Source organism: Adiantum capillus-veneris, chromosome 17 (assembly GCF_014529385.1).
Source record: "Adiantum capillus-veneris isolate H3 chromosome 17, ASM1452938v2, whole genome shotgun sequence".
NCBI classification, from domain to species: domain Eukaryota; kingdom Viridiplantae; phylum Streptophyta; class Polypodiopsida; order Polypodiales; family Pteridaceae; genus Adiantum; species Adiantum capillus-veneris.
The window spans coordinates 76,924,499-76,996,587 of NC_140947.1; the positions used below are offsets into that span (position 1 = coordinate 76,924,499).

Genomic DNA, 72,089 nt, shown 5'->3' on the forward strand with positions numbered 1-72,089 from the left:
ATGGTTGCTTTTACCTCACTAATTTTTTTTTGGGCAGTAAAAAATGTACAAAAAAGTTGCATTTTTGTCATTCTTCCGACCTATCATCAAAGTTTCTATAGTCACGCTCAATACAGATACTATATACATGTTTTCTTAGTTCCCTTTGGGCCTCTGGATTCAAAAGGATCCATGGAGAATGTCAAAAGGATAATGGATCTCTTACAATTGGAACCTTGGGGGCAATGATAAAGTGCTAAATACAGCAAACATGAAAAAACTGGGTTTAGCATTATGACCTCTAGAAACCCATAGAAACTACTCAATATCTAGCCAAGTTTGTAGTCTATGATTAGATATGGTCACTACCTACAAAATACACACAATTGGCCTAAGAAACTAGCAATATTGAGAAAGTTATACTTTCTACTCTAAAATGTATCGTATTCTTCAGCAATCAAAAAACTCAACCATCATCATATACTATGCTATATAGCATATTAGGTCCCCCAAAACTCAAGGAAGATTAGCTTTATGTTATACATTACACTTACACAATCAAAATTGAATTTGGATATCAAGAAAGCCACCAAAAAAATCATAAAAGTGCTAATTTTGGCCAAAAAATGGGATTATGCAATTCTTGTAAATTGGTTATAACTTTCAATTTTAACACTTAGCTCTCCCTACAAGCATCAAAACATGTTGAGAACTATGAAGGCCTAACCTCTAGCCATGAAGTTTAGAGTGGTATAGTTGCCAAAAATTGAAAAAAAGCCAAAAACAGGACCCGTTTTTTCACACAGTTTAGGTTCAAAAATGTTGTGCAAGAGTAAGGTTAATGGTGAGATTGATACTCAAAAAAAAAAAGCTAAGTTTTTTTCAGCTCATAAGGCAACTTTGTGGATATATAGCACCTAGAAATTCATTTTCATACTCTTCAAATAATTCAAACAAAATGGTCACTTAACAGGACACAAAAGTGTCCAAGGACATAAAAGTGTCATGTTACCATTCTAGTGTTAAACAAAGTAATTCTTGGTTTTATTATCAGATTTTAAGAAAAATTCAAAAAGTTTGAACACTTTTAAAAAGTATATAATTTTCTTTTAATGCTTTATCAAACCAGTATGAGATGAGCAACGTAAAGGTTTAACAGATAATATATGAAAAAACACTTGCTTTTAAAATTCAAAATCGGCCATTATTCAACTCATCTCTAAGATTTAGAACCAGTAAAGTGAGGCTTAGGAATTAGCCTTATAACATGCTTAGGAGTATCACCCTTAGTTACCATTCATAAGATACCTTTTTCCTTTTCACTTTGTTTCAAAAAATTTAAAAACTAAGAGGATTTAAATTACTTTGCACATTTAATCATCAAGGAGGAGAGAGCAACAATTACCCAACAATCACCCATGAAATCCAATAATGTTTATAAAAGTAATACATAAGCAAATGAGTGGGTGACAAATGCAATCCAAAGATTGCATTAAGATTTTGTTCACAAGTTAAATGCAAAAAACACATAAACATTTTTATAACATGCCAGTCAAGAAACCCTCATTTTTTTCATAAGGGGGAACCTGTATAAGGCACTCTTCAAGGCCCAAGTATCTAGAATTTGTGATCACAACCATTTAAAGATATATAAATCACAGTAAAATCATACAAGGAGCCAAGTAGAGGGAGATAAAAGAATTTACAATAAACTAATCCTAAAGCCGACATAACTTCTCTAGTAAGCTAGACATACAGCACATAGCCCATAGGTCAAGAATCATAAGTATAGCCAATGAGTTGGGTATGGTTAGAAGGGAAAGATGCATAATGTTAGGCTTCGTACCAAAATTTCAAATTATGGCATGGTTAAGGGTGCAAATCCAAAAAAGGATTTTGAATGAAGTTCTTAATTATCCCCATGACCAAAAACTAACATTATCAACCTTTTTAGATAGCAATAGGTATCCTAAACTAAAGACAAACCCAAAACTTGACTCAAGAATAAAAAAAGGGGGAAACTAGACAAGGTTACACTCTTTTTACAGAAAAAGTTCAAAAAAATAATAGCCTTATTTTCTCATTATAAAACCTCGTTTTGTTGAGACCCATCATGTTTTTTTGAGTGCAAGCATAACAAAGTAAATAAGGAAACTCCACATTTGTACTTTCACACGCAAAACAAAATCTTAAGACCAGGTGTTGATCAATCTACAGAGTATATGGCAAAAGTCTTTAGGGACATGCTAAGACCTATCATGGGGAAGAAGAGCGGAGAGTGAACGAAGCGCAGCCTAGAGGGTGAGAGAACCAAACATATTAGCGGGAGGGACGGAGAGCCAGACGTACTAGCGAAAGGGGAAAGGGCGGGTGCCACTCCCTTACTCCTACACTTTACAACTACTAAGCTTAGAAAGGGATAATTCATACCGCATCTGTTAGGGGGAAGTCAAGAGAATAGTCAAGCTTGCATTCCCACTATAGGAGGTAATTTTACCAAAGTACAATTTCTACAAGGTCAAGAAAAAGTCATTCCATTAAGAACAAAGGGGCAAAAGTATTCCCGATTCTAGCAAAGTACAACTCCCACAAGGTCAAGCAAAACTCATTCCATTAAGAACTAAGGAGTCCATAAGGGAAAGCATTCCCTTGGACAAATACAAAGTTATGGGAAAATGTCAGAGCAGATTTTACTCAAATTGGGTTTCCATTAGGCTCAAATCAACGCAAGGTTTGAGGAAAAAATATCCAAAGGAGCTCCCATAAAATCCATGCAATCTTTTTAGCAAAGCAATGTTGGGGGTAAGGTTCTATAAGCTTAATTTGGGTAAGGTCCTATAAGAGGAAGTAAATATTAGCTTTCAATATACTAACAATGTATGTGTGTGCGTGCACACGCACGCGCGTGCATGTGTGTGTGTCCATCCTTACCCAAGCACCATGCTCAATGTTTGGCCAGTAGATCCATTGAATATGGACCTAATGCCTCATCAAGTTAATGAGAGACTCACAATTGAACTTGAGACCAAGCCAATTGATATATTAAATAGCAAAAATGATAAGGCAATACTTGTTGATCAAACGGTTTTGCATATGTTGAAAAAATGTCGGAAGAGGAGTATACTATTAAATAAATCGTACCAAAGTAGGTATTAGAGCAGCTTTAGCAAGTGAATTTCTTTTTTTTCTTGAAAATTTCTACAAGGATAATGTTCAATTTAGCCCTTTTTTAGATAAATATGGGGTCAAAATCCCCGAATAAAGAACTAAGTAAAGTGATGGAAAATTTAAGAAAGTGACTACAAGTGGTAAACACTTTTGATTCTAACTGAAGACCCAAAATATGAGTGGGTTCAATTTTCAAAATATCACGGTAGATAGAAGGAAGCTCATCCTGAAAGGATCTATTATTAGTGCTCAATATATCATCCATGTATCTGTAAGTATGTGAAAATAGGAAAAGTTTTTAGTAGGAGTTTTTGCATGCTATATTATTTGAAAACCATTTATACTCAAAATAAAAAGATTTAAGTTGCACATGATAGGTGAGCATGAAAAAACCAGAAGGAATCCTTTACACTGTTTAAAACAAAGTCCACCAACCCAGCCATTACAAGCGAGCCCAAGGGCAAGACTAGGTTGCATCGACATTGCCACCAAGACCTGGTTTGTGGCAGAAACTACTTTTTTGGTGGCAGCCGAGGTGGATCGCCCGGGTGTTTCTTTGTCCCTTCAATGTATTATGCTCAATGCTTATGATCCTCTATGTTTGGTCATGATGAGGTGGCTCCCCTGTTCACATGTTCTTGTTTTTGGTACTATTGTTCTATGGATGCCCTAGCTCGATTGTTGAGCAGGGTTTGTCATGTAATTTTTTTGGTTTGCTTAATATAATTTCACTTACAATTGTGAGTTTGGAAAAAAAAACAAAGTCCACCAAATTGAACAAAGCAATTTTCTAAAGCCCAAGAGATAATGTCTCACATTATGTTTCATTGAAATGCTTTGGTGGTTTTTTATTTGATTTTTTAACCCATCTAAGTTTTCTAACTAGTGAGACCTTAGACTATCCTTGAAGATTTCTTCAATCAAAAGCCATTTTGCTAATTTCAAGTAGAATATTAATGAGCCTAAACTCCCCCAATAAGAGGTATGTTTTCATAAAGGAGAAAAATATGTTCTAAGAGATTAAGAGTAACCTTGGCAAAACTTTTTGACAAGACAAAAGAGTTTGGAGTCAATCTGCATAAAATCTTTACAAATTTTTTGCACAAACGAGCTCGAATTTAGAGAGAAAATATTAAAACAAGTTGTGATATGCTTTGTTATATCTATATAGATGCCATTAGAAGCATAAAAAATCCATATAAACTTGTGTTGAATTTGTAAGTGAAGAGACAATTTTGTGGTATCAAGAGAGTGCCCAATATCATTACAATAGTTTTCAATGGTAGAGGAAATAAGTGTAGGGGAAAGTTTACGAGGAATAAATTATGTTACCATGACCTTATTATAAGCTGCTAATCAAACAAGCCTTCACACATGATAGTAGAATTACTGGAAGCTTTGTCAAGCCTAACAATAAAACTTTTTTATGAAAAATTTTGAAAATAGCTTCCAATCTCTGGATTAAACCAAGAGTTGTTAGGTGAGAGCCATTGAGGTGGTAGGTGTGCAATTTTCTTTAAGAAAGCATCTTTTCACACATATGAACAAGTCCAATCGAAGTATACTAACCAAGTCGATCAAATAGCCAAGCAAGTCTAGAAGGACAAGATGAGGATTTTTGGGATGAACTGGAATATGGCTCAAACTTTTAACAATCAGTAAGACCAAGGGAGTCCAGGCATGCTAATAACCTCCCAACCGTGCTCTCTTATAGAGGCCCACCTAGCATACATGCTTGCAAACTTTGCCCTCAGAACCACCGTAGTACCCTTGCTCTTACATTGTTCCTCCCTTAGAGAATAGTTTTCTTCCTCGAAAACAAAAGTGGAAAATCATTTCTTAATTACCTAATGTTTTCGCAAGTCAAACCTTATTAGGTTCCACTTAATAAAAATAAATGTAAACATCATAAGAGTGTTCTCCAAAAATAGCCATAATGATTGAGGAGATGAAACGTGTGAAATGTTCATAGTATAAATACTTCATAAGCAAGACGTTTTGATGCAAAAGCAACAATTGCCAAGTATGGTGTTCTTGCAAAAGTGCCGAATTCTCTTTGAGAGCACCCATTGCACGATATTGGTTGTTCCCATAGGATACGAAGGAAGTGCTCCTCTTCAAATGTTATCTCCCATGCTTGCATTTGTAAGCTTTAATGAGCTTTCTCATGGAAAATGTTGTCTCGACCATGACATGAGAAGATTGCTAGGTAGGGATTTGAAAGTGCTTCACAACAATGCTTAGGCCAATATATATGCTCAATATGTGGTGTCCTTGAGAAGGGTAAATTTTTGTTTCTAACATTTTCATGAGAAATGTCGACTCTTTGAATGCAATGATAGTAGAATATGGCCAACGATGGCAAGCTCAAAAGTTTTTGCATTTTTTCCACAGACGGTGGAGTCTAGGATGCTATGTTCTCCACCATCTAGGATGCTATGTTTTGTGTTTAGAGAATTCTCAGGCTCTTCAAATAATGGTATTGCTTTGGGCATGCCCAACGTCCTCTCTAGCTTTTATCTAACCTAAAGAAAGATGGTGATAGATATTGGCTAAGTACTACGACATCCCCACTAACTTCGCCAATGCCCAATACTTGACCCCCCCCCAAATTGAAAGCAAAGAATTACAAGAAGTGAAGCAAGCACAAGCTCAAGTGTTCCAATGTTATAATCTAGATTTCCCCATGGATGATGATGACGACAACATACCTTCAAGCTTCGTAGTAGACGAGGAAGAGATAAACAAAAGGGTGAGGCACAAAAAGGAGATTCTTGCATGCTTAGAAGTTATATATGTATTGTTGATTCATATGATATATTTGGTATGCTTAAAAGTTGGACTTGGTTCCAATCTTTGCGAGTAGTAAGTATATTAAGGTCACGTATGGTTGAACCCAAGCGAGCCAACCGTACTTTTTCCATACTTCCATGCCCCAAATGCGTATGGAATGTAGGTAGGACAATGTATGGAGAAACTAAAAATTCCATCCCAAACTTACCAATTTTTCAATGTTCCTTAAAGTTTGCAAGCCATGTACAGATTTTGATATAAAGCTTGATGACCTGGAAAGTTAGAAGGATTCTAGAGATAACAAATCATGGAGCAGGAAGCCCAAACCACAGTTAAGCACCTTAGGGATTAGTCTCAATTCTTTTTGTTGCCGATCGGGTCATAGCCTAATGGTGAAGTGATTGTGCAAGTGCCTGTAGACCTGGGCTCAATCACTGATAGCATAAAAGGCGTATACATCATAGGATAGATAGACCTTGTCTCAAAAAGTCCCTCCTGATCATTACAAAATGAATTCTCACCCTCACGCAAGAATTCTAAAGCAATAAAAAAAATGTGGAGGTCCATGTGGCCCTTAAATGAAGGGACCCATTCACTAATTAAACAAATGCACAAAAACATTTGTACATTCAAAAACAAATGCAAAAAGAAATTATAAACCTTTCTTCCTTCTCCTCTACAGCATCTTTTATCATGCCAAAAAGTAGTAGAAAGAAAATTAAAAGCAAATAATTTGCAGGGCACTGCATCCAGTTTTATTTTCTATTAAAAAGATACATATAATCCAGGATGAGCCCAAATTCAGCTATGAAGGAAAGTGCAGCTATAGACTCGTGGTAGTAACCCATAAGACAATATAGCCATCAACTTCATCATGCATAATATTACAACACAAATGGCACAACATCTTCCCAGAGTTCTGGACGAGAGTTGTTTTTCAATATCAACGAGACCTGTACATAAGCATTGCCTGTCCAAGGCACCAGTACCGAATGCAAAAAAAAGCAAAAACACTGCTCTGACAATGAGAAAGTATGCCTATGTCCACTTGTCTCTGGAGAATTTTGTTGAAGGCTTCTCACTGTTACATGAATGATTATCTGTCTTTGTCTACAAAGATGCACGTTTTTACATCGCTCCCATACACACTTCGAAAATACACTGTTGGCTTCTCCTGCCTTCTCTAAATTTGATTTCACCTGTTGGGTCATCTGATTAACCCTGTCTGCTGATATAGTTTATGCTGTGGGCATGTCTACCAGTCTGAAATTGGTATTAAATAGGCAAGATGCAGGGACTGTGTGAAGCCCATGTTTGGAACATAGCGAAACCACATGCATGATATAAGGTACATGTGTCTGTGAGGTGTTTTTTCCCTCTCACTGATGGCGAGGGTCTTACCATACCAGCTACCTATGCAATTCCACCGCGTTATTACACATCATAATAGGAAATGTAAGACCATCCATTGACAGGTCTGAAGACGCACCAATGACCACATTTGAAATTTTGCTTAGCTAAGTTGCTCCAGCTTTCTTCTTTTGTATTCTCATAAGATGCTGGACAATCTCTTGTGTAACAATTTCAGGAGAAAATCTCTCCACCATAGTCCGCCTGCCGAGCCAGCCCTTTGCCTTTGCTTCTGAACGGTAGATGAATATGTGGCGCATAAGTGATTGCAAATGTTCTACAGATGGTTCTGCCCAAAGGTGTCCCTTAAAAGGGCCCTCTTCAACTTCGACAAACTCTCGTACACGCAGAGGGTAGCTATTAGTTTCTGTCATATACTCAGTCATGCCAGACCAATTTGTAGCTACCACGGGCAGTCCCATAGACATTGCCTCCACTAGCGGCCGTCCCCAACCTTCACCTCTCGATGGCAACACAAAAGCATTTGCTGCTCTGTATACACTTGGTAGCTTTGACTGTGGAACATGGTCATCATTAACATGCACGATTGGCCAGCCATGATCTGGCTCCGTCAAACCAAGCCTCTTGACATGAGCCATAATATCATTCTCATAAACTCTGCCAGTATGATAGGCATTGGTAAGAATATGAAGAGCAACCTTATCAATGGCTGAGAACTCGGTCATGTAGGCTTTAATTAGAAGATCCCACCCTTTGCGGTACTCCCACTTGAATATACTCAGAAAAACATAGTAGTCATTTGCCACGGCATCAGCATTCTTTTCACCCTTGGGCCCAAAAAGGCGCTCACCAGTTAGCAAAGGTAAGGGCTGTACCATACCAGGGTTAAAGAAACTCACATCAACGGACTGAAAAACCTTGACAAGCTTTGAACGGTTAACACCACTATCAGCAAAAGTCTTCATATTGAATTCAGTAGGTACCCATATCTCATCCATCTGGTTGCATCTTTTCACATGTTCAGCACTTACTCTGTCTGTCTCAAACATGGTCCGCCCAATAACATACAATGGCTCTGCATAGCCAGTGGGTGGGCATGTGTGTGTTTCAAACAGAGAAGGATACCAAGCCCCAGGTTCACTATGACATATTATAACGGTATCATTTAAAGACTGCCCTGGCCTATAAGACTTAATAAGAGTATTTTTAGTCTCCGCAGGAAGGCCCCTCCAAAAGATCTCATTTGCTAGGTCCCCATGTTGCTCTATGCTCAAGTAAGGAACAAGCCCACTCCTTGCAAGGCCCAGAATGTATGATAAGGCTTCAGAGCAGTATCCTCCACCTGACAAGAATGGTGCCATCCATAGTACAGGTTGAGAAAAGATATCAACTGTCTTCTCAGGGGAAGCATGTCCTCTTTCAAAATATAAACTGAGCCTCCATGCCAGCTTGTAGAAGCCAACAAAATGGTATATTCTGCAGAACAGAGATCCAGAGCTTGTGCAAAGAGGACTAATGACTCCAAAACCAACGGCCACAGCAAATATGCCTACGAATACAGCAGCCCACCAAATCACATGCTTCTTAAAGATCATCTCCAGTTGAAGACCCTGAAATACTAATAGAAGAGCCACATGATTCGTCTACACCAAGGCAAAACTTAAAAGACATACAAATCTGCATATGCCTCAAAAGTCAGGGAGAAATAAGTGGTTAAACTAGCCGGTAATAGCACTAATGCATTTTGAAAAGGAAAAGGGGACTGTTAGACAGTTGACCCAAAAAAGAAGCGTATCATTTAGGCATTATGCCAATGAAATAATGAATAAATTTAGCGTTGAGGCAAATAGAAAATGAAATGCATACTGGGCTCAAATCTAAGAATCTGCAATTGTCAGAGTAAAGTCGAGGAGTCAGAAACGTCGCTTCAGAGAAAAGAACTGAACTCTGAAGAGCTATTTATCTTTAAGTCCACTCGTAATCTACATACAAGATGTCACTGAAAAACTTCACTAAATGGCGCATCTATCTCATGGTAAGGCATACCTTGGTTCAACTGAGATGCCTTGGCATCTTCAAATGTGGTGCTTGATAATGGCTCTGATCCATCTATGGTGTGCATGTCTCAGTCTCTTCCCGGGTGGGTGCGGGCATCTCTCCCGGCTGTGCACCACTACCCTATCCGATGTGACACCTCTAAAAGATGGAGCTTCTCGTTGATGTATCCTTGCTGATGTTAGTGAAGTTAGTGTAATGTCAGAAGCATTACACGTACTTAGGCGTGTGACAATAAAGAAGTCAGTAATCATGCTATAACTGGATATCTCCTTGTTAGAGTTACACCACTCTCCCACTTTATCTAGGGTTAGTGCATACTTGTGTGGCTAGTGTGCTCCACCCGCATGCACGGCGTCCTAGGCTGCATCTGGTCTGGGTCGGACCACTTTGGCCGGTGAGAGACTCTCTCCCCTTTTTTCCACCTTTTAGGGGTTTTCTACTGGTGCCCTATTTTGATGTCGTGGGGTTTATGATGGCTGGCCGACTGAGACAGAGTGCCCTATATAAGCAGCCCCTGCCTATCATTTGGAAGATGATTGTATCTGGGAGGTTCACCCAATGGGGGGGTCTCCCTCCTCCTAGGGTCACTTGCAGATGGGCTTGCTGCCCTTTCTTAGTCCTTCTCCCACAGAGCACTAGAGGGGATCACAGAGCGAGATGCCAAATGACGGATGAGATCCCTCACTCGCTGAAAACGGCGAGCGTTATGAGCAGGCCCAAGAGCTCGAGTTGTATCATCTACTTATGAGCATAAACTGTGCGACAGCATGGCGTACGCTCAGAGAGCCTCGCCCTACCACCCCCATTGAGGACCCTCAAACATGGAATGATTATGCAGCGCGACTCTACAAGATCCCCGGGCAGCCACCCATTCTAGAGTCACGGCCCACAACATCCACACTTTTCACAACATACATGATAGGGCGGGCCATCCACAAACTACATCACCAAAGATCTACAGACCATACAGGTTTACATGGTGAGCACCTGTCACGTGCATATCTAACCCTATGTGCATGTGGACAAGCTATTCCTACTTCTAGGGTTTAGGAAGCCTAGGAAGTGTTCTGGTACCCTTGTGAGCCTGTACGCAGGCCGTGCATGTCCAGGCACTTAGAGAAGTTGCATACCCTCCGATTGCAAAACCCATAGCATGAGCATTTTCCACCATAGGAACCTAGTTTTCACTTGCATGTGAACACCTCTTATAAAGTCATTTTATTAAGTGACTTTATTACTAATTCCAGAAATGTGTCATCGTTATGGCTGCTCGACCCGGGTCATGCCGAAAGTCGGACATACCTGGCCTCAGTACATGCCATTGATCCCACCTTAGTGGAATCCAAAAGGGTATCCTTCCATGCAAGGCATTATGCCATACATCCCTTCTATGAAGCCACGCATTCATACTCCATATGGTCCATAGCCACCTGCTCCTTAGGGTCCGAATCCCCCTGCAAGCATCCACAATTGGTTGATGGCCGCCATATTTAAGAAAGCCAGACTCCTGTCCAAAAAGCCCGAGTAAGGTGGCACAAACTACTACATCTGTTGTTGTTGTTGTTGTTGTTGTTGTTGTTGCTGCTACTGCTAATTAGCAACGAGGTTGAAACCCTTGCTTTTGCTTGAAGTCTCGGTCACCTTCACCTTCGCTTAGGGCTGTAATTGAGGATTCATCATCCCCTTCCATTGTCGAATCATTGTGTTCGTAGATTTAACCTACATGTACTTCACATAACAAGGATCTTTGGAATAGATAATGAGATGATTTATAAGCATGTTAGCTTCAACCTATCGAGCCTGCTCCATATCGGGTGGAGGCTCGGTCCTCTGTTGCTTCCTCATCAGCTGACAGCATCAACCCATTCTGCTTCGTCCACCTCTATTGCTACTTCATCGACTTTCTCTTCTACTTCCACTTCAACTTCCTCATGCTCCACCTCTTCCTCTTCATTAGGTGGTATTGCTTCCTCCACGGTCGATTGTTGCAATTGTGGATCAGACTCTCCACAAGAGAAGAGTCGGCTAGATCTCTGATACCATTGCAATGATCCCGTGTGGAATTGAGGCCTTCACCCTAATGGTTTCTCAATGTGCTCCCATCCATAATAATACTCCCTCTCTAGCCCATCATGCTCGTCTATTTCCGCGCATGGTAGAGGCACTGTCCCAAAGTATCATGCCAAACATCAATTGCAGCAGAAGCATCTGCATTGAAAGGTGAATGAAATCTACTTTCCAAAAACCCCACCAATGTCCTCATTGTGGTGCAATAAGAGATCTTTAAATATAGAATTCGTCAACGTAGGAACACAGTGAATTAGACTGATAGTCTCAAACGATACCAAATGATATCGCTAGCATCCTGCAAGTAATCTCATGAGTTGAGCCAGTGATTGGATTGAAAGCCTCAGTTGAAGCATTGTAAACCAAATGCTATAGCTAGCATTCCTGCAAGTAATCTCATGAGTTGAGCCACCACCTATGATGAGTCTGCCCTTTTCCCTTTCCTTTCACTAGCCAAAGCATCCATTCTCTTCTCTTTTCAACAATTTTAACGCACCTTTCCACTACATTCAGAGCAATTTTCTGCTCAAAAAGCATTGCTAGAATCCCTCTCTCCCATATGAAATGCAGGACGGTCACCTTTAGGTTGTGCATGGTCCTTGCTTGAAGGAGTCAATTTCCAAATCCCACACACAGACTCATCAAAACTTCAAGGAAAGCTAACGCATGCAAACTCTTTGAAGCATGTCCAAGAGCTTCTGAAGGAACCGAATCACCCACCTGCGATCTACATCTAGCTAATAGCTACCACGGGTATTTCCAAACCTCTCTCTCTCTCTCTCTCTCTCTCTCTCTCTCTCTCTCTCTCTCTCTCTCTCTCTCTCCACAAACCTGGCAATATTAGGACGCTGTCTTAGCTTGAGAACATACAAGCCCACAAATTCCTGCGCTACTACGTGTACTAAATGGCATCGACGCAGGAAGGCTGGTCGGGTGGGAGTTCCACAAGGAGCTACCGAGTGCACGGCAGCTGCTCACCGATGGCCAGTCAGAGATGCAGCTGGAAAGCACAACTGCTACAGAGGAAAACCGCAGTTTGAATGGGTAGATCTTGTGTAATGAAATACATATTACACACCGCATCGCTGCCTGCCCATCACACGTTTGGGACGGGCGGGCACCCATTAGAGCCAAAAGCATTTTTAGCTAGACTAGTAGCAGCACCTCTCTCTCTCTCTCTCTCTCTCTCTCTCTTCCCCCCCTCCCACGCCCTGAGCCATGGCTGAGTGAACATTGGCCGGATGCAAGAGACGCTGCCACATTTGGGGGGGGCGTTGTTTTGGGGCGGGGGGTGCGGGGGGGGGGGGGGGGGGGGGGGGGGGGGGGGGGGGGGGCGGCGGCAAGATCCATCCCCCCTTAATAGATAGTATAGAAATGTGTCGATTGTGTGAACTGTGTACTGCAACATATTGGTTCGACGCCTTTACTTGCATGAGCTGGTATCAACTTGATCCCCGCCCAAGCTTGGGCAGGAGGTATTGGTTGCCCACAACCATGTCCACAACCTCTTTTGTGCTACCAATAGTTTTGCACCGATTGGCTACCACGTGTGCACGCCCAAGATTGGGCAGGCGGTGTGTAAGCAGCCTAAGCCTTAGCATGCAACTCTTTGGAGATCAATTGTGGACTATTGGAGTATGTGTCGTAGGATACCAAAAAATCTAGATTAGAGAGAATATGTTGGGCTGCTCTCTCTTGTTTCAATTGCAACCTACCCCTGTCTCCCTCTTTCTTTCGATTTTCTCTCTAACGTGCCAATTGTGCTGGTCTTTTTCTCAAAGAGAGTAAGATGTGGTGAGTAATTCTATTCACAGAGCGTCAAGTTTGCTTAGTCGAGGAAGGGATGTTGGTGTCTAATAGGCGTCGAGAGGAGTAGGGGATGCAACGCAAGTCATGTTGCAAGCACCGCCATGCAAAGGCACGAGAGGAGAGGCCAAAGCAGAGGAGGCACAAGTATAAGGGCGAGGGAGAAGGAGACCCGTGGAGAGGACGGGAATGGGGGAGAGGAGGAGGGGACGCAACGCAAGTCATGTTGCAAGCACAGTTGTGCAAAGGCACGAGAGGAGAGGCCAAAGCAGAGGAGGCACAAGGAGAAGGGTGGGGGGAAAAGAAGGAGACCCGCGGAGAGGGGGGGATGGGGGAGAGGAGGAGGGGACGCAATGCTAGTCATGTTGCAAGCACAACTATGCAAAGGCATGAGAGGAGAGGCCAAAGCAGAGGAGACACAAGGAGAAGGGAGAGCGGAAAAGAAGGAGACCCGCGAAGGGGGGGGGGGGTATATTCGCTTCTAATGATTTTATTAAAGTACTTCCCATTAAGCTTGTCGATTCGTGCGATATGGCCAGTTAATGATGACAAACTTTTTTGGTGTACCTAAGGCCTTAGTAAAGCATGAAATGGTTGGTAACAATTGTGGACCTATGGGTAGAGCTTGCCAATTAATGCCACATGGCAAGTTAATGGTGACAAACTTCTTTTCTTTCTTTCTTATATAAGAGGCCATTTATATGTAACCTTCATTTTGGAAAGGACATTGAGTAGCGGATCACACACACATTTTCTCATCCTCTTACCTAGGTCATTCTCACTTTTCACCTTGTAATACAGAGTGGGGTTACCTTCATGGGAAGCATTTTCTTTGGACTACATAAGGGCTTGGGTAAAGCATTGAACTCTTAGGAGCAATTATGGGATGTTCCATAAAGCTTGCTGATTAGTGACACATGGAAAGGTAATGATGACACTTTTTTGGTCCATGAAGGCCTTAGTAAAGCATGAAATTCTTGGGAGCAATTGTGGACCGTTAGATCAAGCTTGTCGATTAGTCCCATATAGCTATTGATGGCAAACCAATTTTCTTCTTTTTTATAGGTACGGATGCAATAGCAATGAGTATAGTGGTAGAATTTGTTACTTTAAACACATACATCGTGAAGGATAGAACCAAAACCATAAGAAAAAGGCACGCGAAGAGAACTTGGGACAATTTTGTGAAGAAGTAAACTTTTGTGCGCGCACACACATTGTCAGTATATTAGAAACTAATATTTACTTCCTCTTACAGGACCTTGACCCTAACTTGGCTTATAGAACCTTATCCCCAACATTTCTTTGCTAAAAGATTCCATGACTTACATGGGAGATTCTTTGGAGTTTTTTCCCTCAAATCTTGCATTGATTTGAGCATGATGGGAACCCAATTTGAGTAAAATTTTCCCTGACATTTTTTGACAACTTTGTATCTGTCTTAGGAAATACTTTCCCTTTTGGACCTCTTTGTTCTTAGTGGAGTGAGTGTTGCTTGACCTTGCGGTGTATGTTTTTGGGATTATCTCCTCTAGTGGGAACGATACCTTGACTATTGACTTGACTTTCCCCTAATGGATGCAGGAACTTTGGTGTGAATTATCTCTTTCTAAGCTTGGAAGCTGTAAAGTATAGGAGTAAGGGAGGGGCATTAATTGTCCACCCCCCCTTCCCCTCCCGTGAATACCTTCAGCTCTCTAGCCCTCTAGGTTGCGCTTTATTCACTCTAATTGAGACCCTCTTACCCATTCGCATGATCTTGCATCAACACTTGGTGCTTCCCTAGCACTATTACCTCCCTTTGGCTAGCTATGGAGTTAAGCTTCGTGTATGATGAGTAAAAGAATCCCTTGCCTCACATCCCTTAAGATATCATGTTATACTCTCTTTGTGTTTTTGCTTTTTCACTTGGATGGCTTCTTATGGCTAGTGCATCATGCTCATGTGGTTGGACTTCACACTTAGGTCCTCACTAGATTGCATTAGGGAAATGAAGTTCCTATTGTAGCAAGAAGATAGGTTGGGCTATGGAGAGGTGGTGGATGTCCAATCTGCATTCTTCAATTTCCCCTTCCGCGTCTCTCTATTTAAAGGTGAGGGAAACACTCACTTAGCCTTGGGTTCGTGCTTTTGGTTCATTGTTTTCAAACTTGTGCACTTTGAGAGAGAATGTATATTTAGTGGTTTTACTTGAACTTGAGGGATTTTGGTGCCTTGTTGATCTTACTCCAATATAGATACTACTAAGGAGGCTGCTACCTCCTAGGTTAATCTTTTTCTTTTTTAGCATCACCCTATGTGGCATTTTGTCATTTTTAAAATGGTTATGGTGATGAGAGAGAGAGAGAGAGAGAGAGAGAGTGTGTGTGTGTGTGTGTGTGTGTGTGTGTGTGAGAGAGAGAGAGAGAGAGAGAGGATATCATAAGATATTGATAGCTACATGATGTTAGTGCACAATGACATACACACACACAAAGAGAGAGAGAGAGAGAGAGAGAGAGAGAGATAAGAGAGAGGGAGAGGAAAAGAAGAGAAGTTTTTAATGTCATAGGAACAATCTCTAGGTGCTTTGATCGATAGGTTCTGAACTCAAGACCTGTTAAGAGGGAACTTAAATAGCGAGTCTAACACATTTGGGTAATAGAAGGGAGAGATTCTATTTGTTGCTACATCATGTTAGTGCGTAATGACTTAGAGAGAGAGAGAGAGAGAGAGAGAAGAAGAAGAAGAAGAAGAAGAAGAAGAAGAAGATAATTTTGAACCTCAACCTTGAGAAGTTGCAAAGCCCCTACAAACATAGCTCTCTCTCTCTCTCTCTCTCTCTCTCTCTCTCTCCTTTCAAAGATTGCACACAACCTTTCAATATGTTGGTAATTGATTGCAAGACATGTCTAGCAGGGGGCACAACTAGGAAGCACTGGGTTGTTTTCAATGAATGTAAGGGTTTTTCTAGATGGGCTTTTGGTTCAAAATGTCAACTATTTGCATGTGGTCCCTTTTTGAAACATTGATTCAACGTTTCGCTAAGTAGGAGCCCCCATAGGAGCAAGCCTAGAAGGTCAAGAAGCATTGGGTTGTTTTTTTGGAAAATGCACAGTTAGGGCTTTTCTCTTAATGAAGTTTTGGTTCAAGATGTCATTGGGCTGGGCAAAGAATATCTAGGTGATTTTCATATGGTGCAAACTGAGGGCCCCTCTCAAACACAATCACCTAATTTGCTTAAATTTTAAAGGGATGTGGCATTGTGCAAAAAGTTCCTATAGGTAAGTATTATACATATTACATTCCTTTTCTAGGGATGTGGTTTCTTGGAAGTCATTATTAATAGCAGGATATGTGCAGTAGTAGAGACAGGGCTCTCAGCCAAGGACCATTGAGCTATTTTCAAATGCATAGTGGTGGTGTCTCTCTAGAGGATCCACCTAGCCCACACATAGTCCTCTCTTGAACTCCATTTCTTGTGAAGTATGTCTAGCATGGGGATGACATAAAAGCTCTTAAGTTGTTTTTGTGAGATTCAAGGTGAGTGCGATTCTGTAAACGTGGTTGCATCCTTAAGCTTGCATCTTGAAGACATGGGGCAACATGCAAGAAGTTCACATTTTTTAACAAATTCACAAATCCTTTAAGGATGAGTTTTTTTTTGCCGCAATATGGTCTCTTAGAAAGCATTGATTGCTTTGTCGCATCTCTCTCTTTTCTTTTTTGTTACCATAGGTAGCACCACCATTGGAGGCGACAGAATTCTCCCTCCTCCTCTCTTTCTCTCATATATATATATATATATATATATATATATATAGAGAGAGAGAGAGAGAGAGAGAGAGAGATAGATAGATTCCATTATCGTCCTCGGAGGTCAAATATGACCTATGGGACCAAGAAAATGTGTACAATAGAGGCTCCTCTATCTAAGAGGGTACAATGTCCGCAATAATACATATAGATGTGGTGGGGGGAGGGGCTAGGGGGGTGATACAACAAAATTGCAACAAATGTTGCTTATGGGGGTCGGGGTGGCTAAGGGGGAGGAGAGGGATTTCAGGTGGGTTTTTGTGTTTGAAACTCCTTGATGATGGCTCTACCACCACGATAGACGTCGTACTTACCTGCGGCTCGTGCATCTAGTACCTTCTGCAGCTCTTGCTTCTTTATCTTGAGTTGGGCGGGGGTTAGAGCCTCGCTAATCCATATGGTTGTTCCCTTGAGAAGATGCGTTTGCTTTAAGAGTGCCATGCGTTCCTCTTTGGTCTTGAAAACAAGGCTCTCTTCGTTGGTGCGGGAATCTCGATCGACGGATTTGATGGTGGGAATGTCAAACTTGACTGGTTCGATAGCCTTCTTGAGCTTGGTTAGGGTAGTAGGAAAATCGTCATTCTCCTCCCACCAGGAGGAGGGAAATCTACCGATGCGTACGGTCAACGCAAGGCCTTCCCGACGACGACATTCTTGTAGGCACTCTTCCACTTTGAAGGGGATGGTGGCAGCATTTGCTTGGATTTGGGTGGCTAATGAAGCCACATTCTGGGTAAATGTGTGTTCTACTTCTTTGGCCTTTGCTAGGATGCGGTCGGTGTCCGCTAACCTTTGGGATTTGAGCAATTGGAGGCGCGCTTCGAGGGCAACAAGACGCATTCTCGTTCTCATCATTCTCATTCTCATTCATCCGTGCCACAAATGAGTGGATCTTTCTCGGTGTTGAGGGTGTGCCACCATTGTTCTTACAATCGCTAGTTTTGACCATCGTTTCTTGGGTGGGAACTGCTGTCAACTGGGGCCTAATACTATCAACAATAGGTCAGACCAACAAAAGGCCATCATAGAGAACTCTGTAGTTGATGAAGATGATGAGGGCGATGATGCATCCCTTGTAGAAATGACCAATCAGGTCCATCTACCTACTGTCAAATCTGTTGTTGATGCATTGCGAGTCGTCATACCAGGTCGCAGGGTCGTCGCCTTGTCACGGGGTTGGCAGCATGGGTCGCGACAGGCTTTAGCTCAGTTTGGGGGTGGGGCTACGGCTTAACGCCTCCCATAGGGCAACCCCTAACCCACGGGAGACAGAGAGGAAGGAGACGATGGTGGCTTAGCCGTGCTGTGCTAGGGTAGAGAGAGAGAGAGAGAGAGAGAGAGAGAGAGAGAGAGAGAGAGAGAGAGAGAGAGAGAGAGAGAGAGAGAGAGAGAGAGAGCGATGTGATGCAACCAAAGTTGGCCGACCGTAGAAGATGGCACAAGCAGGTGTGTACATGCTAGCATGTGCATGGAAAAGGGCTAAAGCATATGTGAAGGTACTGAGCAAACAGGTGGCAGCGATTATGTATGGCTGATATGGTTTTTAGACCAAAAGGGCTTCAAAGTGATCCAAATGGGATGGCACGTAAAGAGGCTTGAAGTGTCGTTTTTTTTCTCGAGGATGTAGAGCTTGAAGTGCTAAAGGAGCTGGTCTTAATGGGTCATAAAATGGAGCCATAGGGTGCGAGCTATTGAAGTTTGAAGCTATGTTTGCATATCAGAGACGGACAAGGCAAATGATGACAGGTGGTTAAAGCATGTTTCAAGGATAGGATGTGTAGAGCTTGTATTATCGAGCATGTTGGTGTTTTCAGATTGTCAATCGCAGTCCCGGATGGCGAGATACCGAACTTTTTTTCCAAGGTCGGTTCTTGGCCGATTTGATTGCTTTGGGAAATGTGCCATCTGATGTTTTTTGAAGATTGATAGGGTTTGCAGAGATAAAGGGTAGCGTATGAAGTTAAGATGATGTAACGGCTCTCCATTTTGAGTCTTGAATGCCAAGTTATGGCTGATCGAAGTTTGAGGTAGTGGGGACGGTGAGAAGTTGTTATATGATTTCTTTAGTTTTTTGGACGCTTGATTGGCAGGCTCAGAGAAGCCCAAAGACAATGGAATTTTGGCTAGGAATCAGCATGGAGAGCTTTCCATAGAATTTCACAGCTTGGCAATAGGAGCTCTGTGCATCTAGGAGGAAGCAATGGAAAGAAAAATTATGATCTTGGGGCGCGTTTCTTTTGAGCCGCCACGTGGCGCGGAGATGCTCCCATATGCAAAATGTTGAGGCCGATTGCTGGGGTACATGAGGCGGAGAGTGAGCTCACAGTCGACGTCGATGGTGAAGTGAGAGCTCTTCGGAGCTATGGCGATGGCAACCCGTTCTTGTGCTCCTGCAGGTGCTACTCGGGATCGCTAATGGTGGTGCCTATGAAGCCGTCGGTGTCATTCATTGCGGTCAGCGGCTCTTGCTGAGTGATGAGGCGGCACACATAGCTGGGGGGTCATTCCCACACCCATGAGGGCCCATATTTTTGAAGAAGAGGGGCCACTAGCACTAGCACCTTCCCGCGGTAGTGTACAAAGGCAGGGAATGAGAGAGGATAATCGGCCAAGCCCGTCCAAAGAGGTGGATCATGTGCAGCGACAGGGACATGGGATTGGAAGGTCGCCGAGTTGTCATGCCATGCGGTGGGTGCTATAAGTGATAGTGCCAAGCTTGGGCAATGCAAGGAAATACTAAAAGAAGCTCTAATGAGCTGCACGGGTAGGAAGAGACCCTTTTTTTGTGCTTAGCCACCCCTATAAGAGGGAGATTTTGCGATTATGTAGGAGCTTCTTGGCCATTTGCTGCTTTTTTTTTGCCATTGGAGGCTTTTTGGCCATTTTGTGTTATGCAGAGCCAAAGAGGACTATCGACTCTTGGTTTGGAGCTCGTCGAAGCTATGCCGGTAGAGCATATGGTTGTTTTGTTTATGGTGAAGCCATCATTGCCATTTCTTGGTGTCAATTCCCCCTTCCCCCTTCTCTGCTTGTGTGCGTGCGATTTTTGACGTGTGTCGACAAATGTGCCCCCCCAAGGTCTGTTGTGCACAGAGAGATAGAGAGAGGTTGTGTGTGTGTGGAAGGCTGTGAATTGGGCAGTGCAGAATCCTTGGCTTGTTTTGGTGTGTAGCAACGAGTGTGTGAGTATGGTTGTGTGCAAATGGGGATTTTCTTGTGGATTGTGTCGAGTTTTGAAGGTGAACTCTAGTGGATTGGGGTGTTGTGTATATCATGGGCAATAAAGAGGCATTTGCTTGTGTTCCAAGTATGTTCCCCTTTCCGCCTCTCCATCTTCTGGTGCCCCCACGGAGGAGTGCAATGATGCTACTGTTTGAAGTGGAAGCGACGGTTTTGCCGATGTCAAAGGTACGAGATTTAAAGAGAAGGTTTTTTTAGAGATGGTGTGGTCGAGCTTTCTTATTTTCACTGGGGTCAGAGATGCAAAAACCTCGCTTCAAGATTATGGTATGTTTGTGCTGGAGAACGAGCTAGCAAGAGAAGAAGGTGCGGTACAAATTTTTCCAATGTTGGTACGTGAAAATAAGAAACGGTGGTTCGATGGACTACCGAAAGAAGAAAAGATGGATTGCAAGAGAAAGGGCTTGATGCTATGATGCTGTAATTGAGTGCTTCGATGGTGAAGAGGAGAGCATGGAGTCAAAGATGGTGGAGATTCCCATGCAACACAAACATTCATATGGTGGATAAAGAAGAATCCCAGGTAGTGGTTTTGCTTCCCTTAAAGGTATGTGAGTTATGGTGAAGAGTTGTATGGTAGAGACAACTATGCAGTGGTTGATCAAGTAGGTACAGCCTGTTTGAGGTCTCCACTTAACATGGTTGGGAGGGAGGGTCATGTTCGTTCATTTTGAGCGACGGTGTGCTTGGTATGAAGTGCGTTATTTGCAAATGGATGCTTGGATTGAAGGAGGTAGGTCATGGGCAGCCTATATACATGGGTGGTTATGTTTATGGGGTATATCACTCTGGGAAAGTGTTAGTGGTGGATGGAAGGAATCAATGTCATGTTTTTGATCCAGGTGGAATACATGTTGTGATGTAGGGATGGGGAAACCCACTTGAGGTTTGATGGTAGTAGGTTGAAGTAAAACAATGTACATATGGTTTTGGTATTTTGACAGTGTTTGCCAGGTGTGCGTAGTTGATAAAAGAATAAAGGCGTTTTCTAGTTGAACATGAATGTTCGACAAGGGGGTTGGGCAATGATGGTGCAACCAAAGTTCGTTCACCATACAAGATGGCACAAGCACGTGTGTACGGGTCAGCAGGTGCATGGCAAAGGGCTAAAGCAGATGGAAGGTCTTGGGCAGGCAGGTGGCAACAATTGTGCATGGCTCGTGAGGTTTTTAAAGACCAAAAGGGCTTCAAAGTGGTCCAAATGGGATGGTAGGTAAAGAGGCTTGAAGTGCCAATTTTTTGCTTGAGGATGTAGATCTTGAAGTGCTAAAGGAGCTAGTCCAAATGGCTGATCAAGCGGAGCCACAGGGTGCGAGATATTGAAGTTTGAAGCTAGAGGTGTTTGCAGATCCGAGACAGACAGGGCAAATGACAGGTGGTTGAAGCATGTTTGAGTGGTAGGATGTGTAGAGCTTGTACTATGGAGCATGTCGGTCTTTTAGATTGTTGATTGGAGTCCCAAATGCCAAGATACTGAGCTTTGAAGTTTTGCCAGGGGTCAGTCTAAGCCGGATTGACTGCTTTGGGAAATGTGCCATTTGATGTTTTTTGAAGATTGCCAGGGTTTGCAAAGGTAAAGGGCAGAGTATGAAGCTAACAAGAAGTGACAACTCTCCATTCTGAGTCTCAAGTGCTAAGTTATGGCTGGTCAAAGTTTGGGCAATGGGCGATGAGAAGTTGTCAAATGATTTTTTTTTTCAGTTTTTTGGACTCTCGATTGGCAGGCTCGAAGAAGTCCAAGGACAATGGAATTTGCACGGCTCAATGTCAACACGGAGATCTTTTCACTGAATTTCACAGCTCGGCAATAAGAGCTCTGTGCATTCAATGGCAGATAGAGGAAGCAATGGAAAAAAAAAGGTTTTATGAATATTTTTAATGATCTTAGGAGCCGCTGAGGGCGTGTTGCTTTGAAGCCGACACGTGGCGCAAGAATGCTCCCATATGCAAAATGTTAGAGACCAGTTGTGGGGGTGCATGAGGTGGAGCGTGAGTTCACAGTGGACATCAATGGTGAAGTGAGATCTCTTAGGAGCTCTGGCGATGGCAGCCCTTTCTGGCCCTGCTGCAGGCGCTACTCATGGCCGGTAATGGTGGTGCCTTTGGAGCCGTAGGTGTCATTCATTGCCATCAGTGGGTCTTGTTGAGTGATGATGTGGCACACATAGCTGGGGGTCATTCCCACACCCACGAGGGCCCATATAAATTTGAAGAAGAGGGGAGCCCCCACTAGCGCTAGAGCTAGTGCTTCGGGGCCTTCCCGCAGCAGTGTACAAAGGCATAGAATGAGAGAGGATAATCAGGCAAGCCCGTCCAAGAGGTGGATCATGTGCAGTGAGGGGGAGATGGGATTGGAAGGTCGTCAAGTTGTCATGCCATGTGATGGCTGCTATAAGTGACAGTGCCAAGTGTGGGCAATATATGGAAATACTAAAAGAAGCTCCTAGTGAGCTGCACAAGCAGGAAGACTCTTTTTTTTGTGCTTAGCCACCCCTATAAGAGGGATTTCTTGCGATTATGTAAGAGATTTTTTTGGCCATTTGCGGTTTTTTTTGTCATTGAAGGCTTTTTGGTTATTTTGTGTTGCACGGAGTCAGAGAGGGTTGTCGGCTCTTGGTTTGGAGCTCGTCGAACCTATGCCTAAAGAGCATAAGGTTGTATTGTTTATGGTGAAGCCATCATTGCCATTTCTTGGTGTTGATTCTCCCTCCCCCCTTCTCTTCTCTGCTCGTGTGCGTGCGTTTGTAGGTGTGTGTCAGCAACAGAGGAAAGATTGTACGAGTTGGCATGTGCAGATCTTCCCTCTGACAAAAAAACATTCATCTGGCATGTGATGGCCTCTGGTGATGTAGGAGATGTTAAGCGTTTGGAAATTACTCAGGCTGGTGGGTACATTTGATATCCGCGTTGTTAAACTCTCTAGTCAGGCAAACAAATTGTTTGACATATTTAATGTTTTCGTTGTCGCATGAGCGTTTGGTGTTTTTTGAGAGTGGTTAAGGATTGATGTCTTTTGGTCTTCCATTATTAAAGAGGCAAAGAATGTATACAGTTGTACTCACAATTTGCATTTGCAATTGATGCCTGGCCTAGACCTGGATTCATCTATTGAGGACGCTAAATTGATACATAAGGGCAAGACCTTTTCTTATGAGTTGGGTGTTATGAAAAAAGGAACACAGTGTGAGGTATACAAGGCATTAGTGGATGTAGGAAAAAGATGTCTTTGCAGGTATGCATAGTAGACAATTATAGTGAATAAAATTAAATGATTACAATGCTCTTAATTGTGCTAGATGGTTGCAGATGTGCAATTTAACATAAAAGGGTCAGTAGCTTGCAGAAAATGCTCAGAATTAAAAAAGTGAAGCATATTTTTAACCCAATGCAAATAGCATGCAACTTTAGGAGCAGAGTCTACCAGGATTTTCCCTGGTTCTTGGAATATAGTGAGGGATACTACCCTCCGAACAAGGAGAAGGCACACAACGACGCTGTGAAGGATAGAGTGAAAAGAGCACGTGGAGGCACACAAACATCCATAGTGGCAGAGTCCAGTGTCCAAAGGCCTCAATTAGAGGGGCTTGAGATATCTTAGGTATCAAATTTGATGCCTTCTATGGGACATAATACATATCCCCATCATTCTAGTTAATTTTAATTAACCTATACAATATTGCTTTGTAGATGGAGCAATCCAGGGAGGCATCATGTTTGCAAGGGGCGGCTCGTACAAGTGAGCAACGTGAGTATTGTTGACAAACTTCCAAATGGTAAACATTCTTCATTTGCTTTATAATTTGTGCTTTTTTTGGTGATTGGGAAAGAGAAGTATGTCAGCAAAGGAGGTGATAGAATTTCCAACGAGTTTAGAAATATAAATATTGCATTTCTCGAACCTGTCATTGGTAAAATACCCATCAATTGATAAGTAGCAAACTTGAATGGGAGTTGCGGTGTATTGCAAAATTTAACTTAATCTATTTGAGGGTTTTTGCAGAGAGCAATAGGACCATATTGAGATTGTGCACTTCGGTTTGAACAAGAAAGAGGATGACTTGAAGAATGCCTTCCTAAGCTCTGTGAGGCCACACGTCGTGGAGAGATGTCTTTGCCCATTGCGTGATGGGTCGGCCGTGGATTTTGTAGTGAACGCTTCCATTTTGTTTTTGCCAAACAATGCACCTGTGTATGGGTTGCCTGATTTTGATGCGCTAGATTGGAATAGAATGGAGGTATGCACGTTTGGATAGTTTGCCCATCCAAGGGCTATCAACAGTCGATGACAAAGGTGTGTTCATAGTCATCTACCAATCAAATAACTATGGAATGGTGTGTGATATCACTGCTACTGCTGGATGGCGTGAAGACCGTGTAAACATGGTTTTTTGTAGGACATCTATATGTAAGAAGGATTGTAGAACTGTGTGCATCTGCAATGAGGAAAGAGCACATCTGGACATCAGAGGCAATTGACATACCGTTGGATGATGCCAAGCTTGATTCGCTAGAGGAGAGTGATTGGACAAAAGAGGTGGATGGGACACCTATCCGAGGTACACTTCGTCGCCACTTTCTTTGAATAAAGTTTTTCTACTATCTTGGACTGTCGTTTGGTGTGCAAGTGGTATGGAACATGGACATTGGTTTCTTTGGCAACTGCTTAACTAATATACAAATGAAATGACTTTGTTGTGCAATACGGAGGTGATTGTCGAGCGATGGCTTTGTTGGGGAGCCAGATGGACCAAATGATGACAATATTTGAGAGAAACGACGAATTCTCTAACAAACTGCACTTTGTTCTTAAAATGCAAGCCCATCGGTTGAGAGAGATTCAAGGGCGACATAGAAAACTTGCAGAGGAGGTGGATCGTGCACTACAGGCAACATCATTAATGGAGCCGCATCCAAAAATTGTGGAGTTAGATCCTCTTGCCACTAACCTGGAATAGATATTTCAAAGATCACCTCGCATAGTCTGTCGATTACGAATTTTTGTAAATCTCCATGAACGATTTTTTTTTACCTTATTTTGAATTGAGAGGAATGGTTTCTTTTTGGAGGTTGCCCTTTGCTGATATTTGTGCTTTCCACTAGTGGGATTCCATTTGGCACATCTAATATCGTCCTCTCTTCTCTAAACTTTCTCTCCAACTCTCTCAATAGAAAAGCATTGTCTTTGGTTGGCCTCTGTAACAATGAACTAAATACTAAAGTTATGACCGATGCCATTTAATTTGATAAATATAATTGTTAGGAAATAGACGTAGCTAAATAGATATTTGAGTAGCTTACTTACTGGAGAGAGACATATTTTCACACACGAGAGATTATAGAGTAGAGAGAGAAACAGAGAGAGAGAGAGAGAGAGAGAGAGAGAGAGAGAGAGAGCACAATATAGATGGTTCACCCAATGTGGGCTCCATCCATGGGAAAGCAGCGACTCAATGGCTTTAGTACTGCAAACAAGAAGTAGGTGACAAAGGGATTATACCCTTAATAGAGCTCTCGCCTTGCTTCACTCTCACTACCTCACACCCACCTTGTTGCATCAACTTCACACATAAAATGTGTGTAGAAATGGCCTCCTTTTATAGGCCAAAAGGGCTACGCTCTCTCATGAGAGGCAGCCATTTGTATTCCTTTGGCACTCATATGCCCAAGCCAATAGTGCCACACCGATGAGAGAGGGCAGCCGTTTGTATGCCTTTGGCACTCATATGCCCAAGCCGATAGTGCCACACCGCACTGTCGACTTCTATAGTTATTGCACAAGTTGAAGATTGCGTGCTGACAGTACACAAGTAAAGTGTACCAAACTTTTCTCCTTTGGTAACCACCAAAGATCCCTTTGAGATCTTCCACTGTTTGTTTCCGAATGCAATGTTGTGACCTTCATTGTCCAATTGTCCTGTAGAGATCAATTTTTTGCAAAGAGAAGGAACGTGCCTAACATCTTTAAGCTTCCATTCATTTTTGTTAGCAGTTTTAACACAAACTGTACCTTTGCTGATAATTTCACAAGCTTCATCATCTCCCAAGTATACATACCCACATTTACCTTTAGTGTAATCTTGGAAATGTTGCTTGTGTGGTGTCGCATGGAATGAAGCCCTGTAATCTACTTGTTGTCTTGAGACTCCGACTCCTTCTTCTTCTTGGACCAACAATCCTTTTTGACGTGGCCCTTCTTACCATAGTTTCAACATTCAAGAACTGATTTTGTGCGTGACTTGCTCTGCCTTGAGCGATCACGACCCTTTTGGTTTTTGAACCTCTCCTTAAGCCTTCCTCTTGTTTCCACTGACATTGCTACACTTGATAATTCACCTGTGATTCTCCTTTGCATTTTCTTGCTTAGGAGAACACCCACAACATCATCAAACTTAAAAGCATTCGTGCCAGAGATAGAGTCACTTACAGCCATCACAAGGCTATCCCAACTATCCGGTAGAGATGATAGTATAAGGAGAGCTTGCACTTCATCATCGAAATTGATTTTAACCGATTGAAGTTGGCTTATATTGGTGTTAAAGTCATTTAGGTGTCCTGAAACTAAACCATTCTCTACCATCTTTAGATTGAATAAGCGCTTTATGAGAAATACCTTATGGGATATCGATGGTTTCTCGTAGAGGCCGTCAAGTGACTGCATCAAGTCCTTCGTGGTCTTCATCTTCGAAACATTGAAGACCACCGTTGATGCCAAGATTAGCCAGATTGTTCCTAATGCCTTTCGATCAAAGACAATGTAATGGAAATGGCCTATGAACTTTGAGAATAACGGAATTAAGAGAATTAGAGTGAGCATTTTTGTGAGATTACTTTGAGAACATAGAGGGTGATCTTAATTGATGGTAACAACATGAACATAGTACTTGATTAACTTGGCATGAACAATACTTTTGCAAGAGAGAGAGTATTAGAGAACATGACAGTAGTTGAGGACCGGATTTACTTGGCTCCCCCCTCCAGAAGGCGTTTGTATTATAGATTCTCCCATTAAGAGAGACTTGGTACAATACAATCTTTGTGTTCCTTGTGACCTTGGTGATGCTATGAATATGGAAGCTTCATGCATCACGAGCATAACATAAACTTTTCAAAAAGCATTAACTATCTCGAGCCTCAGTCCCAAGGCCTCAAACACCTTCGAAGGTGGAGAGAGCTAGCGGGGAATGAGGGTAGGGAAGAGGAAGAAGAATCATTCATAGGAGAAAGAAATAGTTCATCACTCTTCTTGCTTAGAATAGCATAATAGCATAGTAATGAAGATGAAGAAGATGGAAAGCTTAAGCATTGAAGCATGGCTCTTGGTTGGATTTTCATTCCATAGCCAATTTGTGTTGGTGTAGGCTCTCCACTTCTGAACAACCTTGGAGAAGGAGATGGAGCTCTCGCACTTTGCACTTCACACAATGAGAGAATGTGTGTGTGTCTGGGAGAGTATATCCCCCTCTCCACACCTCTCTCTCTCTCTCGCGTATTATTTAATTATTTTATTTGGACATGTGTCCTCTTTTTCCTCTTTGAGAGAAAGAACTTAATTATTTATTTTTATGCATCTAAATTCTCAATAGAACCCTTTAAAACCTACCCAATAGGATTCAAGCACATCATGAAGGCCATATGTGGAGGATCATTTGAACATGTTCTTTTATGCTTCTTAAGTCACTGGGTTTGAATTGAGCACTTAGTCAATCAAGCATGGAAACCGTTCATGCCTCTTTTTATTTTTGAATTGAACACTTCAAGAACCTTAGTCATTTTAAGCATAAAAATTACCTCAACCTTTGGGCAAGGTTCCCACAAACATTTTATGAACTTTAGTTAGCAAGTTTGAGCAATGTTCCCACAAACACTGTAAGCATGAGAATCATCTCAAACTTGGGAAAGGTTTCCACAAACACTTTAAGCAATTTAGTTAGCAAGCCGAAAAACACCTCATGCTTGGGTAGGATTCACACCTCAAGGTCAGTCCTAGCTTGCCTAAGGTCAAAGAACCTTTTTAACACTAACTTTTGGAGGTCTTTAATGAAGCTAACCCTAAGGTCTTTTAAGCTCAATTAGATGCACGTTCCTCTTTGATGGACTACCTCCTTTTGGACCCATATTGAGATGTAGCCATCTCTCCTCTTGGTCCCTTGTTGAGGTAAATCTAGAAGCACTTATTGCACATTGCTCTTTGGGTAGACCATCTCCTTTTGGACCCCTATTGAGATGCAACCATTTCTCCTTTTGGTCCCCTGTTGAGATAGGTCTAGAAGCATATATCTATATCCTAACTCTTGTTCCCCTTTTATCTTCCTATATTAAATGATCAATTTAATATGAGAAAATCATTTGGTAAATCTAGATACGATATTTTATGGCAATACCTCTCTCTTGAAATCATAGTCGTCCTCGACTACGAGGTAGAGAAGAAAAAGCCTAGTCATTAGTCCATGTTTCTTAGCAGGTAGAGGATCCCTTTTCACTCTACAACATCATTCCAAAATGGATGACTAATCCATTTGGTGCTCGAGAGACTTAGCTGCCGCAAGCATGTCTGCTCTTTAGTCCATATCATACTTCCAAAGTAGAGTGACAAGTTCCAGTTGGTGTTTGGGAGACGTCGTCACCACAAACATGATCCTAAGCATGCATACTTCTTAAATTTTGTACACAATAAAAGAAAGAGAATGAGTCTTATAAGACAAACACATTGTTCATTTAAAATGCATTTTCATTTGCTTACTCTAGTGTAGCATTGTAAGCATTGACAAGGTTCATATTATTCTTAAGCTAGGTTCCTTGCATCCATGTAGCATCTTTAAAAGAATAGTTCTTAAACTTAACACGATATCATTGGATAATATTACCGTTTCTTAGTACCTTGTCTTCGTGTCAAAGAATAGATTCGAGCTGCAACACCTCTTCTTGATCTTCAATCTCTGGCGGGTCCTCAATTACTGGTTCTTTTTGTGGCTCTCCTTTGTAAGGCTTGAGTAGGCTCACATGGTTAGCTGTGTGAATGAGCCAATGATTGGACAACTTTAATCGATAATCCATCTCATTGATTGGCTTAAGAATTTAAAAAGAAAGGACCATAGTATCTTTTTGCTAGTTTAGCATAATACTCTTGGTGGCTCGTAGATTCTTGCCCGTAGTATGCCTTAGATGAGCCTTGAGAAACTTTAGCAACACCCAATCATTTTCCTTAAAGGGTAAGGCTCTTTTGTGCTTATTAGCTGCAACCCTTGTTGCCTTGTATATTTATCAGCAACGAAGATCTTCCCATGTACTTTAGTAGTAAGGGACTTTTGGATTTTCCCATTTTAACCTTGAAAGGTGCTTTCCCCATAGAAGTATGTACAATGTCATTGTACGCATACTTTATAAGAGGTAGGTACTTCTCTCATTGAGAACGTTGATCTACTTCCATGACATAGGCTTTTAGTAGATTCAAGAATCATTAGATTAGTTTTTTCACCTTGGTCATCCATTTGTGGATGATAGGCCAAAAGAGAAATTTAATCTACTTCTTAGATTCTCAAAGAGACCTTTCTAGAAATTACTGGTCATTCTAGGATCTTTGTCCGACACTATGGATGCTGGCAAGCCATGATACTTGAAAATTTGAGATCTAAAGAGGGTTGTCGTTTGAGGTGCCTTAATAGTCTTTTTGACAGGTATAGAGTGTGTTTTCTTGTTAAGCCTGTCAACTGAAACAATCCAAGTTGCTTCCCTCAATCAAATTTTAATTTTTGGTATACCACGCATTCTGAAACATACTCTTGTATGTTTACTTTTCAGGGTAGACCAACAGAAATACATTTCTACTTCTCAAAGAGTAGATTATGGAATCCCTCTTTGCCGCGCATAAGGAGAAGCATGGGATTCATACATGACTTTCTTATTGTATTGGTGAGTAACACATAGCCTATTGCCGTTTGAAAGATAATCATTCTTCAAGGTGAATGGTTCTTTTTTTCTTCCCTAATGCAAAGGCTGTAATTTACCTACTTAAAGTCTTGGACAATAGCGTACTCATCTATCATAAAAGATAGATCATTGTGAGTTGCTATAGACACCACATTTACCCTTGGCCGTTGTGAAAGTGCATCGACCACTTGATTGTGCTTGCCAGCAATGTGAGCAATATGAAATTTAAATTGCGAAAGAAAATTTTCCCACCTCATTTGTTTGTCGGAGAGCTTGGTTTGCGTCATGAAGTTCTTGAGGCTTTGTGATCCATTTGTAGGATGAATGGAGCCCCCAAGAGATAGTGCTTCCATGTGTCTAGGACATGTAGAACAGCTAAAAGCTCTTTTTCATATATGCCCAAGACCCGTTCATCGGCATTGAGCCTTTGGATCTCATATGCTATGGCATGCTCTTCTTGAAGCAAAACTACTCCAAGGCAATCATCACAAGCATCACATTGGACCTCAAATGGCTTTGAGAGATCCGGAAGCACAAGGACTAGTTGAGAGGTAAGCTTCTCTTTGAGCTTGTCAAAAGCGTTTTGTTCTTTAGCAGTCCATGAGTACTTAACGTTCTTCTTTGTTAAGTCATGCAATGGTCTTGCTATTTGAGAGAATTTTGCTATGAAGTGTATAGTATGTAGACATACCAATAAAGCTTCTTAGCTCATGTAGATTCCGTGGATTAGGCCATGCTTTTATTACCTCTTTGATGGATCCATACGGTACCATCTTGAGAGATAATGTGACCTAAATATTGAACCTCTTGTGGGAAAAAGTCACCTTTCTTTTGATTAATGAAAAGCTTATTCTCTTTCACAACAACATGAAAACTATAGTACCCAGAATTGTACGCTTGACAACTTACATGTGTGTGTGCGTATGCGCGTGTCTATTGTGTGTGTGTGTGTGACCATCACCATGTGTGTCAGAGAGACAAACAAAGAGAGAGAGAGAGAGAGAGAGAGAGAGAGAGAGAGAGAGAGAGAGAGAGAGAGAGAGAGAGCACTCTGCCACTAGCAACTAGACAAAGACCTTGACTAGGGTAGCTACTGGTGATCACGTATAGGTACGATAGACCAAGCAATGGTGCTATGACATTTAGCAATAGTAACTTGGTTGTGAAGCAGAGTTGAACAGGGAACAGGTCCTGCTTGCCATTGGGGAGTGCTTGGTAGTAGCGGATGGGTGCTCAAGGCAAAGGGTGTACATGGGTTTTCTCAAGCCACTAAGTGTTGGGGTTGATAGCGAGAGGGAAAAAATCTGATGGATTAGGTGGGAGCACCTCCAACCATGACTTGATAGACTGTTTGTGTGTGTGTGTGTGTGTGTGTGTGTGTGTGTGTGTGTGTGTGTGTGTGTGTGTGTGAGAGAGAGAGAGAGAGAGAGAGAGAGAGAGAGAGACTTCCCTTGATAACATGATAGCCCTTCAAAAGTGACCCCGAAGCGTGGCACCAACCAAAACCTGTTTTGCTTCAACCAATAGAGGGTCATGAAAAGCATGCATATTGGCAAGTCATGGTTTTGCTAGCATGGCGCAACAAAAGCAAGATGGTAGAAATCTGGTACATTGTCGTTGGTTGATAAGCAGGGAGATATGGGCAGTTTGAATTTATTAGAAATCATTTGAAGGATGAGTCACTCGCAAGTGTTTGGCTAAAAACACTCCATGTGCTCATTACGCGAGAGAGAGAGAGAGAGAGAGAGAGAGAGAGAGAGAGAGAGCTATCCAACAAGTTCTCAACTCAAAAGACTCAAGAAAGGGGGAAAATGTAGCAAAAGAGATAGCAGAGATCTACTTGATGAATCTTGATCTCAAGATCTAATATGAGAGAGAGAGAGAGAGAGAGAGAGAGAGAGAGAGAGAGAGACAGAAGGCATAGCTACGTATTGCTATCTTGCTAGAGTGATTCGAAGACTATAGTTCCATTCTCCTCACACGCGAGTGAGCACACACACACACACACACCTACCTATATATGACTTCACATCTGTGTGTGTGTGTGTGTGTGAGAGAGGGAGAGAGAGAGAGAGAGAGAGAGCTCCAGTTGTCATGATTTTCTTGGCCGCAACAACGTGCGGGTCACATACTAGTTTAGATATTGTTCAAAGTGGATTTTACATCATATAGAGTGATCTTTGTGAATTGAACATTAACTCATTTTATATCAAAGAGTGAAGAAGCAAGTAGGAATATAGAAAATTGAAGGTCTTGTCAACTGGGATGCACACACACTTCACAAAAATTCATTTTAGTAAGCCTTTTTTTTAATTGTCACAGCACCCCTCATCTAACAATAAGTAAATGTATTTTGTTTGGGGGTGGATAGGTGGTTTAAGGCTCTGCAAATAGCGATTTACCTTTCTTAAGCACCACCCTCCATAGTCTCCATCTCTTAATCATGCGATTCTATGATAGTTTGGGTTTGTTACAATGTGAGGTGGTTTGAGTGAAAAGTTGTAAGAAGTGCACAAACCTATTTTGGTAAAAAATTACCAAAATCAAATTAATTTGAAAACCAAACTGCCTCTTAAGTAGAAGGGATCATATTTTTGCGTTGCATCATAAATGTGCTTCCTATGAACTTTTAGGTGAATTGATGTACGTTGCTATTGCCACCTTCGCATGTTGTGATGTTGCTCCTGTGCTCACGATTATAAAGTTATACAAGAGTTGCAATATTGTTTACTTCACATCAATTTTGGAAGATTTTTTTGGATTTCTAGCCAACTGAGCCAGCACTACCATAGGATGTGTGGTTCTCACTAGGATGCGATTCCCGACATTGTGGACTATTGACCAAATGTGAAATCATCTACATCATGCCTTTCATTGCGATTGTAGTTCATTTTTGTTCTATCCTTACTTTCATACATTACTACTATAAGTATGTTCATGATTGAACGGGATGACATCTCTACAAAATCGGGAGCGTTGTGTTATGTCACAGCTAATTGACTTTATCCCCTTATAAAAGTCAGATAGCAATCAAAGAAAAATTGTATGTCTTGTTGAAACCTTCACTTTAGAGTAGGTGTCCATTGATTCTTCATCACGATAGTTTCTTTATTTTGATTCAAAGTATTGCATTGTCTTGCTTGCCATACAGTTATGAATTCCTTAGACGCATAACTCATTCGTTGTACATATTAAGCAAAGATCCTAGACTTTCTTATCAAGTAAACTTGTGGTCAAGCTATTTTATATCTTTTTTTTTTCAAGGCTCACAATTTGTCAGTGTATTGTATTGCGCACATCATAAAAATTACAAAATAGCTTCAAGCTCGCGTCGAACCTTGAGGTGCTGAAGATTACAACATGTATGTCTACTACCTCTCTCAAGGCTAACCATAAACGGTGACTTATAGTGCTAGGCTCTTACTTCTCCTAGGCGTGTCTGAGCCTAGAATAAAACAGCATTGCAATAGCAACCTCTACAATGCACCAACATGGTAATGCAATAAGCTTTAAAAGTTGCAATGCAATATCATCCTTGTGCATACAGAAGATGGAAGAGAACACACATCAAACAGTACCAGCACAACTTCCTCGCAAATCACCCTCTGCATGCACTCTACAGACCAGGCTCAATGAAATGACAAGCACAGAGTATTCGGACTTGCACACTTACCTGGCGTGTTTGGTTTTCTTTGATTATCCCTGCCACCTGCCTTGAGTCGTAATCTGTGTGATGGTGATAGATGCCGCTCCTCCTCCCCACGTGCCGTGTTCCTCGGTTTAATTTTCCTTGGCTTTCTTCCTTCATCGGCCCGCATCTGTAGTGATTCCTCTTAATAACACCAAGAAAATTTTTTTTGCCCTCCTATTGGCTAGAAGATAGAAATGCAACATTATCAAACCAACATTCATGTATGTGTATTTATAGATAAATCCCCCCCCCCCCCCCCCCCCCCTTTTCCCCACCCCACCACCATAAAACAAAAAAAACAACCCAAAACACACACACACACACACACACACACACACACACACACACACACACACACACACACACACATGCGTATATGTAAATACCTAGACAGATGTGTATATATATGACTACATGCATGTTTGTGTGTGTGCGCGCGTGCATGGATGTATTTTCATATGTGTATGTATATAAATGCATATGCATATGTATAAGAACGTATATGTTACTGTATGTGTGCACACACGTGGGCACATGCGCATACACACACCCACACAAAGACACATTTACATATATACATATATACAACAATTGATTTCTACTATTATTGAGAAAGATTGGCAACCAATAGGAAAGAGCCCAATTTCAACTGAATGGCTTTGAGATCTTACTAGTCTACAGGGTGATGAAAGCGTTTGATAAGGTGGTGATGCCAATTTGTGAATCCAACTTTGAATGGGACGCTTGGAGATGGCCTGGAAGTAGCCTCTTTTGGAAACCACATTCTAAAGGCATTTACCATGCATCAATGCACGAGGCTAGTTGGTGTAGCCCCCTCAACAAATTATGGAAGAGGCACTAGACTGAAAAACTGTGGGAGGGAGTCATGGAGAACATCTGGAAGCCAAGGTGGCCTCAATATTTTTGTGGAAAGTGATGTGGGGTGCTTTGCCGACGGGCGTGAAGTTACAAGAAAGAGGAATCGGGTCCGATCGTTGCTCGGGGTGACAAATAGCTAGTGAAGACCTATCCCACCTTTTCATAATATGCCAGGCAATCAATGGCATGGCTGGAAAAAATATACAAGTGGATTCAAAGGACATGGAAAATTAAGTACTTCAAGAATGATATGCTCTTTGGTAGTAACAGGTTGGGAAGTCCTGCTCTTCTTGTCTGCACTCAAATAATCAGGTACTATTTCTTTCACCATATTTGGCAAGCAAGGAACCGTCATGTGTTTTAGGGGGATCTGGCTGTGGAAAGCTTTGGTGAAATAATACAAGAGAGCAGTGTGACGATCCACATGATCGGAGGCAAACAAGCCTCAGAGGACTGGTCTAGAACAATACATGACATCTTGTAATAAGTAAAGCCTAGGAGTAGTTGTGGTCTCTATGTTAAGCAGAAAACTTGTAGTCCTTTGATCCTCAAGGCTCGGTCCGAGCTCAAGGTTGGTGTATATTTCTGATGTTCTTAATACTATCCACTCAAAATTGTGAGTTTTGCAAAATAAAATAAAATGACATGCTATTCCTAAATGTTTGGACCAGATTTGACATTAAGAAACTCATAAAAATCAATATCATCCTCAATGCTTGATGGAAGGATTGCATTAGCACTTTTTGATAGTTGTGACAAAGTTGGAGGTTGAATCTGGTCATTAGCTCTGATATTATAGAATACTCCCAATTTTGTAGAGAGGTCATCTCATTATTTCAAAACTCTTTAGATCTCTCTCTCTCTCTCTCTCTCTCTCTCTCTCTCTCTCTCTCTCTCTCTCTCACACACACACACACACACACACACACATGCACGTTCTTTTAAACAAGTTTGGACTAATATCAATAATATACAAGATACAACCACCGTAAAATAAACGAAGCCATGTAAGGAGGCTAAAAACAATTGTGAAAGACCTCAAACTGCTGAAGTGAAATTGCCCCAAATGGAAACAACTATGAGCAGAATGAAGGATCTGAGTATGAAAGTAAGGGTAGAACAAAATTGAAGAACCATACCCACAATGAAATGTATGTTGTAGATGATTGCAGATATGGTAAGTAGTCCAATGTGCCCAAAACTGCATCCTAGTGAGAACTACACATCATGTGGTAGTGCTGGCTCACTTGGCTAGAAATCCAAAAAAAATGTTGCAAAATTGATGTGTGGATGCACCAAAAAGGTTCCATCAACACAAAACACCAAACCGGCAACAAGCACTCAATTCCCCACACACACACACACACACACACACACACACACACACACACACACACACACACACACACACACACACACACACACACACACACACACACACACACACTTCCTTCTTTTGGTAAAAATAATTGTTTCTTTCTTGGTCATGACCTTGAAGTTTGTAGGATGTTCAACAGCTGAGACACATAATTTTGCTTGGAGATTGAGGCAAAGAGAGCAACAAGGATTACATGCAAGGACACACTTGCCCACTATGATAATTTTGAATGCTCGTGAAGTGTTTTACTATGAGGTTAGAGAAGGACACATAAATTATCGTGAAAGCAACCAAACCACCTCTAAACAAAATACATTTACTTACTGGTAGATAAAGGGTACTATGAAAATTTGAATAAAACATCTTACTAGAATAAGGTCTCTCTCAAGAGAGTGTGCATCACAATTGCAAGGCCTTGATTGTCTATATTCCTATAATGATGTAACTTTTGCCAGGAAGAATATATATATATGCATGAAACAAAGTTTCTCATTATAACTCAAGTGTACAACAAAAGCAATTGGAATTGATGACAACAACATGGATATGTAATAAGACCCTACTCACTCATGAAGCATTAAGATATAAGATAGCTTCAGGCAATCAGACGCCTGGCAGGGAAAATAATTTGATTTTAGATTAGTTTGCATAGTAATTTTCTACCAAAATAGGTTTGTGCACTTCTTATAACTTATTGTCAATTCACTGCAAAGTTTCAAATTTCTCCTTGAGATAGAGACAATAGTGTTGGTCTTTATCGGTCTCATTCTAAAGATCTTAGATCACTCTCTCTGCACTTCACAAATGAGAAACAATATGCATTAGTAGTAAACACATGAGGGTGCCCCGGATACAAACAGGTTACCACGAAGCACTCATTTTCCACACACATACACAAACTTATTTTTGTTTTGGTAACACTCATCTTATAACTTATTGCTATGGTCCACAATTCACCGCAAATGTTCAAATTTCTCCTTGAGATAGAGACCCATAGTGTTGGTCTTTATTGGTCTCATTCTAAATATCTTAGATCACTCTCTACTGAGAAACAATAAGCATTAGTAGTAAACACATGATGGTACCCTGGATGCAAACATTAAACAACGAAGCACTCAGATTTCACACACATACACAAACTTATTTTTGTTTTGGTAACACTCAGTGTTTATTGCTCGGTCATAATTTGGGAATTTGCATGTTGTTCGATAGTTGAGGGTCTCATAATTCTCCCTGGAGATTGAGGCAAAGAGAGCAACAATGATTATACACTTGCCCACTATGACTACCAATTGAGTTCAAGAGCATTGTGAATGCTTGCACAATGTATTGCTATATGAGGTTAGAGGATACATTAATTATTGTAAAATTATTTTTCTCCTTTAGAATATGGACAAACAAACATTTAATGGTGCAAAGCTCCACGCATTTTGACGCTATAAATTCCTGTGGAAGAAAAGTAAAGAAACATCAACTCTTACGTTTCAAAAGCAATATACATATAGAAAATTTATTGAAATTCTAACACTCATCCGTCAATGGAAAATGTTACCATCTTGCATCAATGGGTTACACCATCTAGCCAGAACAAAAATTTAAGTTAACACTAGTTCTATAGTTGGACACTTTAGTGTCCTGTTTCCTTGGATGTTGTTGGAATTATTTCACATATATGGAAGATAGTTCTTGGTGTGTGGTTTCTATTGTAGCTAGCTTACTAGGTGAAAATATTCTCAAATTTTCTTTATATCAAAATAATTATTATTTTAAGATATTCAATTGATCTCTTACATCAAAAGTTTTAGTGTTGTTTTGTCAAATATCTCATAATTTAGTTATAAGTTCTAGAAGATTTAAGTTGTACCATGTTTCTGAAGTCTATATAATACCTATTAATGCTCTAGAATAGGTAATCAAGTGAAAAGGCTTATTTTTTATTTTCTTTATTAGCTACAAACAGAAATGTGCATTTTCAAAAATGATGAAAAAGGGACAAATTTTGACCTTTCAAAGCCCTTTCTAAGAAAATAGTCTTGTTTGAGTGGATGTATTTGATTGAAATTGATTCTACTGGTCAAAACCAAGAAAGTAAAAAAATTTTGGCCCTCCAATCTCATGTATATCTCATAGATTCCTCGTCATTTTTTTTTTCAATGCATCGTACCTTCCAAATTACAAATTCTCATTCTAGTACATGTAAGTGAGGTCTTAGAGGTCCCATTTGTTTCTATATCAAGTAACTATATATATCACATTGATATGTACAAAAGATTCCAAGAGTATGACCAATTCTAGAGCTCATGTGTTGAATTTTAAAAGGATGAAATCTGTAATATGCATTGTTTTGCTAATGGGAGATGATCTATTTCTACTAGCACATAGAAACATGAACCTTTGTATATTAAGCATTGTGTAGATACATCACATGCATAAACTGCATTATACAACCTAAAATTACACACTTAACCATTTCTATATTGCTTACCATCGAGTTCAAAACAATGGCTAATTAGACCTGATGACTTTTGATAATTTAATTTTTCCCTACAATATTTCATGTGAGCAAGAAACATGTCAAAAATTGTTTGTTAGGCATAGATAAACATGTTAGAATTTTCTACCACTTCCTAGCATTTTTTTTCCAGTGTATGCAGTCATATGTTTTATAACATTGAGTATGGTTTTGCGCATGTACTCTTGGTTACTGTAATTGTACATCAATTTAGGCTCCAAATTACAAGGACTTATTTTTTACACATAGTGACTATCATAATTTCAATCCTCAAAAGGATTTCTTCAAATACTTCTCTCATTTCCTACAGAATTTAATCTAAAACTACCAAAAAAAGACACTTAAGTGTCATGTTTTGGTACCAAACTAGTGTTAAAAGGGTTTTTCATCTTAGCAAATATCCCTCAATCACACACTACGAACTTTTCACGGAAACCACCTCACATTGTAACAAACCCAAACTATCATAGAATCGCATGATCAAGAGATGGAGACTATGGAGGGTGGTGCTTGAGAAAGGTAAATCACTATTTGTAAAGACTTAAACCACCTATCCACCTCCAAAATAAATACATTTACTTAATGCTAGATGAAGGGTGTGTAACAATTAAAAAAAACGGCTTACTAAAATGAATTTTTGTGAAGTCTGTGTGCATCCCAATTGACAAGATCTTCAATTTTCTATATTCCTACTTGGTTCTTCACTCTTTGATATAAAATGACTTAATGTTCAATTCACAAAGATCATTCTATATGATGTAAAACCCACTTTGAACAATATCTAAACTAGTATGTGACCTCAGAGTTGTTGCGACCAAGAAAATCATGGCAATTGGAGATCTCTCTCTCTCTCTCTCTCTCTCTCTCTCTCTCTCTCTCTCTCTCACACACACACACACACACACACACACAGACACGAAGTCATATATAGGTAGGTGTGTGTGTGCTCGATCACGTGTGAGGAGAATGGAACTATAGTCTTGGAATCACTCCAGCAAGATAGGAATGTGTAGCTATGCCTTCTCTCTCTCTCTCTCTCTCTCTCTCTCTCTCTCATCAGATCTTGAGATCAAGATTCATCGAGTAGATCTCTGCTATGTGCTTTTCCACCTCTCTCTCTCTCTCTCTCTCTCTCTCTCTCTCTCTCTCTCTCTCTCTCTCTCTCTCTCTCGCATAATGAGCACATGGAGTGTTTTTAGCTAAACAGTTGCAAGCGACTCATCCTTCACACGACTTCTAATAAATTCAAACTGCCCATATCTCCCTGCTCATCAACCAATGACAATGCACCAGATTTCTACCAACTTGCTTTTGTTGTGCCATGCTATCAAAACCATGACTTTGCCAATAGAAATGCTTTTCATGACCCTCTATTGGTTGAAGCAAAATAGGTTTTGGTTGGTGCCACGCTTCGGGGTCACTTTTAAAGGACTACCAAGTTACCAAGGGAAGTCTCTCCCTCTCTCTCTCTCTCTCTCTCTCTCTCTCTCTCTCTCTCTCTCTCTCTCTCTCTCTCTCTCTTCTCTCTCTCTCTCTCACACACACACACACACACAGACACGAAGTCATATATAGGTAGGTGTGTGTGTGCACGATCGCGTGTGAGGAGAATGGAACTATAGTCTTGGAATCACTCCAGCAAGATAGCAATGTGTAGCTATGCCTTCTCTCTCTCTCTCTCTCTCTCTCTCTCTCTCTCTCTCATCAGATCTTGAGATCAAGATTCATCGAGTAGATCTCTGCTATATGCTTTTCCACCTTTTTCACCTCTCTCTCTCTCTCTCTCTCTCTCTCTCTCTCTCTCTCTCTCTCTCTCTCTCTCTCTCTCTCTCTCGCATAATGAGCACATGGAGTGTTTTTAGCCAAACAATTGCAAGCGACTCATCCTTCACACGACTTCTAATAAATTCAAACTGCCCATATCTCCCTGCTCATCAACCAATGACAATGCACTAGATTTCTACCAACTTGCTTTTGTTGTGCCATGCTATCAAAACCATGATTTGCCAATAGAAATGCTTTTCATGACCCTCTATTGGTTGAAGCAAAATAGGTTTTGGTTGGTGCCACGCTCCGGGGTCACTTTTAAAGGGATACCAGGTTACCAAGGGAAGTCTCTCTCTCTCTCTCTCTCTCTCTCTCTCTCTCTCTCTCTCTCTGTCACACACACGCACACACACACACACACACACAGTCTATCAAGTCATGGTTGGAGGTGCTCCCACCTAATCCATCAACTCTTTTCCCTCTTGCTATCAGCCCCAACACTCAGTGTCTTGACAAAATCCATGTACACCCATTGCCGTGAGCACCCATTTGCTTCTACCAAGCGCTCCCCACTGGCAAGCAGTGCATGTCCCATGTTCAACTCTACTTCACAACCAAGTTACTACTACTAAATGTCACAACACGATCGCTTGGCCTATCGTACCTATACGTGATCACAAGTCGTCTACCTTGCCCCTCATTGCACATTGCGTGTTGTTTGGATTCAAGCACATGTGGAGTTACAAATCCTAGATCAACATAGGCTGAGAATTCATCAACGATATAGGCCAAGGGGACAGATTATTGCAGAGGAAATAAGTTTTTTTGGGTGTATATCCTTCCTCGAAAGATATACACTCTAATGGACATGAATGCTCTCCTTTTTGAGATTTCTTTCCACAATGACATCACAAAATTCAAGTCACAGTGCTACACTCACGTGGTTCATCAATCAGGTTTGGAAGAATTTCCTTCATAATTTTGTATATGTCATTATGCAATGAGACATTCCATAATAATTGGAGTTGCTTTAAATAGAAATTGTAAAGTACTCAAGTAAGATGTTTTAATTACAAAAACCCTCAGTTTCCAACACACACACACACACTTCTTTTGGTAAAACTAATTGTTTCTTTCTTGGTCATGACCTGGGAGTTTGCCGGATGTTCAATATCTAAGAGTCTCATAATTTTGCCTGGAGATTGAGGCAAAGAGAGCAACAAGGATTACATGCAAGGACACACTTGCCCACTATGATGAGCAATTGAGCTGCAAAATAATTTTTGAATGCTCGTGAAGTGTATTACTATGAGGCTAGAGAAGGACACATAAATTATTGTGAAAGCAACCAAACCATCTCTAAACAAAATACATTTACTTATTGGTAGATAAAGGGTACTATGAAAATTTGAAAAAAACATCTTACTAGAATGAGGTTTTTTTGAAGAGAGTGTGCATCACAATTGCAAGGCCTTGATTGTCTACATTCCTATAATGATGTAAATTCTTCCTGGAAGAAATTATATATATATTCATGAAACAAAGTTTCTCATTATAAGTGAATTGTACAACAAAAGCAATTGGAATTGATGACAACAACATGGATATGTAATGAGAACCTACTCACTCATGAAGCATTAAGATATATAATAGCTTCAGGCAATAAGCGGCCTGGTAGGGAAAATATGCAAGTGGATCCAAAGGACATGGCAAATCTTTTTGTGATGCATGGTCGTGTGTGCGAGCATCAAAAAATTTTGCGATCAAAATCATTTGCGCTTTTCATCTCGAGATAGCCCTCTCAGTTTTGATGTTCCAAGGGTTTGGTGGTTCGATGTGTGAATGGCTTCAAACAGTCCACGTCTTGTCAATTTGTTTACTTCCTGTTATGTGAGTAGCATGAGCAAGAAGGGAATCTTGCTAATTAATTAATGTGTTATGAGAAAGTAGAGCAACTAGGTGTGCTCAATCTTTTTTCATTTGTATATTAAAGCAAATCAGTGAAGATGCCTTTGGCTTGGGAGAACCATGGGTGACGGCCCTACTATACTTTTTAAAAAGAATTCATGGAATTCATTAAGAGGAATTTCAAAATATGTCGGCTATGCGGGTTTGATAGTTCTTCTATCTCTTCAACGCACAACTAATCTTGCTTGGTGGGCCTTGCTATATAACATCTATAGAATACAATAGGACATATGCAAATTGACATTTAACATCGTGCACTGAAGGAAACAGAAGCATGACTAATTTGGCAATGGCGACACTGTGTGAAAGGCATATATACATTTGAGAAATGCTATCTTTTTTTTGAGAGGAGACATAATTTAGTGCTTCAATCAATAGAGATTTTAGGGATGATTGGAAAGCTATTAATTTTTTAATTATTATGAGAGGATACAAAGTTGTTTTAAAAATGAAATAATGGAGATTGATATGAGTATTTTAATAATGAAAAAATCAATGTACTTGATGTGAAGTTTGCAAATGTATTTTGGGCACAATAACTAAGGAAAGAGAGAAAAATTGGTATTGTGTTTTTTTTTTTAATGAAAGGATACAAACATTTTAAATGTGAAATAATAGAGATTGATATGAGTATTTTAATGAACCAGACTTTTTAAATGTGAACTAATAGAGATTGATATGAGTATTTTAATGAACCAGACTTTTTAAATGTGAACTATTAGAGATTGATATGAGTATTTTAATAATGAATGGACCAATCTACTTGATAGGAATATTGTAAATGGTTTTTAAGCACAATAATTGAGGAAAAAGAGAGAAACAGGATGTTGTGTTAGCAGACAGAACATCAGCTTTCATCAAGACGTATACGACAATGGCAAGGAGAAGTTAGATCTTTCTTTTTTGTTTCAAGAACATGTATATTTCTTGCAGTGCGGGGGACGAGCTCGCAGAACATTATATCCAATGGAACTTGTACTACTATGTCTGTTTTTTCTAGTATACGTGCTACATGTAAACTTTTTGGAGACAGAAAGTATGTCAAAAATAAAATTTTCATCGAATGGCTGGTAGCAAAGAATGTCGGATCGCATTTTTGCAGGTGGTTGTTGAGTGTGCTCTGCCTTTTGTCTTTGAAATTGTTTGTGATACCTCTGTACTTTCGTCCATTTTGGCGGCATGTGATGGAGTAGACGGTGTATTCAATATCCATTGTTTTTTGCTCGGTTGATTGTCATGCTCGAGCAACAGAACTTGAGTCTTGTTGTGCTGTTCTACGTAGCGAAAGCAGGAAAAATGGAAACAAGATCAGTGCAAGATTGCATGCTAGAACTTGAGAATATTAGACTATATATTCGAATGAGATATTTGTTGAATTTTTTTTAAGGTGGTGTGACCTATGGGTGGGTTGTCGATGTTGATGAAAGCGTATGGATCAGAACTTTCAAATCGTGCTTTGTAAACATCCTTGTTGTGTTGCCATGTCAGCTTTTGCTCTATAATTGATGGTGGCTTGTCATTGCACTGTCTCTTGAAGCTTGCCAAGATCTCGCTTGCGTCATTGTTCATTGTACCTAACAGGTCCTTGAGTGCACATCGTAGCCATAGTGCAACATCTCAAGAATGTAGGGCTTTATTGGTGTCTTCATTTGAAGCAAACGATTACTGTCCTTGACTGTCATGAGATCCTCGAGCATGTCAATTTCTATAGTTAGTTTGTAAACGATCTCTTTCATTAGACCTAGAAAAAAAGAGTATTAGAAGGGATAAGCAAAGGTTTTTTTTCTTGTAAAAAAGCATGTTTACTATTTATTGTAGATAGCAAAGCAATGAAAAGAAGAAAAGAAGATAAAACTACACTCATGTGTATGTGTGTATAGAACTAACCTGTTGCTCTTTTGAGACCCATGCTCTTATTTTGTTTTAGCTGTTTTACGGATCTCTCTATTAACAATCGTAACTCTGCATAGTTTGCAAAACCCTTGATGTAAGCGTTCAGGCGGCAACCTGCCACGTTAAGTAGGTGCATTTACTTCTCTGTTGAATATTGACGTTGTTTGAGGTGGGGATTTTTCTTCAAGGCAATGTTTTGCTTGAAAAGGGTAACAAGTCTCTGCAAGGTTATATAAATGTGATTAGTATGTGCATTTGTGTGCATTGAAGAAACATAATGTGATATGTTTTATAGAGTAGTATACCTTTGAATTGTTCATTTTGTTATGTTGGTTATCTACGTTGCCTGCAATGGTGACATGATTAGATTTTATACCGAAAAAACCAATAGTAGAATAGTGCAAAACCGCTGAGAAAGTGGACATGAGAATTGAGACGAAATTAGAGCACAAGACAATAATATAAAGAGTGGAGTGTAAGTTAACAACAATTCCAAAAGATCAGCATAGAGAAAGAACTCTTGAGATATAAGTTATATATTTATAGAGTATTTGTTGCACAAATGCTGCAAAATAAAGTCATATGAAAATTTTGTGAACTATTGGAATACATGATCAAGTGGCTACAAAAACTTTCCTAATGAATTTCGTGTATAATATGAAGTGGAACATGTCAAAATATAGCAGGAGTTGGTAGATTGAGAATTCAAAGATTTTGACGATCTGTTATTCGCGAAATGCAAGCCTCGGTGCAAATGCATCTCTGAAGATAAGAAGAACTTTGCTAGAAATTGTTGCACCCTGTGCCTTGTGTCCAATCATGGCATATGCAAGTGTCTAGGGGAATGTGGATTTGTGAAACCATGGGCTATTGACTGAAGTTCATTTATGCTTTGTTCGCAAAGTGCCATCTTTTTCCCGGTACAATGAATGAGAACAACGATACATATAAGTTGACCTTCGGTGTTATGTGTTATGGCGTCAACAGTGCATGTTGCACCATTTGCTGCATGGATTGTTAAGTCAATGTTTTTAGCGCTCATGCAACGAGCCCCAATTGCGATCGAATCCAGCTCGTTGAACTTAGGGTCTAGGAGCCATTGCTGAAGTACATTTATGTTACCCACGTTCATCTTCATGTCAACTTTTGTAATGTCAGTTTGATTGTACAAATTATTCAAGGCAAGGTTTTTATAGTGTTGGACGTCTGATCTATGAGTGAAAATTATTGTAGTGAAGTTGTTGATGCAGTCATGCACATGTGTTTCATCTATAATGCATGCACCCAAGGTACAATTGATCTCACTTATGGTTGGTTTTCTTTCACTAATAATGGTCAAGAATTGAAGAAGTTGTACTGCTTGTTAAGTTGACAATTTGTCTTACAATAAGGTCAAAAGTGGTTCGTGTTAACATAGATAGCTCGTCTATGATTATAATATCTACCTCTTTTATGTCCAAATATCTCTCATCGGTCTCGTGAATAGAGAGGGGATATTGATTCCTTGTTTGTATCTTGAATTGATAATGGACTGTAGATGCAATGCTGTTAAGTCTTGTTGTTGCGGCTCCGGTGGATGCAGTAAGTATGATGCTCATGTTTCGTCTGACGTACTCATAGATCAAATATCTGATAAGATGTGTTTTCCGCTCCCCAATGTGCCCATGACAACATGCAAGCCATTCGTGGCACTCAACAATTTGTTTTATATATTCAATTGTTCCGTTGTGAGTTCTAAGTCATTGACATAAGCGAACTCCTTTAATATGGCCAGTGACTTTACTCGATGATGGTCCATGTTTGGGTCATTATCTGTTGAAGATGTCATTGTTTCATTTTATCTTTGCAATGCAGTTTTCTGAAGTATCATATGGACAAGCTGATCAATTTGTTCAGTGACTAGCATATTTCTTTTTGTGTACTCTGTAATGTACATCTCCAAGTCCTCGTTGCTTTGGATCAGATCCCTTGTCTGACACTCTACAAAGTAAGAGCCCGTTGTATTATCAGGGAATAGAAGCTCAATCTCTCTTTGAAAGCATACATGATGTAGCAAGATGTTATAGAAGAATACCTCTGTGTGGTGTCCTGGATGGTATTCGGTGAACCTGACCAATCTTTTATGATGTTTGATGGCATTGCCATAGTTATCCACCAAAGGTGTAGATTGTGCACTTGCCGACGTTTTTTGACAATGTGGTTTTTGTGGCACTCAAAGAATGTCAAGGTTTCAAGGGTGTTGGTCTAGCACAATACAAATCAATAGGGTGCATCACAACATTGTGTGAGTTGGACATGATATGTTGTCTGAGTTCTGGAGGCAATGAATCTATATAGAACACAGTGTTGCTTTTTGTTATGATTAGAATATGTAAGCAGTTCAATGCAACTTCTGCAGCAGAAATTTGCTTGGTTAAAAGAGCAGCAGCTATCAGTTGTAGTTTAATCTTGTCGAGTCCTTCCAAACCCAATTTTGTGGCTGCTTCTACACATATGTTCAATGGTCCAATATCTTCAGTCTTCATTGTGTACTTGAGCAGATAGTACGATAAAGATGAATTTGTGACACGTTGGACATTCATATAAGTGTCCCAAAGTAGAACAACGGCTGCATGGTAAGGAACCACATTTCAATCATTGTGAGCTGGTCGATAGTACATCCACTTCAAGGAATGGAGATCTAGAGATGGATAAGGGTTTCGTTGAATGTCATATGGAAATCCGTACTTGCATTTGCCATTGTGGCTGTGCACGCAACATGCATCGTATATGCATTTGTTTCTTGAGGACGAGCTCGCGAAATGTGCTTGCATGCATTTCATTAGCAAGTGCAATAGGGATATGAGCAGAAATCTCTGGTGCTGTTTGCTCAATGTCGTTCTCATCCACCCATAGGATGACATGGGTATGAAGAGATCCTCTATTTTGGATCTCAAATCATACAAGGTGGTGATGAATTCGACCTAGGATCTGGATTCCTTGCAAGATATAGCGATTCATGAACTGTTTTAATCGATTGTGAAAGAGCAATGCGCATTCAACTAGGTATTGTGTTGAATGTTCGAGCTATCCTCTCGATTGTACGGATCTCATTCCATTTTGTGGCGGTCACTTCATCAGCTGTGAATGTAATGAATATGTTTGGCAAACCCAGTGCATCAACCATGGTGATCAAGTCTTTTAATGAACATCTATGCCAGGATGGATTGCCAGCAATTGTCGCTAGGAGGTTGAAGTGAAATATGTTCCTTATGGCTTCCTTGTCGTTTGCATTCTTGTGTGCTCTTTTGAACTTGTTGATACCTCTCTGTAGAACGATAGTTGTTGTACTGTTTGCAATTAGAACTTAGGGTCTAGGAGCCACTACTCAAGGACAATTATGTTATCCATGTTTGCCTTCATTTCAACTTTTGTAATGTCAGTTTGATTGTACAACTTATTCAAGGTACAGTTGTTATAGTGTTAGACATCTGATCTGTGAGTATAAATTATCGTAGTAGAGTTGTTGATGTATTCATGGACATACCCTTCTTCTATAATACATGTAAACCCAAGGTACAATTGATCTCATGTACAGCTGGTTTTATTTCAAGAATAAAATAGTCAAGAACTAAAGCAATTCAAGGTCCTTTGTATGTCTTACAGAGCATGACATCTTGTAGAAAGTTGTGTGTAGCCAGTGGACGGAGCTTGTGATATGGCATGTGTTACAAAGCTCCCATGCGTTACTACAAACTCGGGGTAGCTGGGCAAGATCACCGAGCAAGAGAATACACTTGTTGTTGAAGGGATCTGCCAATGTACTACACGTTACATTATATTTTTTCTTACAATAAGGTCAAAAATCATTTGGGTTAACATGGATAGCTCGTCTAGAATTATAATATCTACCTCTTTTATGTCCAAATATCTCTCATTTGTCTCATGAATAGAGAGGGGATACTGTTGATTTGTGCTTGGTATCTTGAACTGGTAATGGAATGTAGATGCGGCGGCATACCTCACATTTATAGCGATAAACGAGGTCAACAAACAAATGAAATAGACACTCCTTCTACCCTCGTTTTTATATTATTGTTGGATGCTTTGCCATTAGAGCAGCGACAACAAGACTTAGCAGCATTACGCACGAGGGACACATAATTTCTAGATTGTCAGCAAAGATGTCGCATTGCAAGCTCCAATCTTTATACAATGCAGTAATTTCAAACCATGACCTAGCATGAGGATGGTAAGCTAGTTTCAAGTTGGCTATAGTTTGCTCTCTAGCTTATTGGCGCTTGGACTGTAATCTTCTAGGTCTTGAGAACTTCATATTGACACCTAGTACGAGAGAAACAAGGACATATATAGTATGGCATCAACTATTTAGACATCTAGTATGGTATCAATTATTTAGAGCTAAAGTAAAGATGCACAAGGTGAATTCACTACTGTGATACACCACATGCATTCACTATTGTAATACATCACATGCATTGGCTAGCAACCATATGAAAAGAGTTGTGTGTGTAACTAACATGTGTAAAGATGTTGATCGACATCGAGTGTATAGTTCTAAAAACGAGATCTATATAAACCGAAGCAAAGGAAGTAATGTGGAAAATTCTAAAACAAGTAAATAGATAAAGCATGAATAAACTGAGCAATCAAGGAGGTGCTTTACTGACGTGCAATGTTGTACTGCTTCTTTTCAACTGTCCAATCTATAAGCCGATATTTTGAGTCAAGCTACAAAAAATCAATGTGAATAGTTAAACATATCGTCTTGCAATGAAACGTCACGGACTGAAAGTGCAAAGTATATAGTGCACATCGTACAGATGTACCATACAAAAGTATGGTGGAAAGCTAGCACTGTGGTCTTTCCAAAAAATTATAAGAAACAGAAGTCGTGCCTTGCCCCATAGCGTTTATGTATTGTGCCAAGCAAACACATGTGCATGGGGAATTGGATGCAAATAACAAACCTTGCCGTGTTGTTGAGCTGGATTCACGCTTGTGTAATTGGAACATGTAGTATTGTGAATATATATGTCCTCCCTGCCATACACAAAACACGCACATGTAATGTTTTATTTCCTCTGATCTTTATTACCTTCTCTCTCTCTCTCTCTCTCTCTCTCTCTCTCTCTCTCTCTCTCTCTGTGTGTGTGTGTGTGTGTGTGTGTGTGTGTGTGTGTGTGTGTGTGTGTGTGTGTGTGTGTGTGTGTGTGTGTGTGTGTGTGTGGTGTAAGTTGCTTAGGTCATCAATTATGTCTTCTTGCCTCCTTGATGACTAACTCGCGTTATGTATCGTGCTTCCTAACTGCACATGACAATGGGTAACTTGAGGTTGTTGTCCCTACAACGGAAGGCACCATATTCAATCCGCTCATCAATAATCCAAATGCGCATCTGATGAATTACTATTACGTAAAGACCTATTGATGCCTTTGACAATGATCTCACTTTCAAGAGCAATGGATTTGTTTTCTGCATTGAGCGTCCACTTAGTTTCCAATTATTTGCACTAGTTATTAAGCCTCATTTTTTGTCACATGCAAATAACTAAGTCTGCTTAGTACAACTATGTATGCCATGGACAACTATGCCAATTTTGGCATAGTTGCAAAACGTGAACGTGAATGATTTTAATGCACGATTGCCAAGCAGAGCTACTCCAGCTTTGCCTCACAAGCGCTAGATTGCAGATTCCATCGCACGCTCGCCACATAGGGCATGTAAGAACATGCAGCTTTATGATTGTGCATAGGTGTCATTAAATTCTACCGGGTCACTAACGAGTCGTTGCCCTGCAACCTCTAGCTGTCAGTGCTACGGGTATCGGCAACTCTCTTGACCACGCCCTTATATGCTAAGCCAGTAAGAGATGCAAAGAAAGCTGACTTATCTCTACAAGAAAACCGAGATAAGATGCAGCATCATGAGGAATGTATTTGCAAAAGAGGGCGCTTGGCACCCAACATATATGATATATTGAGTGTATAACTAAATATAATAATCTTTGAATCTTGAGGTTGCAAAATGCATTCAACAGTAGACAAACTCCGTACAATCCTCTTGATGCTGAAATTGGTTCCACACTCAGACAATATATCAATAGCAATATGCCCTGTGCTATGGAATATTAAGTCGTTGGCGCTCGGTCTGTTTGGCATATTATGGCTGCTATACGGAGTTTCTACCTCGGCCGCCTGCTGCACAAAAGACCTTTAAGAAGATGTGATTAGATTTTCACTACCTGCCCTACATTAGTAGCTTTCCTCCAAGGAAAAATGAGGGTTTGTATTTGCTACAATACCAAAGTGATGTCTTTCATCTGCAGCCATCTGAACTTGATCCGATAGTTGTTGCGTGCATGGACCTTTGCTCATAGGATCCGCCACCAAATCGTGGTTATTGACAAGAAGGGAGCTTCAAAGTAGTAACTGTTGTGCATTCAAATCCACACCACCAGCATTCCCTACCTCGTATGCAGCTGCCAAAGAGCAATGTTGCAGTATACTGTTGTTGCTAATCTCAATTGCGCCCGCATTGGCTGCCACCTGCACGTGGTTTAGCAAGAGAAGCTCTTTACAGGCAGCAATATTGGCCATATTGTCTGTAAAGTTTCTACTATCTGACCTAGTTGTTGAACGGCAAGAAGTGAACTGCTGCTGGAGGCTAATAGGTGTTGACATATTGATATGCCTATCTCTAGAAATGCCATTCCTTTGCAGTTCGTGTTCTTCGGCTTCTTCAGCATCAAATCTCTTTGTGTGGAAAAAAGAATTAGCTTTTGCTTCTGTTCTTTGACTATTCTTTTGATCCTGGTCGACAGCGTAGGCACCTGCATGATTGACTACTTGACTTCCACTGCAATATTGCTGCATCTCCTTGGAGCTACACATTAACCAACTCCTGCAGACACCATATTCTGTGTTGAATTGGTCACAAGAGATGTTTCTGTTTGTCTGCAGATCCTTCTGAAATGCTTGTATCAAATTTTCAGATAGGCTATCAAAAGAGTTGGACGAGGAGTGCGACTAAAGCCAATGGCTCATTAGACCATGACTTGCACTCGTGGAAATACTCCCCAATGCCTTTCCCTCTACATTGAGTTGTCTGCCCCACTAATCCCCTCACACTACCTTGCGAAGCGGGTGAACTAGGGGTGAACAAGGAGTGAACTCAGGGCACCATTTTTGCCCCGAGTTCACCCCTAGTTCACCGAATCGACGAGCAGCTGCGATTGCATTGTGATTTTCGCTTCTCTTTCCCACCGTAGATCCCCCCTGGCTGGAGCCGTGCCATATAGTGACGAGGCTGGGATATGGGGAACTCATAAGGCAAAGGTGAAAAAACGTGAGACTTAGAAACGAGAGAAAATGCGCAAGCTGCACGGGGGGGGGTTGTTGCTGCTCACAATTGCATAGTAGCTCTATCGCAAGTATATGTTGCAAGGCAACTGTGGCCCTCTCTGTCCCACAGACCCCAAGTTGTTGATCATGCAAAATGAAAGCAAGAGGCATCGGCGCACAAGGGACTCTCTCTCTCTTTCTCAAAGTGGCCAAAGGCAGGGACTCTCACAAGAAGATTTAGGAATTTTCTCATGTAGGAAAATGGAGTCTTTTCCAGTGTTTTCCATACAATGAATAACATCATGAGATTCTGCTCGAGAGGCACCGCATACCTAACTAGGTACAATTGGCGGCAGGGGACCACCGGCCCCCCCACCGGGCCGGTGGTCCCCTGCCCCGAATTGTACCTAGCTAGGTATGCGGTGCCTCCCTCACAGAAAATCATGATGTTGAGGTAAGTCACAATGTGGGAATTATTGTGAGAATTTGTCCAAAACTTATTCTCTTCTCTCTCTCTCTCTCTCTCTCTCTCTCTCTCTCTCTCTCTCTCTCTCTCTCTCTCTCTCTCTCTCTCTCTCTCTCTCTCTCTCTCTCTGCCTGCAATTCTAGCAAGGCTGGCATAATGCTTGCATGATGATGCCCACCATTGTAGAGGATCATCACATTCGTTTGAATCTCTGATTGGAACCATTGTATTCTCTATGTAGCTGCAGTTATGCTTGTATCATATGTGTAACTTTGTAGACTATATTGGCGCTGGCAGCCAGTGGACAAGCTCTGGAAGATGCAAAGTGGACGAGCTGGGGGAAGGTGCAAAGCATTCCTAGAGTGGACGATCTTGGGGAGGAGCAGAGTGGACAGAGGTGATGCATGAGAGGCACATATTTTATTGTTTTCATCCTTTGGGAATTTGGGATCTCACAAAGATTTATGTAATTAGAATACAAAGTAGACCCAGTGGAGTAGAGTAGGTGAGCAATAGTCTGTGTGAGCGGGGAGGCAGATAGAGGGGGAGGTGGTGTCTGCGAGGCCAAAAGCAGACAGACAAAGAGAGATGGCATCCTTGACAATAGGACAACAAAAGCAGTGGAGCCAAGCATGGGGGACACATAGAGGGAAAACGCGTTGAGACAGTGGCAACTCCTATGAGGTCACAATCATAGTGAAGAGAGGAGGCTCTGCATGGTGATCACGACATGCGAGAGAGGGGGACTTGTTTTGATGGTTACAAGTCTAGTAGGGGGTACCCAATCATATTCCTAATGGCTTCAAAAAAATTAAAAGGTGTTCCTAATTCAAAGATTCCTTTCAAAAACAAGAAAAACGATGCATTAATCTATAGCACGTAACGATAGGCAATGACACAGCACATAGATTTGCAACAATATTACCTAAGAAAGATGAATACAACATTGCGCGCATGCGAGAGAGAGAGAGAGAGAGAGAGAGAGAGAGAGAGAGAGGAGAAAACATTAAAGAGAACTTAGAAGAAAACGCTAAAGGAAAAATGAAAGAGCAAAGAAACACCTATTTATATGGACAAAAAAGGTCTTTTTATTTTCCATCTTCATTTGTCTTTTGACTTTCTTTAATCTTTTAACTTTCCACTTTCATCTATCTTTTCATTTCCTAAACTCACCCTTCACTTATGCATTTAATATGTTTTGAAATAATTTTTATTTTTCTGAGATTGGGGAGACCTAATCATATTAAATGCAAAAAAATGTGAATCTAACTTGATGCGGCAGCGTGGCGGGAGTTTGTGAAGCTTGTTCGTCCTCGCCAAGTGACGGCCCAAGGAGTGGCGTAGAGGCGAAGGCAGGCAGGTGCAACAAGGCGACGGACAGAGGAAGTGCCAAGGATGAAGAGGGGGGAACACTCAGGTGAAGGCAGATTTTATTTATTTTTTTATTGAAAGATCGCCCACTGGAGCAGCGTAACGTGCTTGGTGGAGTGTTTATGGGAGCATTACCAAAGTGGAAGTAAGTGAAGGCGGGGGTTCGAATACTATGTCTCGTTTTGCAAGGGTGATGAATCTTGCAGAGGGCATGAAGAGAAATCTCACAGAATCTCGAGTAGGTTTTTTGATTTAGAATTGGAAGATTCTCTAGGAATCAAAATGAAAAATTAATTAATGTTTGCAAAGTAAACCCAATAGGCTAACACATGCAACTCTAAGTGTGGGACCACATGTGACCAAAGAGAGATTCACAATTATAATTCTTAATTTTATGGTTACATATGTGAGCCTTAATTGATCAGCATATTGGGTGGATGGCTTTCAGCTTATAACTGAATTATCAAAGACACTTTGTTTGCAGGTTTTATGAGCCATATTGACTAGAGGACCACATTTTGACCATTGGCAAATTATACAGACCAATTTTTGCATATTGAACCTAAGATTTGGATAAAAGAAAGTGAGCGCTCTTTCATTCTGAGTACGCTATCTAACCTCTTTATTCTTGTGTGAAGTGCAATTGCAAATCCACGACTAGCATTGTGTCACAGATGAGCTCTCCGATTCAACGTAAGTCTCTACTTGCAAAGTTTCTATGTTTTAGCATGGCCTTCTTCTTGCAATTTTTTCTCGTTTTGCTTGATTTATGCATCCGTTTGGAATTCTGTGTAAATTGATAGTGTATTAGACGTTGACATTGGCCTACTAAAAATAGGTCCCTGAAAATAGGTGTGATTTTGTCTGAGTGTTGGTTCAGAGATTTGAAATCATAAAGAGGTTATATTTGGTCTTGTCTACCATCCTCACAAGTTTTGTTTTATTTGAAGTATTATAGCTCAGCGAAACATGCATATGTGTTGGTGGCTGGAAGAGTAGCTTTTGGTGACTGACACTCACTAGAGATTGACACACGTATAGTAAGTTGTGGCTGAGTTTTTGAGGGATTGACAATCTCTTATAGCCTCCACGCACTAGTCGGGTGAGCTACATCCCATGGATTGACATTTTATGTGTCTTTGGTTAGAAGGGTTTTTTAATTGATTTAAGAAAAAAACCCGTAAGTTTTTGTAGACGGCTGGAGAGTCACCATGTGGGAACGTGTTCTTAGAAGATGGGCAGCGAATCACTTAGTAATTACTAGAATAATTACTACAGTAAACCCAAAGTATATAAATAGGGCCCATTACATTGATATCGGGTTGGCAATTGTAATCACTTGTATTAGCGCTTTGGGCTATAATTGCACTTGAGCATCAGTGGCAGTATTGTTGGCTATACTTTTCTCTGTAATCATATTCGTTGTAATCTCAATCGTGGTGCATATTCAGTGATACTTACTTCTCAACAGTCTTCTAAATCTGAATCTGAATCTGAATCTGAATCTGAACTTTATTCCAGTCTATAAGTCTGATTCTCATTTCAGTATTCACATTTCAGTCTAGTCTCTGAGTTCTGTCTAGTCTGCTGTATGAAATCTTCCCCACACGAGTAGCTGAAATCCTTCAACACTGGAATTAGTTGTCTCAAGAGATCAGCTCCAATTCCATTTTGGCGATCACGATGGCTTGAGCTGAAGCTCGTGGACTGAAAGACTCTTCTCCCAGTTGAAGTTTTCAGTAATGGCACCAAAATCCAATCGTGGCCGGAAATCTACCAATCGTGTGGACCCCATTCCTGAAGATTCAGGAAGAGAGTCTGACCCCAAGCAAGAGAAAATGACTGACATTGAGGCTCAAGAGGAGCATAGTCAGGCTGATGAGACGCAGGACTCACAGCACTCCAGTCGTTCTCGACGCAGACAGGCAGAACGGGAAGCACGAAAGGCAAAGAGTTCCAAGAGTTCTCAGTCTCGCCAGAAAGATGCGCATATCAAAGGCAGAAAGGGAAGTCACCATACTTCTAGCAGGCAAAACAGAGAAGATACTGATACTGAGACAGAGACAGAGACAGAGATTGATTGGGATGATGACACTGACAATTGCAAGAAGGCTCCCAAGCGTCAGTCTGAAGCCAAGAAGAGAACTGGCGGGATCAGCAGTAATCGAAATGATTACACCACTTCCTTGAAGATTTCCTTTCCCATACTCAAAGAGGGAAAAGGGATGATCCTAATGTTCACATACAAGCTTTCGAGCAGTACGCTGAACTAAAAAACATTGATGAAGATGATTGGGGGGAATACTTTCCACAAACCTTGAAGGAAGCAGCAAGGAAATGGTATTACCATTATCCTGCATGCCAGTTGAGATCATATAATAAATTACTTAAGGCCTTCAGGTTGGAATTTTTGGACAATCTAGGAGATGAGGATATTCTCTGTGAATTGGATCAGATCAAACAGAGGAATTTGTCAGTCCGCAGCTATGTCGAAAGGATCAAAGAACTAACCAGATAGTTGCAAGAACCACCGTCTGAGAAGAGATTGAGGGCATGGTTTCTGAATGGGTTCAGAAGCAAGAAGCTGAGAGAACAAGAAGTACCACCCCCTACAAAGAAATTCAATGATCTGGTCCAACGACCATTAAAACTGGAACAGCAGGCTAAGAAAGAAAAGAGCCACAAGAAGAGAAGGACCAGTAGCAGTAGTTCGGCTACTGAAGCATCTGATTCCAATGCAACATCCAGCAGCTCCGAGACCAGCTCTAATGAATGGACAAAGGAAAAATCAAAGAAAGGATCATGGACCAAGAAAATTGAAGAAATGGCTAGGCAGATTGCAAAGATTAGCCATACAAGACAGCCGATCCGGAAGATGGAGACTTGGTGTTCAAGATGTAAATCCAAGGACCACATCTCCACGGAATGCCCACAATGTACCTACTTCAAGGCCTTCGGTCACCTATGGAATAATTGTGGCATCCGAATTCACCATTTTAAGAAAGGAAAGGATCTATCAGTGGTTGCCTACACTGAACCAGTAAAGGCAGAGCCAATCAAAGTAGCACAAGAAGAGGGACCAGGTACCAGTGGTACTGGTCAAGGACGTGGCAGATACCAACAAGGAATGGGCAGAGGAAGAGGAAGAGGCAACTTCCAGACCAGGAGCATGAATTGCTACACCTGTGGGAAGTATGGTCATTTTGCAGCCTAATGTCCAGATGCACCAGTAACGACTGCTAATGAGGCTAAGGCACCAGAGCCAGTCCCAGTCAGAGTAGTTACCAGGAGCAAGGTAGTGATCATTGAAGAAATTCCAGACATTTCAGAAGTACCATCTAATCCTAACAGTAGCAAGTGGGCCCAACAAAGGGAAGTTTGGAAGGCCAAAGGTAAAGAAAAGGTGGTAGATGAGTGGCAAGAGCAGCGGGAACTAGCAGCTAAAATCATAGAGGATTTAGCTAAGAAGCTGCCAGAGGAGCAGAAAGTTCTGAGGCTAGAGTCATTCAGAAGATACCAGCCCAATCGACTGATAAAGATCAGTCAGTACCGGCCATGACAGAGACCATGCTGGCTGTAGTACATGGACTAGCTGATGAAATGGGAGTGGAAGGAAAGAGTAGTACTGATAAAGAAGAATGGCAGTGTGAAGACACTAGTTCTTCAAGCTTTGACAATCAGTCTGACCAGGAGCGAGAGGAAATTCAGGTGAAAATTTATGATAGAATCCAAAAGCTGACTGTAGAGCTGGAGGATATAAGAAAGACCTTACCTGAGGTGGCCAACTTTATCAGACAACGCAGGAAGATTGAGGCAGAGGCCAGAACAGTGGACCTGACGGCTGTCCGGGATGATGAAGTTCCACTTATTCAGGTAGATTACAAGGTCAGGAAGCAGTAGGAACCTCTCTCAAGCGTCATACTGGATGGAGGAGCAGGAGTCAACATAATGGAAGCCCATCTTCAACAAAGAATGGGTATGAAACCAGCACCATTCAAAGTAAGAATGGCGGATCATCGAGTCATACAAGCGACGGGCATGATTGAAAACATGCAGATAAGAGTTGGGAGGGAAAAATTCAAAACTAGTTTCCTAGTTTTGGATGTACAGGGAGCATATGGAATGCTCTTAGGACGCCCATGGTTAAGAACAGCACATGCTGTTCATGACTACGCAAACCAGACCTTAACCATAGAAGGGGCTAGTGGCAGAATCAAGATCCAGACCAACAACACCAGGAGCTAGAAAAAGGAACTGAGGCCGAAGGAGTTGTGTCAGAAATACCGAGCTAAGAAAATTGAGCAAATGCTAGCAGTAATGAACATCTTTCCCTTGCAAGAAATTGATTTGAATGCATTCCTACTAAACAAAGAACAAGCTGACAAGCAGAAGAGACAATTCCCTGATCAGTTTACTGAAGTGAATACAGGGGAAGAACCGTTCAGCTAACTGGAAGAATGGAGGAACCAGCTGATACTGGTAAAATAGAAGAATTAGTATATTCTGAAGAGTATCCACTGAATCAGAATAATGACTCAGAGATGAATGGACCTTCTTGGAACTATGTTGAAGACTCGACCAAATGAAAAGGAGGAGGACCAAATTGGTTGCTTCCAGATGATCAGGAAGTAGAGGAGTGGAACCTGGGATCAGAGGAAAATCCCAGAATGATCAAAGTCAACAAGCACCTGAAACTGGAAATGAAGGAAAAGGCAAGGAAAATGTTCCAATATTATAAAGATGTATTTGCCTGGGAACATACAAATTTGAAGGGAGTAGATCCTGAAGTCTGTCAACACCGAATACCACTGAAATCAGAAGCTAGACCAGTCCGATTGCAAAGATACCGGATGAACCCTAACTATGCAAAGAAGGTCAAGGAGGAGATTGATAACCTTCTCAAGGCTGGGTTCATTACGAAGGTAGCAAGTAGTGATTGGTTATTTCCAATAGTCGTCGTTCCTAAGAAGAATGGGAAATTAAGGGTTTGTGTCGACTATAGGAAACTAAATGCCCAGACCATTAAGGATCCGTTTCCCTTACCTTTTACTGATATGTTGCTTGATGAGATCGCAGGATATGAGACAGTTGACGGTCAGACAGCCTTACAAGCGACACCAGGCAACGGATTTAACACAAGTAAGTCCTCTTCGCCTTCGCCTGTTTCATCGTCGTCGACCTCACAGTGTATGGGTAGACAGAAACGCTCAGAGAAGATGCAGGAAACTCTTGAAGAAACCCAGGCTATAGTTGCTGAGGCAAAGGCAAGCCTTCCTGTTCTCTCATACAGTAAAATCCAAAGATATGTCTTTACTGATCACGCAATGACTCTGCTACAACTCTAGGATTTGCGAGTTGTGTTGCAAGCCACAAGGATTGCTTTTCACACAGATATTATTAAGCAAGTTCTTGATTCCTTTGATGTTGAAACTAGCAGTGCTGTGATAAATAATATGAAGGTGTCAGTGATACCAGAGGCCATTGCATTTGCATTTCGGATGCCTAATGACCCCAAACCGTCTGTGGCAACTGCACAACAAATAAGTACTGCTCTAAAGGAGGACGAAACAGCTAGAAAGAAGCGCAAGGCAAGTGCTCAAGGAGTTCCAGTAGCAGGACTGGAAGCCTCCACTGCTTACAGGTTTGTAGCAGAAGCAGTCAGTCTTAAGAATAACCCAACGTATGTATTAGAGAAATTATTTGCTACGCTGTTGGCCAAGATACTGGATCCACAAGTCCATATCAACCTGTGTCAAATACTCTCGCATAATGTACTCCAACAGACTGCCAAGCTGAAATCTCAAACTGTTTTCAAGGCATGGTATGTTTGGCAATTTCTGTATTGGGCTACTGCTGCAGATGTTAATGAGCAGGTAAAGTAGGCATGGAGTGAGCAGCCCATTTTTGAACCAAAGAAGATTGAACTGTCCTCAGACGACGAGGAAACGGACAATCAAACAATTTCCAAGGACCTGAAAAGGAAAGCCACTACAGAGGAAGCTGGCAGTTCAAAGAAACCAAGAATTACACTGACCAAAAGCAGTGAATTCTTGAAGCAAATCAAAAGCCAGGTTAAGGCAGCGAGCACTGAGACAACTGTACCTGATCAGTCAGTTGTCAAACTTACAGTTGCTACTGGCTCTGGGAAAGATCAGGTAAAGTCAGTCACTGAGGCGAAGGTACCAGACCAGTTAGGAGACAAAGGCAAGAATCAACTGGATAAGGGGAAAGGTCCAGCGTCCTCAACTGCGTCTGAAACAGTTCCTGCCATTTCTGGAAACCCTCTGCAACTGGTTAAAAATGATAATTTGCAGCAAATGCAAACTCAGAAATTGAGAGGGCATCTCTTACTCACCAAAACTGATTATGCATCTCTACCTCATGTGGCTCCTGTCAATATATGAACCTGTCGATTCTGATCCAACCACGGTCAAAGACAGATGTTCAGTACTAATACAGTGTTCTTGGAATACCATTGTCAGCTGTATGGGACAATTGGTGGAGGCTGCTGGATCAGAAGATGAGATCAAAAAGCTTAAGGCTGATTTGGAAGAAGCACAGCATCAGATTGCAACACTCCAGAAAGCCCAGGAGTGCAGAACATACAACACAGGGTATTGGAAGCTCAATCAGCAAGAGCTCAGGAGTTGTTGAACAAAAAGCTAGCCAAAGCTGAGTGTGAAATTATGCTCATGAAGAGTCAAAGGAATGAGGCACTGAGAGCTGCAGAGCGAGCTGAGGCAGGGCTCAGAATGAAGCGGGCAGAATTCATGAAGCTGCTAATGCACCATACAGCTCTGAAGCGTTCGCTGACTGACAGATACATCTACAATAGCTTGTCTGAAATTTTAAACCCCGCAGGCATTGCTGTTTTTGACCTAAAAAATTTAAAGTCCTTAATGGAAAGTTTGCAGAGTGATTTGCAGGACAAGGTGGGTGAGTTTAATAATGCTCTGATGAACCAAGCCATAATGGATTATATTGAGCAACAGACTTCCCCGGATGAGGAAGAAGAAGATGAACCTGATCAGGAGGAGGAGGATGAAGAGACTGGGCATACAAAGGATGATGATGATGCCCCACCACCATCTCCAACCCCAGGACCTGGTACTGGTGAGATAGGGCCAGATGAAGGAGGCCAGTCAAAGCCAAACCAACCAGACCAGACTGAAGGACAGCAGGAAGGATAAGAAACAGAACAACAGACTGAAGAACAGCAGCCCAGTAACATTGGGAATCAGCCCACAGATCAGTCCCATCACAACAGAGAGGCTAAAGGGAAAATGAAGGTTCAGGATGAAGGACCAGTGAATGATCATCAGCATTCACTGCAGCTCATAACCTTGAATAAGTAGCTGAGACATCAACAGGCCTCCATCACCAGACAGTATCTGGAGGATGATGCTCTCTAGACTGATTTAGAAAGATTCCATAGATTATATGTGGGAGCCAGGGAAATGGTAGAACATTGGAAATCTGTTGTTTTCCATGATAAAGAAGCTTGTAGACTACCTGCGCGTCCCAGTACAGTTTAGCTGTTGGAACGAGTTCCGGAATGGATACTCAATAGTGCTGAGAAAGTGGTAAACCCGCACTGGCAAAGACAGTCTACTGCAGATTGTCAGTTTTTAGCTCTAGAACTGGAACTTTTGCTGGGTAACAAACCAACTTACCTCTGCATGAAGGACGTAGGGTCCAACTAAAGGATGTTCTGGTACAACTGCAAACTGCCAGAGGTGTTTTGGACCAGAGAGTGAAAGCCATCCTGGAAGACCAGACAGCCACTAGCAGAGGACCCCAAACGCGAATGTCAGTTGGAGCACAGGCAACTGCTCTCCGAACTCTATTCCAGCTAGTAAGAATTACTAGGAAGATGATGCAACAAGAGAACCAGGCAGTTCTGAATTTCCTAGAATTTGTGTCTGATTCTCCAGTTCTCTTGTATGTTGTTCCAGCAAGAGAAACTGAGTTGCCGAGATTTTTTCCAGCGCTGTATCCTCAACATCAAGAACCAGTTGATCGACTCACATATTTCAAAATAACTGATGAGCTTAGGGATTGGTATGAGCGATCAACTGTGGAATGGAAGACTTGGCAAACATTGCTCAATGATGCTCTTCAAATCAATGACATTCAGGCAATGAAGGAAGAGCTACACAGGATTCAGCTGTGTATGGGCCAATGGAAGGTTCATGTCAGAGGATTGACTAAGATTACTAATCAGCTACTACAGATCACGGTCGAATCTTCCAAACTGCCTGAGAAAGACATTGCAGCAAATTCGGGTTTGGCACCGCAGTACAGGGAGATGGCTGAGATTCTTTTCGAAGCTCGCGTCAAAACAAATCAGCCTCTTCCAGAAGGATGGCTCCATACTGCTTCGCATTGTCATAAACTGGCCAGAACTAGATTGAGCAAGGGCAGGCGTACACTCTATGATCCTGACACCAAAACCTATCATTCTCTCACACCTTATGAGGTAGAGATGACCACAGACCGGCGGGATCAGCTTGAGCAGGAGGCCATTTACCGACTGATTCAAAAGGAGAATGCTAATGCTGAGACTTCTCAGGCACCAACACGGTCAAAGAGCAAGGGCAAAAGGAAGACGGTCCAATGGAAGGATATTGGGTAGTTCTAGCTCAGAATTCAGGGGCGACTTTTCTTCTCAGCAAGCAGGGAGAGATGACAGCTCCACCTTGGCCTTTTCAGCTGCCTCTCGAAATCGGGATCTTTCTAGAGCTCTGCATCCTTCACCATCTTCTCAATGTCAGACTCTGACAATCCACCAGAAGATGGCTTGTCAACATCAGAACCAGACAATGGATTTTTCAGTTCCACATCAGAACCAGACGATGGATTTTTTCAGTCTCACATCAGAATCAGACAGGAGAATTTTTCAGAAATTTTGGAATCTTGCCAAAATTCAAGAAAGAAGGGAAGGATGTAGACGGTTGGAGAGCCACCATGTGGGAACGTGTTCTTAGAAGATGGGCAGCGAATCACTTAGTAATTACTAGAATAATTACTACAGTAAACCCGAAGTATATAAATAGGGCCCATTACATTGATATCGGGTTGGCAATTGTAATCACTTGTATTAGCGCTTTGGGCTATAATTGCACTTGAGCATCAGTGGCAGTATTGTTGGCTATACTTTTCTCTGTAATCATATTCGTTGTAATCTCAATCATGGTGCATATTCAGTGATACTTACTTCTCAACAATCTTCTGAATCTGAACTTTATTCCAGTCTATAAGTCTGATTCTCATTTCAGTATTCACATTTCAGTCTAGTCTCTGAATTCTGTCTAGTCTGCTGTATGAAATCTTCCCCACACGAGTAGCTGAAATCCTTCAACACTAGAATTAGCTGTCTCAAGAGATCAGCTCCAATTCCAATTTTTGAAGAAAAAGGGGTCATTTTATTACCTTAAGCATGTAAGTAAAGGGGTTTTTTTAAAACCCTTTGAACACACATTATACAAATAGTTTCTTAAAGGTGCACCCTCCGAGAATCTGCATCTGCATCAGTATCACAATCTCCTTTCGCCAAAGATTCTACAATTGCTGCACTTGTAGTGGAGCCAGGCTCTTTCTTCTTAGTCTCTTTTGTCCTTAATTTTGGACATTCCTTGATCAAGGGAGCATTAGCTTTACAATAATGGAAACGCCTCTTCTTCTTGCCTTTTTCACCAAAACTCCCAGATGAAGTGCTACCAGCGAAAGCATTAGGAATAGGTGATTCACCACTCACAGAAGAACCATGAGAAGTTGCTACATTGTTGTTACCACTTTTTCTTTGAGTAGAAAATACACCTCTTCAATTGCACGCTTTTTAGTCCTATTTTTTCTTGAAAGTGACTCCTGCACAACAGCAATGTGTATAATTCATCAACCTTGACAACATCAAGATTTCCTTGGGTCATAAATCTCCAAGTACTAGCAAAAGTCTGATAGGAATTTGGCAATGCATCAAGAACAGTATGCACAATGAAATGACTTCGCCTACAGAAATGAGTTTCTCATTAATATCCTTGATACCAGCAAGGAAAGTTTCCATGTCATCTTCCTCATGCATAATCTTCGATTCCGGCTCTTTATAAAGCAAAGCAATTTTAGCATGTTTAGCCGATTTAGCTAAGTGAATGTGAGGAGTAATAGTGTGCTTCACAGATAATGCAATTAATGCATGAGCTTATGCATATCTAACATCCCAACAAGCCTGCTGAGCTATAGGAAAAATAGCTCCAGTAGTAGCAATCCTCCCACCAAAACCTACAACATCCTCAACATCACCTCTATCCATAGTAAGGGCTAGCATTTCCTAGCCTCATTAGATCTTGGTGTTGTGTGTGTGTGTGTATGTGTGTGTGTTACTCTATTTGCTAGATCATCTAATAACTCTCTCTCTTGCTTAGATGATTGCCATTCACTCTCCTGCATTTTATTTAGGTTTTTGTGGTATGGTTGGATTACCTTTTGCGTGTGTATGTGAGCGTTGTGTTTCACCTTATGATTTTATTTTTGAACTCTTCATCACCTCAACTCTCTCCTAAGCTTGTTTGTGTGCATAGAGCTTGTTAATAGCTCTCTAATGAGCTATTGTATGCTTAAATTGGACATATTTTGCAGCTTCAAGATCTTGGCCAACTATAGGAGACGCTTCATTACCTGTGGGCTCTAGTTCTCCAACAAGCAACTGCATTTGGCAGGTTGGCTGGGTTGAATAATGTCATTCTGGTGGCGTAGGGTCCCGGGGTCAAACCCTTTCTCTTTCATGCAGGAGCCACATGGGCGGACCCAACTCGCTGTTATGAACCCGATTTGATTGCGAAGTCACCAAGTCCGTCAACCTACTGCCAACCAATTGCCCTTTTCCGCTCGGCCACCTTCAGGCTTTGTTGACCATCACCCAATCAGCTCAGCAATTGTTCGCTAGCATTCATTCCCACTTGAAGAAAAAAAAGAGACAAAGTCCAAAGGATTTTGAACCCCCCGGCCCAATTAAGGGAACCTTCCCACTGGTGTATCTGCAAAGCCTCATTTTTCAAGGAAGGTGTTCTCACAAGGTTTTTAATTTTTAATCAACAAACAATAGGGCATACACATATGCTTCAAATTGTATATCTCCATCAATTACCCTTTGTGTGTGCTTCCTAAATAGTCCCAAGCTTTGTAAACTCTACCTCAAAGGAATCTCTCGAGCTTCCAAGTTTTTTTGCGAAGAGGAGCTCCACAAAGTGGAGAGTGGCTTCACAAGGATATCAATTTTGTAAAATCATTGCACGAGGACTAGACACTACCCCAAGTTGGGTAAGACCTTCCTCTCACGCACTTCTACAAGTGCACCATTCTTGTTACACACATTTTGGGGGTTGCACTATGGGCAAGGATAATCTCACAGTTTTTGACGGCCAAGGATCCCACACTTGGCAGATACAAGCCAAGGGGTATTTAATGAAGAAGCAGTTCTGGTCCATGGTCAAGCCAATGGGAGAGCAAGAGGGAATCGAGACTAGATGCTCTCACGCACAATTCATACGGGATGAGTAAGCATTGGGGATCCTTTTCACCACTATAGGGGATAATTACATCCACTACCTAGATAAATGTACTACTTCATATGATGCATGGGTCACCCTTGAGAGGCACTTTGGAGCCATAGCCAAACACTCCCCAAAATCTCTTTGAAAATGCATCTCTATGGTCTTACCATGGAACCTGGAGACAATCTTGCTTCTCTTGTCAACCGAATGAAGAGCATGTGCACCCAGTTGGCATACATAAAATGCTCGATGGAGAACAAAGACCAAGTAGCCATTCTACTCAAAGCTGTACATGATGCAAAGTATGGTTCGATTGTTACAATGCTCAAGGAGAAGGAGCCCGTACCAAACCTAGAGGACGTCATCAACTTGCTGCAAGAGCACAAGAAAAAGGTTCAAGACACAAAGACTTCACCAAGAGCTTATGTTGCCTCAATTCATCAAGGAACCAAACAAAGCAAAGATGCAGACATTGCAATCGCAACAACCACGCATCCCAAAAATGTTACAAAATCAACCCTTGTGTGCATTGTAGTAAAAATAATAAAGGGTCTAATTGGTGTCTATACAAAGATAAAGGCAAAGTCTACATTAGTAAAGAATCTAGTGAGGAAGACAACGGAGTAGTTTGCTACGCAGATGTACTTTGATGGACAAAATTTGTTCTTTTCCTACACCCTAGTTGCTTACAATTCTCTAGGGGCTGAATTTTCTGTCCGACATCCTTGTTGACTACCATCCTCAAGGGGAGGGATTTTTGGCCTACACCCTACTGTCACTACTCTCTAGGGGAGGCACTCTTGTACACCTTCTAGATGGGAGACTTAGACCCCAGTAGAAGGTACCTTTGACATTTGATATGCTCGGACACAAATAGGGGAGGATTGCTAATATTTGTGCCTAAGCCCACACCATGGAGCTCTCCCTTACTCTACCTTGTTTAGATTCAATGTATCTGCCTATTAGACTTGCCTACCACTTTTAGTTGATGCGTCTATTGACTCCACATGGGGCACACACCCACAACACACTCATGGAGAGGCATACACAACCTATAAGATATTTGGACTGATTTTGATGCCTATCATCATTGGTAATATCATTCAAAGCTTTCCCCAAACACTTATATAATGGCTCTCTATGTTTTTTCAAGAATGAACCCAAATTTGCTTATTCTATTTGTGCATTGAGTCTCCTAATTGTGCAGAGTGTGGTTGCACATGATGCTCCCTTTAAACAAGATTTCAAATTTTAAACTTTTAGGATGTTCAGAATAGGTGTCCTAAGACCTAAGAGCCACCAATATATGACTTTCTAGAGAATTAACAGGGGCAAAAGAGGGATTGTTACCACTAGGCTAGGGTGATCTAGTCAAGGGCTATCTTGAGAAGAGTTGACTGAGATATGAGCATGCAAAATCACCCACCACTTGGGTTTCCAGTCCAGATCAAAGATATGCTACACGTGTAGAAAACAAGAAATCTTACAACACCTATGAGGGCAGGGTTGAGAGCAAACTAGAGACGCGTCGTACACGTCAAGCCATGTCATAAAATATAACATCTAACTTTATCAAATGATTTTCTCATAATAAACTGATCATTTAATATGGGAAGATATAAGGGGAACAAGAGTTAGGATATAGATATGTGCTTCTAGACCTATCTCAACAAGGGACCAAAAGGAGAAATGGTTGTGTCTCAATAGGGGTCCAAAAGGAGGCGGTCTACCAAAGAGCAATGTGCAATAAGTGCTTCTAGATTTACCTCAGCAAGGGACCAAGAGGATAGATGGTTACATCTCAATAGGGGTCCAAAAGGAGGTACTCTATCAAAGAGCAACGTGCATCTAATGGAGCTTAAAAGACCTTAGGGTTAGCTTCATTAAAGACCTCCAATAGTTAGTGTTAAAAAGTCCTTTGACCTTAGGCAAGCTAGGGCTGACCTTGAGGTGGGAATCCTACCCAAGCATGAGGTACTTGTTGGCTTGCTAATAAGTGTTTGTGGGAACCTTGCCCAAAAGCTTGAGGTGCTTCTCACATGCCTAAACGACTAAGGTTCTTGAAGTGTTCAATTCAAAGATAAACTCTCAAGAGGCATAAAATGTTTCCATGCTTGATTGACTAAGTGCTTGAAGTATTCAATTCAAACCAAATAACTTAAGAAGCATAAAAAACACATGTTCAAATGATTCTCCACATGTGGCCCTCATGATATGCTTGAATGCTATTGGATAGGTTTTGAAGGGGTCCAATGAGAATTTAGATACATAAAAATAAATAATTAAGTTCTTTCTCTCAAAGAGGAAAAAGAGGATACATGTCCAAATGAAATAATTAAATAATACGAGAGAGAGAGAGAGAGAGAGAGAGAGAGAGAGAGAGAGAGAGGTGGACCAAGCATGAGAGGGGGGTATACTCACACACACACACACACACACATACACACATTCTCTCATTGTATGGAGTGCAAAGTGCAAGAGCTCCATCTCCTTCTCCAAGCTTGTTGAGAAGTGGAGAGCCTACACCACACTCTTGGCTATGGAATGCAAATCCAACCAAGAGCCATGCTTCAATGCTGAAGCTTGCCATCTTCTTCATCTTCATTACTATGCTATTATGCTATGCTAAGCAAGAAGAGTGATGATAAGTGAGGAACTATTTCTTTCTCCTATGGATGATTCTTCTTCCTCTTCCCTACCCTCATTCCCCGCTAGTTCTCTCCACCTTCGAAGGTGTTTGAGACCTTGGGACTGAGGCTTGGGATAGTTATTACATTTTCCAAAGTTTATGTTATGCTCGTGATGCACGAAGCTTTCCATCTTCATAGCATCACCAACGTCACAAGGAACACAAAGATTGTATTGTAACAAGTCTCTCTTAATGGGAGAATCTATAATACAAACGCCTTTTGGAGGGGGGACTAGCTCCAAGTAAATCCAGTCCTCAACTATTGTCATGTTCTCTTAATACTCTCTCTCTTGCAAAATTATTGTTCGTGACAAGTTAATTAAGTATTATGTTTATGTTGCTACCATCAATTAAGTTCACCCCTATGTTCTCAAAGTAATCTCACCAAAATGCTCACTCTAATTCTCTTAATTCCGCTATTCTCAAAGTTCATAGGCCATTTGCATTACATTGGTATCAGAGCATTTGGTTTCTCTTTTCTTGCTTAAGAAGAGAGGTCCTTAAGTAGCCTATTAATGGTTGATTTTTTTAATGATATTACGGTAAGTGGGAGTGGATCTATTATCAGTTTTGTTGAGCCCACTATGTGGGATATGGTGCACACCTCGGGAGCTTTGGTATTAATAATGGGGTGTTTTAAGACTTGCCTATGGCTTTACCATTATTGAGCCATGAGAAGTCCAAAAGGAGCTATCCCTCGGCAATTCTGCAATGTTATACCCATTCCACTACTCTATATAATTAACCAATTCGAACCGTGGGTGTAGATACTTAAGTGCTTATTTTCAAAGGCTAAGAGGAGTAGCAACTAAGGTTTTGAATTACCAAAGGATACACTAAGTAAACACATAAGTACAATTAGCATGGCTGATAATAACCAAGAGAGCACTTTGATTTTGCACATGAAGGTGCTAATGATGATGCCCCCATGTTTATCAATTATCTTGCTACTAGGTTGCATCAAGCTATGGGCAACCCTACTTTGCAAGGCAAAGTTACCCAACAACTTTGTGCTTATGGGATTTCCCTTCTTCTCCATGAGGAGAGAGAGTTTAGGAGGCCTCTTGATGAGTCTCCCAAAAGAAGACTCTCTCCCATAAGAGAAAAGGAATTCAAAGGACGAGAATGAAGTGAATCCCTAAGTTCCTCTAAAGATGTGGCTCCATGAAGACGACGGTCTAAACTATCGCCAACTTCTCCCAAGAGGAAACGGCCAACCCATAGTCCTTCTTCTTGTCACTTCAAAAGGGAAGAGAGGAAACAAAGGAATAAAAATGCAAGAAAGAGGTCACCCTTTTCTCCTTCTTCTTCACCTTCCTTTTCTTTTGACGAAAGCTATGGCTATTCTCCTAGAGAATACAAGAGGGGAGGACATTGCAAATCATACCCTGCATGGCGAAGATCACAAAAGCTCAAGAAGTTCAAAGAGAGAGGAAACATTTATCTCTTTTCTCACCTATGATGGCACCGTTGGTGCCATCGACAAAGTATTGGCCTTCATCTAGCAATTTGACGTGGCCACCGAGAAAGTATTGGCCTTCATCTAGCAATTTGATGTGGCCTTTGGAGACGAGGGCTTCATGGAGTCCTCCAAGCTACACCATGTAGCTATGCACTTTCAGAAATCTGCTCGTCAATGGTGGGCTAGCCTTCATGGCAATGGCGAGGCCCCAAAGACATGGAAAACTCTACGAGTTTACATCATGAAGCAATTCCTTGCAAGCAATGCAAAGGGCAAAGTGCTTACCAAATGGCGGAGTTTGAAGCTACTCTTCGACGAGTCTATCCACAAATATGTAGACAAGTTTTGGGATTTACATCTCAAAGCTACAACACAATCAAGTGGTCGATGCACTTTCACAACGACCAAGGGTAAATGTGGTGTTTATAGCAACTCATAATGATCTATCTTTTATGATAGCTGAGTATGCTACTGACCAAGACTTTAAGTAGATAATTACATCCTTTGCGCTAGGGAAGAAAAAAAGAACCATTCACCTTGAAGGATGGTTATCTTCCAAACGACAATAGGCTATGTGTTACTCACTAATACAATAAGAAAGTCATGTATGAAACCCATGCTTCTCCTTATGCAGGGCACCATGAAAAGTAAACATACAAGAGTATCGGTCTGGACAAGGCCAGACATTGCACATGTAGTGGGAGTTGGAAGTAGGTTCATGGACAACCCACGTGAAGAGCACTGGCAAGTTGTGAAGTGGATACTTAGGTATTTGAAAGGGACAACAACAAATGCTTTGTATTTTGGAGGAACTGGTATTTTTCTTCAAGGGTATGCTGATGCAGATATGGCAGGTAGCAAAGATACTTGAAGGAACATTGTTGGCTATATCTTCATGATTGGAGGCACAATGGTAAGTTGGGCTTCAAAGCTACAGAAAGTGGTCTCACTTTCTACCACGGAAGCAGAGTATATAGCAATGACAGAGGCAAGCAAAGAAATTATGTGGCTTCACATATACTTAGAAGAGCTTGGATTCAAACAAGACAATTGTGTCTTGTACAGTGATAGCTAAAGTGCTATCCATCTTGCGAAGAACTCAGCCTTTCATTCAAGGACAAAGCACATTGAGGTGAGATATCACTTCATACGCACACTTTTGGAAGAGGGACAACTAAAGCTAGGAAAGGTGCATATAAGTGAAAATCCTACAGACATGTTTACAAAGGTGGTCAACAAGCAGAAGATGAGCATTTTCTCATCTTCAATCCGCATTCAAGGATCAAAAGCCAGGATGGAAAGCAGTTCACAGGTTTGGTGTGGAGATCAATCTCTAAGTGGGAGATTGTTAAGTATGGAGCCTAATTTACCCCCTGTAATTTTTTGTATTAAAAACGCACATTTGTAAGACCCCTGTTATGAGGAGAAGTCATCGTGCGTGAAGAAAAATCACTCGCCGAAAACCAAAATTTCCACGGCCAGTGCCGAAATATTATGGCCGGATGGCGATCGAAAAGTGGTCGGAAAATGGTCGGTTGTTTGGCCGGTTGGCCGGTGGCCGAATCCAATGGCCGATGGCCAATTTCAAAGGCGAACTTGTCTTCTTAAGGGCGGCCACTCATGGGCAAATTGGAGAGTCCAATTTGGACTTGTCAACACAAGGGCGGCTACACACGGCTGCCTCTCATGAGAGAGGGCATCCCTTTTGGCCTATAAAAGGAGGCCTCTTCTACACATAAAAAATGGATTGTGAAGCATTGTGGTGCATTGTGAAGTTGATGTGAGGTGGTGAGAGTGAAGGCAAGGCGACAGCTCCAAAAGGGTATAATCCCTTTGTAATCTACTTCTTGTTTTGAAGTACTAAAGCCATTGACTGATTGCTTTTCCGTGGACATAGTCCACATTGGGTGAACCATGTATATCGTGTGTACTCTCTCTCTCTCTCTCTCTCTCTCTCTCTCTCTCTCTCTCTCTCTCTCTCTCTCTCTACTCTATGATCTCTCATGTGTGAAAATATCTCTCTCCACTAAGTAAACTACTCAATTATCTACTTAGCTACGTCATATTCCCTAAAAATGGCAGATGAGGCTGGAGCAAACTACAAAGTTGTTCGAACTGTATTCAACAGGGGACCTAACAATGTTATGGAAGGAAGGGAATGTTCTTGCTTGTTTCATTGGAAGCAAAGATTTCACATTCACACCATGCAATACGTGCATAAAAATTCCCACGATGAAAACAAGCATATGTGTGAATTATGACGTTGTGCAAGGAGCAAAGAAGAGGCAACAAGCTTGTACAAGACTATACAATCTTGGTGGGCTTTTGGAAAAGTATCTGATTGTAACTTGCCACAAATGGATTTGTTGGCTAAGTTGGTGGCATGTGCGGCACCCTCAATGGAGAAAATACTTCATTGGGGTAAAAATTGTTAATTAATTTTTAAAGAGAGTCTTGTATTTTAGAGTACAAGAGAAATCCCTTAATACAAAATAAAATTGCAGGAAGTGGATGATTTGTCGTTCATTCCAACTACAAACCTTGCAGAAACAAAGCACACGAGCTGGCTTGTTGGCAAGAGAAACAAAAAAATGCTTAGCTTGTATGATGCATGCATGTCTGATCTATCAAACGATTTGTTGGAAAGTGTCAAGATGCTTGCTTTTGTTGAGGGTAGGTATCATGGAGCTGGGCCATCTACAAAAAAACTTGCTCGTCGGGCACAACAAGGTTGAGCACCAGGACCAATTGTTGTTGCTAAAGAGTTTCAGGATGGGATTGGCCGTACACCACTCTATCAGCAACCTGCAGTGGAGGGAGATAATATTACAATTCCCAGAAAGAAAAAACAAGCTATGAGAGTAAGCTATGAGGAGGAGAATGCTTTGCATCGGCCTGAGTATCTCACACAGAACAT

The 72,089-nt window shown here is 41.2% G+C and overlaps 2 protein-coding genes across 18 annotated transcripts; one reads left to right on the forward strand and one right to left on the reverse strand.

The window, feature by feature from the left end:
- Nucleotides 1-6,658: 6,658 nt before the first annotated feature.
- On the reverse strand, nt 6,659-12,557 carry LOC147437517 (UDP-Glycosyltransferase superfamily protein). 5 transcript variants are annotated; one of them, XM_086487033.1, is made up of 2 exons: nt 12,268-12,557; nt 6,659-8,860 (listed from the first exon to the last, which is right to left on the reverse strand). In XM_086487033.1, the coding sequence occupies exon 2, from the start codon at nt 8,670-8,672 to the stop codon at nt 7,458-7,460; it is 1,215 nt and encodes a 404-aa protein (XP_086343159.1). In that variant the 5' UTR covers nt 8,673-8,860; nt 12,268-12,557; the 3' UTR covers nt 6,659-7,457. The 5 variants fall into 5 exon arrangements, with proteins under 5 accessions (XP_086343159.1, XP_086343156.1, XP_086343157.1 ...); XM_086487030.1 differs by having other exon boundaries at nt 6,659-8,921; XM_086487031.1 differs by having other exon boundaries at nt 6,659-8,929.
- Nucleotides 12,558-13,983: 1,426 nt separating this feature from the next.
- LOC147437518 (uncharacterized) lies at nt 13,984-35,433 on the forward strand. 13 transcript variants are annotated; one of them, XM_086487042.1, is made up of 7 exons: nt 17,277-23,875; nt 23,965-24,050; nt 24,278-24,568; nt 24,672-24,833; nt 30,076-30,186; nt 30,524-30,755; nt 34,577-35,433. In XM_086487042.1, exons 4-6 carry the CDS (start codon nt 24,816-24,818, stop codon nt 30,563-30,565), a joined length of 171 nt encoding a protein of 56 aa, XP_086343168.1. In that variant the 5' UTR covers nt 17,277-23,875; nt 23,965-24,050; nt 24,278-24,568; nt 24,672-24,815; the 3' UTR covers nt 30,566-30,755; nt 34,577-35,433. The 13 variants fall into 13 exon arrangements, 8 of the variants coding, with proteins under 8 accessions (XP_086343162.1, XP_086343161.1, XP_086343164.1 ...); XM_086487036.1 differs by lacking the exons at nt 30,076-30,186; nt 30,524-30,755; nt 34,577-35,433 and adding exons at nt 13,984-14,167; nt 24,985-30,065 and having other exon boundaries at nt 23,574-23,875; XM_086487035.1 differs by lacking the exons at nt 30,076-30,186; nt 30,524-30,755; nt 34,577-35,433 and adding exons at nt 13,984-14,167; nt 24,985-30,065 and having other exon boundaries at nt 23,584-23,875.
- The last annotated feature ends 36,656 nt before the right edge of the window (nt 35,434-72,089 follow it).

Coding starts and splice junctions, on each gene's coding strand:
- LOC147437518 (XM_086487036.1), top strand. CDS start 24,716: ATGAGGAAAGAGCACATCTGGACATCAGAGGCAATTGACATACCGTTG. Junction 24,834..24,984: donor GGATGGGACACCTATCCGAG/GTACACTTCGTC, acceptor TGCAATACGGAG/GTGATTGTCGAGCGATGGCT.